Source organism: Girardinichthys multiradiatus, chromosome Y, assembly GCF_021462225.1.
Source record: "Girardinichthys multiradiatus isolate DD_20200921_A chromosome Y, DD_fGirMul_XY1, whole genome shotgun sequence".
Lineage (NCBI taxonomy): Eukaryota > Metazoa > Chordata > Actinopteri > Cyprinodontiformes > Goodeidae > Girardinichthys > Girardinichthys multiradiatus.
The window spans coordinates 23,305,800-23,377,888 of NC_061818.1; the positions used below are offsets into that span (position 1 = coordinate 23,305,800).

The 72,089-nt window shown below is 39.6% G+C and overlaps 1 protein-coding gene and 3 long non-coding RNA genes across 4 annotated transcripts; all 4 read right to left on the reverse strand.

Moving 5' to 3' along the window:
* Positions 1-15,212: 15,212 nt before the first annotated feature.
* Positions 15,213-15,692, reverse strand: LOC124864222. Its single transcript, XR_007037275.1, has 3 exons — positions 15,612-15,692; positions 15,341-15,458; positions 15,213-15,249 (listed from the first exon to the last, which is right to left on the reverse strand). It is a non-coding gene; the product is annotated as an uncharacterized LOC124864222 (long non-coding RNA).
* Positions 15,693-30,704: 15,012 nt separating this feature from the next.
* On the reverse strand, positions 30,705-35,222 carry LOC124865045 (nuclear GTPase SLIP-GC-like). Its single transcript, XM_047360048.1, has 7 exons — positions 35,107-35,222; positions 33,391-33,567; positions 33,155-33,309; positions 32,884-33,001; positions 32,635-32,743; positions 32,394-32,535; positions 30,705-31,652 (listed from the first exon to the last, which is right to left on the reverse strand). The coding sequence occupies exons 2-6, from the start codon at positions 33,490-33,492 to the stop codon at positions 32,486-32,488; spliced, it is 534 nt and encodes a 177-aa protein (XP_047216004.1). The 5' UTR covers positions 33,493-33,567; positions 35,107-35,222; the 3' UTR covers positions 30,705-31,652; positions 32,394-32,485.
* Positions 35,223-35,324: 102 nt separating this feature from the next.
* Positions 35,325-38,549, reverse strand: LOC124865012. Its single transcript, XR_007037422.1, has 4 exons — positions 36,877-38,549; positions 36,614-36,789; positions 35,507-35,597; positions 35,325-35,412 (listed from the first exon to the last, which is right to left on the reverse strand). It is a non-coding gene; the product is annotated as an uncharacterized LOC124865012 (long non-coding RNA).
* A 543-nt stretch (positions 38,550-39,092) lies between these two features.
* On the reverse strand, positions 39,093-51,585 carry LOC124864005. Its single transcript, XR_007037243.1, has 3 exons — positions 51,446-51,585; positions 51,254-51,335; positions 39,093-39,206 (listed from the first exon to the last, which is right to left on the reverse strand). It is a non-coding gene; the product is annotated as an uncharacterized LOC124864005 (long non-coding RNA).
* Positions 51,586-72,089: the final 20,504 nt, after the last annotated feature.

Genomic DNA, 72,089 nt, shown 5'->3' on the forward strand with positions numbered 1-72,089 from the left:
GAGAGAATTTTGTGTACATTTATATAATTTTTTTGTTTTTGTTTGTTTTTTTAAATCAGAGGTTTACATTATCTAAGGTTACTGTCTTCAACAAAATTAAACAAAATTTGGGGAAGCTATCTAATGATGCCATGAACTTTGACAACAAATGTATCATTAAGTGTGATGACCTCTCCCTATGCCAACATAAATGATTCGTTTTTTAGGTGTGGTCGGGGCGGTTTAACAATGTGATCTGCGTGCGATCATCTGGACCCGATGTTCTCTTTTTATTTAGTGCTGTTCCTGCTTTCTCTGTATGAACCTGTTCTCCTACCACGGTACACATTCCTGTGGTTTGAAGTTTCAGTTTATTTGAGTAATTATTTGTTTTGCATTAGAAAACTATGGAAACAACCTATACCACTGATTTGCTTATTTTCACACACACCATTAATAATTTTTTATTATTATTATTGGTTTAATTATATGGTGAAATAAAATTTTTAACAAAACAATTGAATTTGCTGTGACATCTGTGTGTCTCCTAACTCCTTTTTACTGCCTTATGAGCTGGGTTGAGTCAATACCTTTATCCTTATAACTGTCTGCCTGTTGTCACTTGAAGAATTACCTGGCAAAGATCCTGACACACTCCTGCGACAATGTTTTGGTTAGGACACATGGTTCTGTTTAGTCTTAGAGATATGGCTCCTTAGCCTTCTCCAGAGCACATATATGAGATGACATGTATGCCCCACTGTAAGGTTCAAATTCCTTTGTCAACATGAGAATTACAATAGGTTTTACCTCGGTCCCATCTCTATGAGTCTGGGTCTCATGGCAATTACCTTGAGAGCTGTTGAAGCCGTTATAAGGAGAATGTTTGCTTTGTCTAGTCAGAATGATTTGGCAGCACTCCTGAGTACTTGTCTAATGCTGTAAAAAATTATTATCTCTTGCAAGGTTATAATAAACCTGATTGTGAGTGACAATCATCAGTCTCGGTCTTGGTAAAAATGTATTTTACCACAACAATCGCAATGCTACTTGCACCAGATTTTGTTGACTAACAGCACAGTCTATAAAGGAATAGTTCTAGGAGTGACCTTATAGTATTGTTGCAACATGTCTTTTAAAATACAGAGACATATTTGACACTGGAATTGTGTCCCTTTTATATATTATTACAGCGTGTAACCACAATGCAGTACTTACAAGATGGTCCACTCTTAAAGACATTTACATGCTAATGGTGATTCCCCAATATTAAGTGCTGTGTAATCTACAAAACTTGTTGTACCAGATGAATGTACAGTTCTGTATACACTTATTGGCATCTCCGATAAAGATGCATAACAGACCTTAAAAGAAGTTAGTTTGTTGTTGTCGTGGCATAATCTTACACCTAAAAGCATGACAGATCCACGTCTTTATAAGATTACAGCTGTTCAATAAGAACAAAAAAATCTGTATCAAGAATTTTTTTTTACACAACCACAGATTCTGCAAGTATTGATATCTTTGAAATTTCTATTTAAAATGACGTGATGCTTTTTTCAAATTTATACATTAGCATTTGAGCAAAGTGTAGAAACCTTTAATCGATAGTCCATTACTTCCTGTTTCCTTGGTCCATTTCCTAATAATTCAGAACATGTTTACAAGAAAATAGTTGTTGGAGTAATTGTATATAGATTTATCTTATATTTTTCCTTTCTTATTAACTGTACTATGTGATCTTTATAACCTTTCATGTATGTGTAAGTAAGGAAGTGATGAGATGTTTGCAGGCAAGGATCAAAGGTGGAATCGAGATGATGCAGTCACAGTTGAGGACATCATAAAGACAATGGCTGATTGTGCAGAACAACGAACACACATACCTTAAGATTAAGGAGACGATGCAAGCTTTGTTTTGTACAGGATAATGGTGTGAATGACCTATGTCATGTTGCTGTTGTTTGTTTTCCCCCATCCTTCAGATCAGCAACGTTCACTGTAACTAGGGACCACCCTAAATAAAAAGAGGATTCGGAGAGATGTTTCTCAGAGCGGTAGGAAATTTGTAACTGAAGCACATCTCTGTCCGTTCTCCTCGCAAGCGAGTAAGAAACTAATTCTTTGTCTTTCTCTTCTTTTTGTGATGTTATAAGTATTTTAGGTTGATTAAACTTGACAATAGTGCCCAATTTCAGTCAGCAATCTTTAGACCAACCTTGTCCAAACCAGTCTGGATAAGCACCCAAGTTTATTAGCAATTGATTGATGAAATATTAGTTGCTGCCACACATGGCAACGATGGTAAGGGAAGTAAAATAAAATAAAAAGGGAAAGGAAACTGCAGCTAAGTGTGACATTTTGGTATCTTCATGTCATCATAGCAACAATTAGACTATATCAAAACCTTTAACCTTACAAGACTATCTATTTTTTTAAATAACTGGGGCATCTGATAAAACCACCCACTTCTGAAATGCAGTGACCTCTGTTGTTTCAGAGTACTTCAGCATAACACAACTTAAAGACATCAAATGATGCACTCCAATGTGGTTTGGCTACAGTAATGTTCTATTAACAAGAGGAGGTTGTACAGAGTATAAACAGCAAGTGTGTCAATTACTTTAAACAATGCTGCAAGTTTTTTTTTTCTTTTAAATTATCATCAAATATATAACACAAGAAAGATATCTAGCAACCAAAGTCCACAGCAGGATTGTTCAGGCCCTCTACTGAACAGCTGATATGGTTTTAACCGGTCTGGCACCATTAACTTCAATCAAAGTTAGAATTGTGTCTGTAGTTAAAAAAGAAAAAATAATTGTCTAGCCACAGAAAGTGTTTGCTTTATCATCCATGTAGCTTCTATTTATAAATTTAAAGTATACTTTGAATATAATACAAAACATCCTTTATCAAAATCAGAATCAGAATCAGCTTTTTTGCCAAGTTCGTACATACAAACAAGGAATTTGACTCCGGTACACTTTGCTCTTTTGTTCTGTTTTTGCATTACAGAATATACATATTTACAATATACACATATCTAATAGAAAAGGTGCATTTGCAACATCTGTATGTTGTTGTTATGTTCTCTATTGAATGTTCAACAGAGAAACAGCCTGGGGGAAGAAACTGTCTCTGTGGCGGCTGGTTTTAGTAAACAGTGCTCTGTAGCGACAGCCTGAAGGTAAAGCTCTGAACAGTTTATGTGCAGGGTGTGTGGGGTTAGCAGAGATTTTAGCAGCTCTTTTCCTGACCCCAGACCTGTATAAGTCCTGGATGGAGGGAAGGTCAGCCCTGATTATTCTCTCTGCAGTCCTGATTATTCGTTGCAGTCTGGACCTGTCCTGTTTTGTGGATGAGCCAAACCACACTGAGATGGATGAAGACAGGACAGACTGAATGATGGCAGTGTAGAAGATGACCAACAGCTCCTGTGGAAGGTTGAACTTCTTGAGTTGCCTCAGTAAGCACAGTCTCTGCTGGGCCTTCTTTCAAACAGTGTCTATGTGTGAAGACCATCTCAGGTCCTCAGAGATGGTGGTTCCTAAGAACCTGAAGTGGTCCACAGCCAATACAGTGTTGTTGAGGATGGTGAGGGGGGTGTATGGGGGTGGTGTTCTCCGAAAGTCCACCACCATTTCCACAGTCTTGAGTGGATTCAGTTCAAGGTAGTTCTGACCGCACCAGTGTACCAGCCGATCCACCTGCTGTCTGTATGCAGACTCATCACCATCCTGGATTAGTCCAATGACAGTGGTGTCATCTGCAAACTTAAGGAGTTTCACGGACGAGTCCAATGAGGTGCAGTCATTTGTGTACAGAGAGAAGAGGAGTGGGGATAGAACACACCCCTGGGGGGCACCAGTACTCATTGATATGGATCGGGAGAAGATGCTCCCCAGTCTCACCTGCTGCTGTCGGTCCGTCAGGAAGCTGTTGATCCACTGACAGGTGGAGGCTGGGACGTTGAGCTGGGTGAGCTTCTGGTGGAGGATGTCTGGTATGATGGTGTTGAAGGCCGAGCTGAAGTCTACAAACAGGATCCTGGTGTACGTCCCTGGGTGGTCGAGGTGTTGCAGGATGAAGTGTAGACCTAAGTTAACAGCATCATCTGCCGACCTGTTTGCTCGGTACGCAAATTGCAGTGGGTCCAGCAGGGGGCCCGTGATGTCTTTCAGGTGCTTCAATGTCAGGTTTAACCAACCTAACAATATTTAAACAACACCGAAAAGAAGAGAGAGACAATGTATTAGTTATTTACTCGTACGAGGAGAACGGTCAGAGATATGTTCAGTTACAAGTCCCCAACCATTCTGAACAACATCTCTCCGAACCCCCTTTTTATTTAGGATTGTCCCTAGTTACAATGAACATTAATCTCTAAAGGATGGGAAAACAACAGCTGCATCATAAACAGGTCATAAACTCCTTTATCTTTTAACAACATCTTTCCCACAGTCTCCTCCAACTTTGCAGGGTCAACTCTGGCCTCTTGTTCAGTGCAATCAGCCCCTCTTTATGACCTCCTCAACTGGACTGCTTCCTTTCTCGCAAGCTCAGCTCCACTTTATGACCTTAACCTGCAGACAAAATTACTCACACACATCTTGAATGATTATAAGATAAAATAGTCAAGTTAAAGAATAGGAGAAAATATAAGATAAATCTATATTCAATTATTCCAACATTCAACACCAGCCGCTTGTTGTGGAATTTTCTTATCAAAGTGGGTAGAAGTTGACTCATAACAAGAGAAAATCCGGACTTTGTCTTAATAAGTTTTATTCAAAGGCATTCAGCGTTTGAAGACCCTGACACTGAGGTTAGTCAGTGAAACAGAGCCCCGATCAACATTTACACACAGTATTTATACCAGAACATGACAGTGTTATCTCAACTGCAAAGAGTCTGTGTTTTACGACCCTAGACCCTTCTCGGGTTCAAAGGTGACAAGGTTACCTAGGAACAACCATCTACTCTCCCAAAGGCATCACCCTAAAAAATGGCCTTAACCATTAAACTTCTGATAATGACTTTTACAGCTTTCTCCAATAACACAGAGGTTCAGGGGAGTGAGGTAAACCAAAGGTCATACATTGTGGAATGCCTACTGAAAGAATTTCCATCACACTCCTTTCTTCTGATTACAAGATAATCACAACTAAAGGAAAATTAACAAATTATAAACACAACTTAAAAAACAAAAAATCCTGCTGTCTCTCCTGAGTGGCTTCAAGCTGCCCTGTTACCAGTCTGGTACAGGTGGGCGGTTGTAGGAAGCTCCTCTAGAAATATATTTAGAAACAGGAACTCTAACCTGCTGGAAGTTAGGCTTCCATAGTCCAACTAAACAACAGTGGAAATGAACACATTCCAACTTGTAATAATACCATAACGATAAATATCAAGCAATAAACATAAAAGTTAGATAAAAGCATCCGAGATATCCTCCTCAGAGTCAGTTTCGCTGTCAAAGTGGGAGGAAAGAATCTCTCACTGTGGTGTGTGTGCAGTGAGGCAAATGACCTTATGATTTCTAACTTTCAGGTAATGCGATGGCCTTAAGTAGATTCTGAAATAACGTTGCACTGCCCAAGGGATTATTGTGCCCTTGTAAGAACAGTGTTCTTCAACCACCTCTTCAATCACTCGCCAGTGATCAGCTTACAGTTCTTTGTCTTGTGGTGGTCCGCTGTCCTCACACCTTTCAGGCCGTGGATGATCCAGTTGGAAGATGACTTGTGTCCTGGAAGCCAGATGAAGCTGGAGGAGCTGGAGCTTTCCTGCAGCTTTCCTGGGTGTCTAGTAGGATCTGATATGGGCCATTCCAGCGCCTGGACTTCCTGTGTTTTCTCCTAAATTCTCTGACCAGAATCCAGTCTCCAGGAATAAAGGACTGGAGGGTATAAGTGGCTGTTTCTGGTAATGCAGCCTTCACCATCTGTGAAACTTGAGAAAACACAGTGGACAGGTTTTGACAGTAAAACAACATCCTATCTTCACACTAAGATGTGGAAGAAAATGTTCTTGGCAATATCCCCATGTCCAAATTAGGAGACCTGCCACACAGCACTTCAAAAGGACTGAGATTTGCCTGTGTCCTTTGTCTCAATCTCATATAAGTGAGAACAATAGGTAGAGCCTTGACAACACTTGGCTAATTTTCAATTCAAAGTCCCATTCTCAAACCTAAGTGCTTAACTACATGAACTTCATCAAAACATCCAACAAAATCCAACGAATTGATCTTCTGACTTCACCTGATATACTAGCAATGACCATCAGCTAAATATTCTGAATATCAAAAATGTGACATGATGTTTGAGGAAGGCCTGATTACAGATCATTATTTCATAGTTTCAGAAAACCCAAAAAGAATTTCAAAAATGGTCTAATCTGTGGAGATATAAAATTTCACAAAAGAATCAACACCATAATTTCAGAGAGGTTTTCATAATGTGGTCTTAGGGAGCTATGCACCATTTATATAAACAAAGTACAACGTTTCTCTCGCATTGTCACTAAGTCCTCACTGGAGGTATGAGCTACCCTTTTTCCCATGAGTGCTAAAACATTTGGAACCCCATGTTACTTTATTCTGACATTCCCCTCTTCTGGCGCAGGGTCCAACCCATGCGACAATCCAGCAAAAAGTTTGTACAAAAATGTTTAGTAACCAAGATCACATAACCTAGAACCAAAGAAATGAATTCTGACATAACTATGTGTCTCTATTAATTTAACAAAAGCAACATAAAGAAAATCCAGATGTTTTTAACTGCAATTCAGTTCCATCAACAACCAAACACAAACTTTAGTTATTCAGTTCATCAATGTCTCACTTAGAAATTAGTCACATATCATCCTAATTTGTCTTGTACAAAGATGAGTATTAGATTAATGGACGTCCAATGTAATTCGGATGAATAAACCCTACAAATTTGAATTTAATAAATAATTCCCACCAAGTATAAAGGCATGACTCAGATTCTTTATCAAAAATATATTCCTTACTTTTGCATATCTTGAACTGTCAGTTAGCTTAATGGTACCAGGGAAACTTTCAATCTGATAAATCACCAATGATTCTGCATGCAAAACTAATTCTTCAAACTAGTTTAAACTATTTCATTAACCTTTTAATAATAAAACACATAAATCTAAAAGTCATGCTACATCCTTAATCATTATACAAAAAAAAACAACAACATGTTATTAAGGCAACAATCACTACAAGCATTTTGATTCTATTGTCTCTTAAACAATGTTAAAACTCAGGAAGGGAGGTGCTGAGCGTTACCATGACAACAAAGGCATGAACCAACCTGGTAGGTGGGCGGAGTCAGGCAGAACTAACCTTTGATTGGCAGCCTATGGGCGGAACCACAGTTTCTTCATCCCATCCCACATTAGTGTAACTTAAACTGCAAAGCTATTAACATGCACCTACCTCAGAAACAAGCTGCTTCTTAACTCTCCTGGAAACTCAAAGTTTTAATCAATCTGAGATTTAGAAACATTATTCTAAACATGGATTATTGTTTCATGCAACATATAATCAAACATTCATACCAACAAAACAAAGACAAAACATCAGAGACAGACAAATGGCCAAATTTGAAGCTTCAAGAATTCAAAGAAATTTTTAACAATCTCTTTTCAGAATATGTTTTCTCAGCCACATCTTTTAATGCTATAATTGATCAATGTTGTTATGACAATCTTCAGGATCCTTTTTTTTTTTTTAAATGAGTGCACATAGTCCAAAAAATCTCAAACTATTTAGAAGCACAGCAACAGTTTTCTCTTAAATTAATCCAAATTTACTGATGCTGAAACCTTTTGCTAATTCTTTGTACTGTAACTCTGTAATAATAACTACAATCCTGAGAGTTATTGTTATAGTTCTCTTTTTGTTTGGCTCAATTTGATCGCAGCTGTATTGCAGAATTTCAACTTAAATGCAAAGAAGTATTTTTAATTTAATTCAATTCAAATTCAAAGATACTTTATTGATCCCCGAGGGGAAATTAGAAAAGTCAGCATTGACATTTTCATGTTATACCCAAACTAAACAAAACTGCAGTGTTTGACTTAATCAGAAATTAAGATAAGAAGCTTGTCTCCAAACTGGACTTTTTCCCACATAATGTTTCAAAAAAGAACAAACATCATTTTCTTTAATTTGGCTATTTAAATTTTGAGAGTTGGGGAAAACTTATTACTAGAACCCCTCTTTTACAATCCAAATGCTGATAAATGTTCCAATATTTTATCTCTTAGTAATCTGAAATCACCTTGTGTACCTTTCTACTCATATGTATTCCTTTAATCTTTAAACCCTAAGAAATCAAACAAGGAGACTTGAGTTTGAGCCGACCATCCTCTTACTGTTAAGAGAGCCTTTATTTCTTTTCTTTTCCTAAAATGAAGGATTTTACTTGTCTTGATTCTGTTATAAAAATCCTAACCTTGGTTCCAAAACTAAACTCTTCAACCCCAATCTGTGTTCCCCAGAGTAGAAATGTTGAGTATTATTGCATTTCAAAGTCACCAAAATGACTGGAACTCATCATTGACTTAGATCTATTCTAATAGGTCATCGGTCTACCTTTAATTAAGTATTATAATTTCATGGACCCAAAATCTATGGCTTACAGGCTTCAGGAGTCCAGGAACCACAAGTTGAGTACTACTGCATTGAACAATGGTGTTAACTTTCTGCAGAGATTGAAGGATTGGCTAAATATATTGTTTCTGCTTGGACCATAATCAGATTTAAAATTATTAGTTCACAGCTCCTAATTTACCTCAGATCATATTTGCTCCTAACCCAGTTCATAAGAAGCTTCAGACAAACATTATGCTAAAAACCCAAAAACAAAACAAACAAAAACCAGATCTGTTTTAAAATAAAGAAAAAGCATGCTTAAAAAAACGTGTTACTGTGGTGGAAAATAACTCCAAGGTTCTGAAGGCCTTTTCATGCAGAGTCTTTTAGGAAACATGAGATTGGTTTAATTTTTGTGTGGTACCACTGTCCAATCAGATTCTTTCTAAATAACCACATTTTTCATACTCATTTTAAAGGTTTGTTTTACCAAGGAAAATGTGTTTAACAAAACCAATTACTCTCAAAAGTTTTAAAAGTTTTTAGCTGATGATATCTTAGAAAACAACAAGTGTTTTAAGACTCCTATGCAACACAGAACTGATCAGGTTTCTCTTTCCTTCTCCAAAGGGAGAAAAAAGAACTTGCAGAACCAAACCTTTCATAGTTTTTGTCAGGACCTAATATAAGGTACAGTGTAAATCAACACGCTGCATGAATCAGAAGAGGGAAGAAAAAAACCTAATATAACCTCTTCCCAGCAGCTGCTGTGAAAAACAATGAATTTGTACTTTCCAGAAGCGTCAGTTAACACTTGCGGACAAAAACTGCACCAAACTGTAAGTACTGTGTCAGAGACTGTATGAAGACCATCTGCAGTAGAACTAAGCCTGTTTTAATGAGGTCTCTACCCATTAGATTTATGGGATACAAACTCTGACAACAGAAAATGCCTGAAGGAGAAACCCATCAGGTTTTACGCATGCGCTGGGTTTTAAAAATGCTCCTTCATGATATCTGTCCTGAGAATAACATAGAAACATTTGGTTACTGCTGAGTTTTGGAGATGTTGTAACTTCCTCTGCTTTTAATAACTTTTAATAACTAGAATAATTGACCCTGTATATTCCACGACGAAAGAGAACTTGTTTCTCTAAAAGAATTAACTGGAAAGTATCAAATGAGTTAAGTTATCACCCTTTTAAAGATACTTTTCTAACCCTAAAATAATATTTTAACCTGCTATATCTGTCAACGTCAAGCAAGCGTCACATGAGCAGCGGTTAATAAGCGTTCTTCATTGCAGAAAATAGGAAAAGATTTATGCAAATGTGTGTGTGTTTGTACGTTACCACCATCAGTTTCTAAATCGCTCCAGAGTCAGACTGTCAGGCACACAGTCCTCTATCAGTCCAAAAAACAACCAGGCCCTTCCCAGGTCTGTTGGTGAGACATTCACTCATTCTTTGTCCACTTTAACTTCTCCAGGAGGGAGAAAGAAGAAACTTTGCTCCGGTTTCTCTTCTGCCCGCATAAGATGCTTTCAATATAAATCCAGTGTATCAATCTTCTGGCTCTTGCAAACAGCATGGATCTTTGTCAATCTCAGTGGGTCCAGACTTCTTCTGAGTTTCGTTTTTTTGTAGAAAGTCACACTGCGATTTTCAACATGCAGGAAGGCAGATCTCTCTCTTTCAGGCCGTTCTGGAGAAGCGTCTCTGGCGGAGTAGCCATGGAGAAGGGCAGGTTTCTAAAATCCAGACTCAAAAACGCAGATGTTGAACTCAAATCCCATATATGTGTGTATTTGTGTGTGAGAGAGGCAAAAGAAAAGTTTAGTATAGGTTCAGATTTTGGACACAGAAATATTATCAGTCAGTCAGTCAATTGTCCACCTGCCTGTCACTTCCTTCCACAACATGAACTATACTCCTTTCTAAAACAACTTTCTTTTCGCATCTCTAATGTCCCTTTTCACTTTTACATTCTTTTCTGACTGATCGCAATATTTAAGACAAACAAAACTTCCTTCAGGAAAGTTTTAACTCTTTAACCCCTTAATTGATGCACTCTATGCTTTTTAATCTTTTCTTATGTTTTTTTTATTTATTTTTCCATCAACTGTTTTACTTGAAACTTTTTAAACTATTTAACTTATTTACACTCAAACTTCCACGCTGTGAAAAACCAAACTTATCTTCCAAATTAAAGCACATTTCACACAATCATCCCCACTTTTTTCTTTCATTATTTTATAAATCAGAGTATGAAGAAGGAGACACCCCTGATGCCTCAAGGTTCCGGAACCATTTTTTTTTTCTTTTTACCCGTTCAGCGGCACGTCTGCCCACTGGCTTTTCTCCTTTATGAGGTGTAGAAAATTGCTAAAAACCACCCGCAAAACCCTGTGTTTTGCTTTATCCCATTGTTACCTATGAGAACCTCCCTGCCATTTCTTTTGCAGGGTAACCGGGCCCTCAGCTGATGTCCTCCCTCTCGCAACTCTGGAACCTAATTAATTAGTTAGGAGATGATGGTTAATATGTAATAAAAATAATAATATACATTATATCATACCGAGCAACTTCTCACCCAGATATATTTGACGACAAATTGTTCGGATCTAATCAGCCAGAAGCCACAGGCGGACACCCGGACTCCACTACCGTAATATGGAGGTGGACTGAGGACAACGTCTCCAGGCTGGCCAGGCATCCGTGCCCCCTCCTGCGGTCTCCTCTGGCACGTTAGATCCTGTTCGTGACGCTAAAATTGTTGTGGAATTTTCTTATCAAAGTGGGTAGAAGTTGACTCATAACAAGAGAAAATCCAGACTTTGTCTCAATAAGTTTTATTCAAAGGCATTCAGCGTTTGAAGACCCTGACACTGAGGTTAGTCAGTGAAACAGAGCCCCGATCAACATTTACACACAGTATTTATACCAGAACATGACAGTGTTATCTCAACTGCAAAGAGTCTGTGTTTTACGACCCTAGACCCTTCTCGGGTTCAAAGGTGACAAGGTTACCTAGGAACAACCATCTACTCTCCCAAAGGCATCACCCTAAAAAATGGCCTTAACCATTAAACTTCTGATAATGACTTTTACAGCTTTCTCCAATAACACAGAGGTTCAGGGGAGTGAGGTAATCCAAAGGTCATACATTGTGGAATGCCTACTGAAAGAATTTCCATCACACGCTCAAAGGATTTCATGACCACAGACGTCAGGGCTACAGGCCTGTAGTCATTTAAACCTACGATGGTGGGTTTCTTGGGCACTGGGATGATGGTGGATCGTTTGAGGCAGGAGGGGACCTCACATTTCTCCAGTGACTTGTTGGAGATCCGGGTGAAGATCGGAGTGAGTTGATTTGCACAGGCTTTCAGGCATGATGGGGAGATGTTATCAGGTCCTCCAGCTTTCTTTGTTTTCATGCGCTGAAAGAGCCTGTTTACCTCTTCCTCGGAGATCTTTAGTGCAGGCAGAGGATCTGATGGTGGGGGGTTGGTAGCTTTATGGGAGGAATTTGTTCCTGAATGGGATGTAGAGGGGATGATTTGAGGTGTGAATGTCTTCTTGTCATGTCTGCAGTAGAAGCCATTCAGACGGTTGGCCAGGAGACAACTCTGTTCAGGATGGGTGGAGGGGCTCCTGTAGGCAGTCAGGTTTCTCAGACCGGACCATACAGCCGAAGTGTCTCCAGTAGAAAGGTTGTTCTTCAGCTTCTCACTGTAGCTTCTCTTGGCTGCTTTGATCTCTTTTGTTAGTTTGTTCCTGGCCTGCCTGTACCGCGCCCAATCTCCACTGCTGTGAGCTTCTTCCTTTTCCCTGCGCAGATTCCTGAGGTGTGGAGTAAACCATGGCTTGTTATTCCCAAAGGTGCAGAAGGTCTTGGTCTGCACACACATGTCCTCACAGAAACTGATGTATGATGTCACCACATCAGTTATCGTCTCACAGAAGGGAAATTCAGGTGAACCAGCAGCAAAGTGAAAGGTAAATGAATGCACACATATTTACACCCGACATGGTTAATGCATGGAAGACATTACTTTTTTTCTGCTCATTATTTCAAGAAAATAGGGGAGACCATTGTGATCTTATTGTTTCTACATATGACCACATTGTTGGTATTTGTTTGTCCCTATTATATATTGGGACCAACAGTACGTTGGTCCCAAGTTATAATAGGTAAATGTAGAATTCTCACTTTTCAAAGTCACAAGAACCTAATCATTTTGGAAATAAATTAGATTTACATTAATTTTTATTCCATTTTCCAATAAATTTGACATTACAGCAGAGATGTTGAAACCTCAATCAAAAGCCCATCTGTTCACAATATTCACGACATGATGTAGAGAGAAAAACATTTTTAGTATACTTCTGAAACAAAAATATACAAAAGATGTATGGAGATATTGGTTGCAATTTTAACTACTAACATATTTACACATAAATTCAAAGTTTACTTGCAAGCATTTATTATTAGACAAATTTAATCAAGAAATTTTGCATACATGAAAATAAAACAATTTATTAGAGCTCCACTTTTGCATATTTATGCTAACTTCTATTATTCAATATTACTTTCATAATGTGATTGGAGACCTTAAGTGAAGCAGTTTTTGTTTTAGTATAATTTGTGGAAACCAGAATGAAATGCATCATTAACTTTATTTTTCACCAGAAAAGATAAAAGGTCTTTGGTCGCAAGATTTAATGTGGCCAATCAAAGCATTTATGTCTTGTGATGTAACAAGTACAAATGCAGACAAAGATGTTAGAGTATTGAGGGTCAAGGAGGAGCATTGTAGATTGAGAAAAGGTATACAAAGTGTTTTAAAGCATTGCTAACATAAGTCTGGAAAAACACGTTCACAGTACAAGGCTATTTATAAGGGATGTGTTTTGAATAAAAGGTTTTGTCCATTTCAGGATATTTATGCATCCATAACATATTCAGCTCATCGCAGAGTTTCTGCACCATCGCAAGCTCCGTTGACTCATCTAAGAAAGCAAATTTGTTTCATTAGGGATTTTTTGCGACACATGTTTATAGTATTCTTAGTGACATATTTACAGTTATGGCCAAACATTATTCACACTCCTGGCAGGTTTAGATTTTAAATTATTTTCAATCTTTCAAAAAGTTTGTATCTGATAGGAAATGATACAGGCATCTCTCACAAGAAGACGTTTTGTTTTACTTTTACTAAAAAAACTGCAAGAGTAAAATTATTTATAGTGTACGTCATAATTAGTGAAACAAAGCTTCATTAAAATCTTTGCTCTTACTCCACCAATCAAATCTTCTTTTAATTACTGACTAGATTTTTGCATGTTTCCACTGATATTTATTGTTGGTTATGAGCCCCAAGTTTTTGAGGTTGGAGTGACTTCTTAGCATCATTGTAATCTTTAGCTCCCTCAATCAGATTAAAACCAGAACTCTGGCTGGATCACTTCAACACTAAAATGGTTTCCAGTGAGAAGAAATGTCTCAGTCAAATAAAAGATTACTTTTAACCTAAACCTGCCAGGGATAAATAATGGTAATTTTACCTGGAATTGAACAGTCTTCAGTCTTGAGGAACGGCTCAATAGATGCCATCATGTTTTTTTCCAAATCACCCACGACATCCACCTAATTTAGCATCAAAACAATTAAAAAGCATTCATTCATCTTTTATACCGCTTATTCCATAGTGGGTCACGGGGTAGCTGGTATTTCCAGCAGTCTACGGGCGAGAGGTGGAGTACATCCTGAACAGGTCGCCAATCCATCACATGGCAACACAGAGACATAAAGGACAAACAACCATGCACACACTCATTCACACCTAAGGGCAATTTAGAGAGACAAATTAACCTAACAGTCATGTTTTTGGACTGTGGGAGTAAGCTGGAGTACCCAGTGAGAACCCACGCATGCACGGGGAGAACATGCAAACTCCATGCAGAAAGATTTTTTAATTAAAAAGCATTAATTCCAAAATCAACCACTGATCACAACTTGTACTGATTTACAAATGCTTATGAGTCATGGGATGGTTCTTTCCAGCAGACACACCAAAGTGACTCAGAGTTTATCTTTAGCTGAATGGAGCTAAATACAAGGCAAACCTGGCAGAAAACCAGAGAGAGGCTGCAAAAGACATGAGACTAGTGAGGATCACCTTCCAGCAGGTCAATACTTAACATACAGCCAGTTATAGCATGATAAAATATGAAAAAGCTCAAGTGGTATGATTACTTTTACAAGACATTATGGAGAAAAGTCCAGTTTCAATTTTAATTAATAAAATGTCACAAACCATCAATTTCTGGAGCTGCTCCAACATGACATCTTTGGCTTTCTCAAACATGGTGTTCTTGAAAGTGTGCACATGTTTGGTCTGCCTCCTGTTCTGCAGTGTGTTCTTTCCTCGAAACTGTGGTGCTTCTGCAAAACAGAATGTTCACTTTTGTATATACTGTAGCTAAAATTATTAGCATATTTTGTTTTAATGACTTAAAATCAAGTTAACCTTTCTTACTTTCACAGCACTCTTGAATGATTTCCTCAACTGTCTTTGCTAGACTCATGTAGATTAGTTTTTTGCTGTCGCAAATCTTTTTGCAGAGATTTGTCTTGAGCTTTTCCTCCTAAGAGAAATGTAGTTGACAGTCAAAACCAAAGAGAATCTATACTATTTAATAATTGAAAAAGAAACATGGTACTTTTCTCATGATTTACCTCTTTCATGAGAAATATCAGCTGCAGTTCTGCATCTTTGTACTTTGGTTTTAGTTTTTCAATGTCAAGTGAAAACTTATTGATCACCCCGTTGAATGGACCGCAGTTTTCTTCATTGCTGGAAAATTTCAACGCATGTAATGAACTGAACTCATAACACCTGTGTTTTTATCTTCTACAGTTGTGTCATGTAAGGTTAATGTAATCATGTATTATTTAATGAGCATGTTTTCCAGGATCAGTAAGGCTTCTGTGTTTATGAAGTTCTTACGAGAAGGTTTTCCTGAATTCTTTGTCGATGCTCTTACTCAAGAACGAACTTAATTTTATGTTGAAATTTATTTAATTCCCCTTTTTAGGTTTATGGATTCCACCATTTTTGACACCACTCTTCACGTTGTTGCATTGGGCACTTCCAGTCTTCCTCTGGGGAAAACAGAAATGATTTAAAAAGAAGAGCAAACAAGTAAAAAGACAAAAATAAAAACCGTATTAAACAGATTCACAAAAACGTGACTTTAAGATTACTTACATCAGGCTTTAAGGAGCTCATCAGGATTTTTTCACATGAACTTTTGGATGTTTCAGCTCCTTCATCAAGACATTTTTCAAAGGTGGTGTAGATCTCTCTCATAACATTTCTGATTGCATCAAGTTGACAGTGTAGATTTGTCTCTAGGTCTTCACACAAAGCTTTATTACTGCCACCCTAAAAAAACACATGCATATCTCATTCAAAGTTATAATATGTTAGTATCATTAAATGTAAGTTTTCAGGTGATTACATCTTGACTCTGCTCACAACATTGTGTGGGATTATTACTTTATCCAAAAATCAGGTATTGTGCTATTGGGACAGAAGTTGGGTAGTTTTTCACTAAATATTGGGTCAAGAGAGACGGCATGTTAAGAAAAATATATCCCATGTAGAGGATGTAAAGTTACATTTCATGTCAAATGAAGTTACTGTAATGACTGCACTAGGTTAAATGGATTTTCTGCAAAGCTCTGTATGACAAAATGTGTTTATGCTCTAAATGTGTTTATGCTCTAATAGAAAGCAACAGTGTAAAACAATCCAAAGAATGCTTTTAGTTTTGGGTTTCTTTAAGCATCATCGCTGTCACAATAACTCAAAATTCTTGTGACTGTAAAAAAAATTTCACAGTAATCAGAATTGGTACAATCATTTATTGAGATGCACCTGTACACATATGCATAAGTATACAGCCATATTCAATAAATTTGAATAATATTGAAAAGTTTATTTATTTTTAGTAACTCAATTCACATTATATAGATTATTTACACATACTGTTTTTAAACCTTCTGATAATTACAATGATTTTCTGCTTACAGCTAATAAAAACACAACCTTTAAGATTAGAATATTACACAGACCATTAAAAGAAAACAAAATGTTAATACAGAAATGTGGGCCACATTAAAAACCTTTGTGCGGGTATCTTTCATTTCTGCATTGACGTTGTTACTTTTAATTCGAAACGAGCCTCATTCTAATACATATTTTAATTTAATGAATATGACTGTATATAAATACACACACATTCCTATACATATATAAGCATTTTCTGAAGATATTTAGGACAACTGAGAAAATAAGGACAATGAAAGGTTTTTATCTTTTCAAACTTACTGTTTCTCCCAAGCTGGCCCTTTGAATCAAAGAGAGAATCCGGTGAGCTCCAGAAACATAGTTCAACGTCTCCGAGTGACGGTCATTCAGATTTTGCAAAAATTTGTTCATCAGTCTGTTTTTAAATGTGGAGAATCACTTTGAAAATCTATTGGTGTTCAAAGCTTACCCTTATCATGGTTAGCTTGTTTAATTATTTGCTCACTGCTTCCTTGGCTGTCATGTTTCTTTTGAGGATGAAGGTCTGAACATCAGCTGCTGAACTAAAAGAAAACACTAACTGGTGAAACCTGTTTTGACATAAAGTAATAAAACTATACTGTATATGCAGTTCCTTGAAAAACGTTTTATATTTGGTATTTTCTGTTTCCATGTTGCCAATTCAGTGTCAAGATTAACAACGGGTTCTGATAGTTATTTACATTTCATAAATAGACTTTATGTGGCAATGGACTTGGATATTGTTGGACCACATGTTGTGCAGAATATTGGACCATTTGCACGTTGCTGGTCGCTACCAGGCCGTTTGGCGTCATCGGCCATTTTGTATCTCAGGATAGCCCGTTACTAAGAATCTCTCTCTCACTCGCTGCCCCAGAAGGAAGACTTCAACAAGTAAAATCCACCTTTTATTTTTATTTCTTTATTAGGAATAGCTTGGGCAGGGAAGAGGAGATTTAGTGCGATGTAGAATTGCCACTTATAGTCTAATGTGTTCTGAATTGTATGTGCATGCCATTGTTCTTTTGAAATGTGATTACTGTTGTTTTCTGAGGCCGCTGAGTCTCGTAAGATTGTGGTTTTACCGTCTGAACACCTGAGAGCAGGTGCGCTGTGAAACTGGACTGCTATAATAACCTTATGGTGAAAATCAACCATTTTCTTTGTCTTCAACTTTACTGCTTACTGGCTTGCCGCCAAAAGTTTTATTATCCTTTGTCCTCGGGGTTTACAACCTTGCTGGGGGGCAGGTTTATGACTGCCTGCATCTCACTGAGCTACACTTTCTGGTGGGCTGCGCTCCCAAAGCTTCGTTCAACACCATATTCCCTTTTCATATGATCCCTTTTGCCATAACTGCTGGTTGATTCCATACACACCCACTGCTGTTTTTCTTTATTTTGTTTAGTTAGATATTTTACCCTTCTGTGTAGAACTTTGCATGTTTGAGTAGGTGAAGATTATTGGATCGAAGAGTTGATTGTATCAGGCTGATTGGTTTAATAAATTTTCACGTAGATAAACAGAAGGCGTTTTGTGTTTATTTTGTGCAAGAGTGATTTGTCAGTCAAAATAAGGTTAAAGTTCTCCACGTTTCAGCAGAAACGGTTGATTAAACAGTGACATTTAATAATTGTAATTATCAAAGGCCTTGAGCCATAATTACAACACCAGAGGACAACTCTGGTTTCAATTCATAAATGAGGATTTTGTTTAAGAAATAAATTTTGTCAAATTAGGATTTTTAATTATAATTCTTGATAAATATTAATTAATCAATAATCATAATTCCAATAATATGCATCGAGAACATTCATTTGAAATCAGAAAGGGGGATCTTGTAGTTCTGAGGGTTCTTTTAGCAGTATGTTTAGTCATATTTTTTATTTTAAACTGTACATGTCTGCCTTAGTTTCAGGTTTCTGAAAACCTTATACGGTTTTTACTTTAAGAATCACGAGTCCAACCTCATAAATCAGCTGGACACTTTGTGTCAGTGTTTAGCTGCATGCTTGTAACAGTCATTCTCACAACATGAATAAATAGTCTTACTTAATAGCCATGTTGTTTTTTCAAGACTATGTAAACATTGTTTGCAATTACAATAACAGAGCCTTTAACCCAGATTGATTAAGGTCTGAATTGAATGTTTCATTCACCTTTCGACTTTTGGCATATTAGTGAACTTACTGATCATGTAAATCTCCAATAACATCAGACTTGGTGCAGATGAAGTGAATGTGACGACATTCGCCACCGTTTCCAAGGAGACTATTAGCACTTTTCAGGATCTCCCAGGATTCCATATCTGATGCTGCTCGGTTGATTTCAGATACAATCCATACTGCAGAACAGTTTCCAACAATCTGAAGTGATGTTTTTTACAATGAGAATTAATACTTATACTAAAATATAACAGTTTAAAGATTAAATAAGGATCAGGTCAAGACCACAGTATTCGGATATAATTTACCCCTTTCCACATTGTATCTCTGCTTTTGTTACGATCTCCGTTTCCTGGAAGGTCCACAAGTGTGACTTGCTGGAGAAAATTATTGTTTGGTACCTTGACAGTCACACATTTCACAAGTGGCCAGTACCACCGTTTTATATCTCCATGTCCTCCTTGTTTGGTATACTTCACAATTATTGCAGATAACTCTTGAGCCTAGAAGACAAATACATATTTAGTTGGTTTTTATGTGATAGAGCAACACAAAGAAGTCCACAATTGTAAAATGGAAAGCAAAGCATACATGGCTATTTCAAAACATAAATATGATTCAGATGCTTTTTTCATATAACCAGAGATTAAATCAGTTTTTATACAGTTTCACCACTTTTTGTAAACCTGTCAGTATGCAAAGTGTAACCAATTGTAAGCTATGGCCAAATGATATGAAGGACAGGAGCCCAAATGTTGTTTAATCAAAGTTGAGTCTACACTGCTTTGACTAGGTCAATTTATGCATCTATTCCACTGGTATCTAATCTAATTGAGTCAGATCAGTTTAACACGGATTAATTCATTTTTCATTACAACTGAGCACCATCTCAATGGGGGCAGGAACTGTTAATAGCAAGGCAGCCCCACAGTCTGAAGTGATGTGATTTAGAGACAAAATGCAACAACAGCCGAGACTGCTGCTCTGTTAATGGTTGCTGTCAGACTCAGAGTGAAAGAGGAGAGCCAAGGAAGGCTCCAGGCAGCAAGACCCGAAGCAGTGAATAAAAACAGGAGAGAAAAGGAAGCCATGCCATGTCAAATGGAAGGATTCAAACAATAGAAAATGCAAGGATAAGCTATATTGCTACCTAATGCTGGCTTGCAATAATAGTTATCATACACATAACCCCAGCATAAAACAATTTCATTGTTGAAAGTTACTGAAATATGCTGTGACTGCTGACGCTGCCCACTAACCAATAAGTGACTGACAGTCTTCTGAAGTAGCGTTTCAGTGCGACTCAGAACAGTTTGAACCATAAGCAAGCAGGTACTAAAAAAAGTAACGGTCTGACGCAACCATTACTACTGGAAAATCCGAAAAACAAGTCCAACCTGGTCTGTGTATATAATGTCACTATTTTCCCAACTTTTAGCACTAAATATAATAAAATGCAAATTGTTATATCTTACTGATTCACAAGTTAAAATCTTCTTTGTGGACTGATCAAACTCTGGAATCTCTCTGAATTGTCTGTTATCTATGAGCTGTTTGGAGGATTTTCCTTTCCATTCTTCTCCATACAGTGCTGAAAGCTTTTCAATAAGGTCATGATAGCCATCATTATCATGATCATCATCATGCTTCTCTTGCTCTCCATCTTCTTCAAGAAAGTGATCTACTGTTTCCAACTCATCCTCCCACACCTGAAAAGAAAACATAAATGTGTGTGTTTAGTTTTAGATGTGAAAATCTGCAATGCTTTGGGTAAAGTAGAATACAAGGAAACTGTTTGACAGCTCTGTTTACCTCTTTGGTGATGAACTCAATCTCTGCTTCATACTTTGAGTTGTGCAGGTTAGCCTCCACTTTAATCATAACTGAGGTACATGCATCAACATCTCCAGATGGCAAAAGTTTTCCCACACCAATGACAGCATTTATCAAGGAGGTCTTTCCAGCTCCAGTTTTACCAAAAACACCAACCAGTTCTCTCTTGTCTGTCTTCAGATTTGTAATGTTCATCCTGTTCAAAATTTAGAGAAATATTCATTTTCTCACCTGTGAAATATGTGCAAAATTATTTGTTAGTCCTGGCATGTCTCTCTCAGACTGTGGTGCAACTTGGTAGATCACACCATGCTAGCGTGCCTCCTAGGCCATGATGAGGTCGTAGCCATAGTGTGGCCAACCCTGCCTCGTAATCCTGGAGACCAAGCCACGCCAGTGCACATCAGAATCAGAATCAGAATCAGAATCAAAAAAGCTTTATTGCCAAGTACGTTTTTGGACATACAAGGAATTTGTTTTGGCGTAGTCGGTGCAATACAATACAAATTAAACAGTATAAACATATCTACAATATAATATAAATATATGTGCACAGTTTTAAGTGAGTGAGAGTAAATATAGAGCAGTATAAGATGCAAGAGCAATACAACAGTGCAGATGATCATTGTGCAAGTAAAGCAGGAGTCCATGCTGAGCGTTAATGTAACACATAGAGTTGCAGGTTACAGGTGTAACAAAGTCGATCATTGACCTCCTGCCTAGGGTGTCCTGGTGCCAAGTGCACTGATGGACACCCTAATGTTTGAACATGGTGTTCATTATGGACAATCCGTGACTAGCACAGAAGTCCAATAACAAAACACCAAGAAGGCTGGATACTCCGCACTACCGCTCGGCCTGTAGGCCGAGACGACAGTCAGAGACCTATTCCCAAACCGAAGGCGCAGGGATACGACCCTCTTATCCACTGGGGTAAACCCCAACACGAGACGGCTGAGCTGGGGGGCAACAAGCAAACCCACACCAGCCAGCCGCCTCTCCCCGTGGGCCACTCCAGAGTAGAAGAGAGTCCAACCCCTCTCAAGGAGATGGGTTCCAGAGCAGACGCTGTGCGTGGAGGCGAGCCCGACTATTTCTAGTCGTTATCTCTCGACCTCCCGCACAAGCTCAGGCTCCTTCCCCCCCAGCGAGGTGACATTCCACGTCCCTAGAGCCAGCCTAAGCATCCGGGGATTGGGCCACTGAGGTCTCCACCTTCGTCCGCCACCCAAACCTCTTTGCATCGGTCCCTCACGGTTCCCCCTGCAGACGGTGGGCCCACTGGGGGATGGCCTCGCGTCTCTCGTTCGGGCTTGGTCCGGCCGGGTCCCGCGAGGAGCGACCCGGCCACCAGGCGTTCTCCGACGAGTCCCGACCCCAGGCCTGGCTCCAGGGTGGGACCCCGGCTCCGCCGTACCGGGCGACGTCACGTGCCTCAATATTTTTGTCCTCATGAGGGATTCTTGAACCGCTCTTTGTCTGACCTATCACCTAGGGCCTGTTTGCCATGGGAGACCCTATCAGGGGCATTTAGGCCCCAGACAACATAGCCTCTAGGATCATTTGAGCACTCAAACCCCTCCATCACGTTAAGGTGGCAGTTCAAGGAGGGGTCAAGATTTTCTTGATTATGGATTACAATTACAAAATATCCAGAATTTAGCTAAAAAGTCATCATAATTCTATATCAATGACACCTTTGATCAAAAAAATTAGTACCTGAGAATTGAAAGCTGTCACGCTGCCGTTTTACTGCTGGTTTCTCTTTGCAACATTGCTCCTGAACGTCAAGTTTTCGCTTCCCTTGTTACAATAAAAATACATTGGTTAAGTCTCTCAATAGCTGCTGTTATATCAAAATAACAAACTATATGATATTTAGGTTAAGACATTATATTTCCCACCTGTATCACTTGTGGAGGACAAATTGAGGATCCACACAAAAATTTCATTATTTTGATTTTGGACAATTTTACAGTTAAATGCACAAGTCTTATGTTGATTCAAACGTATTGTGTTCTCTAGCTTTTTATTTTGATAATACAATAAGCTGTCAGGAATCTGAGGTGTTCGTGTTTATGTGATTGGTTTGTGTTATCACCTCAGGTTGACACTAGCGAGCGCAGATGAACCAACATTGCCTTTTTTTGAGCTGGTGTGCCTTTGCACACCTGTTTCTTATCATCATCAGCTGGTCTATAAGATGAGCTAGAGTGTTAACCTATGTGATGACCTAAGCCCTCTGTGCTCCTGTTCAGACCTCTGTGTTGTTGCTTCACAAGTCTAAATAATCATGTGCTTTCTTTCCTCAAGATAACCCACAGTGTTGAGATCACAATCTTCCTCAAAACCATGACAGTAATTTCATTTTTTTATTAATCCAGAGGAACAGAGATGATGCTATTCTTTATATGAAGATAGTTGTATCACAAGACAAATGACTGAACCTTTAAACATTTTGTCATTTTGCAACCAAAATCGTCTATATTTTTTAGTGGGATTTCATGTGATAGACCAACAGAAAGTAGCACATAATTCTGAAGGGGAAGGAGACAGGTAGATCGTTTTAAATATATATATACAGTATATATATATATACAATATATATATATATATTTATTTATAAACATGTTTATATATATATATATATTTATTTATAAACATGTTTATATATATATATATATATATATTTATTTATAAACATGTTTATATGTACATACAAACATGTTCTTTTCACTTTAGGAAGAACAAAACATCAATAGTGAAAAAACTGTCCTAAACAAATTAGTCAATAGCGGTAAAAAGGTGGAAAAAGATACTCCAAAATACTTGCAGATGTAACTGCTACAAAATATGGTATGTATATATATATATATATATATATTTCCATGTGTGTGTGTGTGTGCGCGCATGTGTGTTAGGTAGATGAATGATTAATACTGCATGGCATTACCTTTAACAGCTCGAGTCTCTTCTTGAACAGTGGTCTTGCTTCCACTTTTGGTATCAGTTTGTCAATTTCTTCATCCTCAAGACAATAAAGCGTCTCTCTGACAACCCCTTCATCTGTAATCCAAAGAGACTCCATTGACCACAACTTTTAGGAGGGATGAAAACATCTATTTTGCTTATTTGTGATAATGTTATTTGCACTGTTATTTGTTAAGGAACAAGGTTTATTTCCTGTTAAATTATTGTTTGGTAAAACCTTTCATTAAAAAAAAATTGCTGACCTCTTATAATTTCAATAAAAGGTGTTTCCATGATAGTGAAGGTTGATGACTTACTACAAACAGGGTGAAAATCACCAATAAATCATGCTAATTTTGCCAGACTTATAATAGTTAGTGACATCATAAACCTAAAAATGTATTTGAAACATTATCTTGTTTGTTAATCCCATCACCAACCTGACACAAAAGTGATGCTTAATGATAAAATCTGGGCATTTTTAACAAATGCTGTCCTGGTGCAAACCTTTACGTTATAAAAAATAAAACTTTGTTCTCAAAACCCGACTTTTTAAATTAGAGCCATTCAAATTTTTTGCTGATTTTACACTGCAATCTAATGGTGGAAAAAGAGTAAAACCTTTGTTTTGCATTCAGTGTGCATTCAGTAAAATGTCCATAAAGAAACAATGTTTAACTCCCTGCAATAGGGTCCACCCCAACGACACATTTTCAATGAACATCACAACTGTTGCTCTGCATGAAAAGAAACTCACAACTAACAGCATCTAGGCAATGCTATTATCTAATTATGGCTTTTTGTCAGGTTTAACCAACCTAACAATACTTATAACAACACAAAAAGAAAAGAGAGACAAAGTATTAGTTCCTTTTACTCGCTTTGCGAGGAGAAACAGTCAAGATATGCTCAGTTACAGATCTCGCACCGCTCTGAAGCCTATCCGACCGCCTCCTCTTTTTATTGTCTTTCGGGGGTCCCTAGTTTACAAAAACATTGTTCTCTAAAGGATGGGGGAAAACACCTGCATCGTAAACAGGTCATAAACAGCTTTATCGTTTAACAACACATTTCCCACAGTCTCCTCCAACTTGTAGGGTCAGTTGTGCCTTTTGTTGAGTGTAATCAGCCTTCATCTTTATGACCTCCTCAACTGGACTGCTTCCTTCTCTGCTAGTTCAGCAACATTTATGACCTTTGCCTGCAGACAAACTCACACATCCTTTACTCACACAAACATCATGAAAGGTTATGAGATCAAATAGTCAAGTTAAAGAATAGGAGAAAATATAAGATAAATCTATATTCAATTATTCCAACACTTTTTAATGCTAATTAATTAAAATAACATGCAAAGAAAAAGATAATGAATAAATATTAAACAAACTCATCAAACAGTAGCTGTGATTTTTCTTTAAAACAATGTGTTCATGAGGCTCAGGAGTGTTTGTGTCACTATAGCTAAAGTTATGAGTCAATGTTGGTAGACCATATACAACGCACAAAAGACTCCTCATTAACAGTCATGAATTGAAATACTTTACCTTTAAATATCTCCATAAACTAACTTAGACCCCACTGGTTCAGTTTGTCACACACAAAGGAATCCATTTCCAAGAACAGAAACTGAAAGTAAAAAAATTTGATCGTTAGGATCAGTGGTTACCTGTCAACATAACAATTATGATCAGTTACATCTTCCTAGAAGGCATGCTGAAGAAATGCATTTAGAATAAACTTTTTAGAGTTTAAACTAACACATTTGAGATGCTCACCTGTTTCTGAAGGTAATGCAGAGTCAAATCAAGCAGGATAGGAGGAGCAGAGAATGAAAAGAGCAAAAACAGCAGAAACAAAATGACAACAGACTTTGTGAAAAAGATCACATGAAGTATTACCAGTTTTCTGGACAGACTGATTGCTGATCACGGAACAGATAAACATGAATAGTAGGGTGTGGTCCGTTGGAGAACTCAGAGACAGGAGGAGATCAGGAGAGAAATGCGTCTGGGTATAAATGGCAAATGAGGAAATGAAGATACCAAAATTAAAAAATCACCTGGAGCAGTTGAATGACACATTTTCATTTGAAAGCTAAACAAGTTTCATTTTTATCAAAGTAAAGAGAAATACCATGGCACGTCTTTTGTGAGTTGTACTCATAAATGTTTAAATTGTACGCCATATTTTTTCAAATATTTTCTTACAACTGTAAAACTTTTGCAGCTGGTCTTTGCATGTCTTTCATGTTCTTCAGTTAAGATCTTTCTTTGCTATTTGTACACATGTACTCAGTTTGGGTACATAGTAAGTCTAGTGCAGTGCTTCGATTCAAGAACCAGTGATGATAAAAACCATAAATAAGAGGCAAAGATAAATAACTATGAAGAAAAGACAATAAGAACCAAGCAACCCTGTGATAATCCTGTGCTGACTGAGGCCAAAGAAGACCCTTTGCCCTGTCAATGAAGACATCCAAGATCCAGTCCAGTTGATGGTAGGAGGTGAGACCTCAAGGTATGCCTGTTGATCAGTTTTCTTTCCTTGAAGGTAGCAAACACTATCTCCCAGGAAGCACATCATACTGTGATTTCTATTGATGTCTATGTAGGTGTTGTAGTGTCTTGTGGAGCGCAATGGCCACTGTGTTGTCCAGTAACAGTTGGAGCAGCAGGCAAACTGGACTGAGGTTCTTGGAATTATGATGGATGCTTTGAATGTGCGTGAGACATCTGCACTTAAAAACTAATTGGCAATATCTGTACATATCAAGGCCATCAGAACCCATGGTGGTACTTTGTCAGGACCTGTTGGTTTACAGAACTTCAGTCAAAAGCTAGACTCTTACTTTGCTCTCAGTGCTGCAACATAGTCGTCCGGTCATTAAAGATGTTACTTTTTGGTAGGTCTGACTACAAACATTATGCACCACATGATTTAATGATATTTTGTACTTTTGTGATTTCCATCTCTTAACTGCACACCTTTTATTTTTGTCAAATCTTAAGTTGTCATGATAAAGAAGAAAAACATCATCAGATTTCATACTGGTAACTGAAAAAACAATGGCCACAAGTCAAAAGTTGCTGCTGTCTTTATTAATTTTTTTATAAACATCCCATGGTGCCACCCTCTTTTTTGCATGCTGAATAACTCTTGTGTGCTTCCTGTTTACTGTTGTAACTTGTTTTAGACGAACCATAACTTACAACAAACAGCAATATTTAATTTCCTCTAAACCACATCACTGAACAAACAAAAAAAACAACACATGATGTTTATAAGAAATTTCTAAACAAGAATTTGTTTTTCGCCTCGAAAACCTCGAAAGATAAGTGAGCATATAACATGCGTAAATATTTTCTGAAAACAGAGGAGTAAAAACTGAAATGAGACCTTGAGAGGCAGGCAAAGTAAGGAAGGCAAATATGTATAGCACATTTAATCAACAAGACAATTCAAAGTGCTTTATGTGTTCAAATTGCTTTACATTCAGGAAGTCGTAGCTTGCCAGTGACTGGTTTCTATCTGCTTCTACCAAAACATTTACCTTCTGGTCATGGTCTGGGCTGGCGTTTCAGTTCTCTTGGGATTGTTCAGATTTTTTGGATTTGGTTCCTCGTTTCAATGCCCGGTCCGCTGGCTGGAAGGGTCGCCTGAACAGTGTGCAGCATTGATTGTGGGTATGGCTTTGCTTTGGTGGAGGGGCTGGCATGCCTGCTTGGTGTGGCGGGGGTATGCGGTGCGGGTGTGTGTGCGGCCGGCATGCCGGGGTGCCTTTGGGTTTGTGGTGTAGGATTGGTGGAGTGACCAGTATTTGACACGCTGTGGTGACCCTCTTCCATTACTTCCTTCTGTGGCTCTGGTCCGCCGGGCTGCTGTCGCTTTCGGGTGGGTGGGGCATTGCAGTGCGTCTTGTACATGCACTGGGGTGGCCCCCTTTTTTGGATGTGTAGTCACCACCATTTGGATTGGCTAAGCAGTGACGGTGGAGCTGAGCTGGTTGGTGGTTCTCCATGGGCTGACGTTGCAGCGGCGGTGATGTGGTGCATTTGTGTGGTTGCAGGGGCTGTCTGCCTCTGCGGGTGAGTTGATCCTGTCTTGGTGTGGGGTCGGGGGGTCCAATGTGGGTACAGGGCTTGGTGGTGTCTGCTCTGTTACGCTTGGGGGTAATGGCTTGGGTGGCGGTGTGCGGAGTCCTAGCCATTGCAGCATGCTATTTGGTGAGGTTAGGGATGCGGCAGGAGTGCTAGGGGCAAGTGCTGTGTGTGGAGCTTTCGTTGTATGGATGTGCTTTTTGTGGGTGCAGCTCTCTTTTGGGGGTGTGCCTCTGTCGGGAGGGGATTCATGACATTTGTTTTTGGGGACATATGTTCTTCATTTTTGTCCTTGTTGGGGAAGGCCCTTTGGGGAAATTAATATTGGGACTCATCGGGGGTGGAGGGTTCATTGGGTTAAGATAAGAATTTATTGGGGGATTGGGACTGTTTCATCCTGGGGTGTATTTGGTTGTCAGGCTCGTTTGGACCAGGTGGACCCTTCTTTTTTTGTTTGTGGCCCCTCTTTCTGGATGGTTGCGAGGGTCGTTGGGTGCTGAGATTGGGGCAGGTGGTCTGGGTCTGGCCAGGATTGTTCAGATTCGGGCGGTGCCAGCCCTAGTATGGGCTGGTGGCTTGGTCTGCCTGTCTCCACCCCGGGTTGAAGGGAACCACCTCCTGTGTTTGAGGCTGGTCGACGTCCATTGTTGTGTGTCTTTTAATTGGGTGTGTGGGTGTGAGTGTGTTTACATGTAGGCATGAGGGTGGGAATGTGTGATTGTGACTGTGTGCACCTGTTTTTGTGTCATTTCGGGTTTTGGGCTGCTCCATCTCCTGGATCAGCTTAGGCCCCCCATCAAATGTGAGGCCTATTGCCTCCCCGCCACACTCCCTGCCGGTGGCTGGTGTCTCTGCTCTCTGGTGTATTGGCAGTTCTCAAGTCTGAAGCTGGGTGCTTTGGTGTGTGCTGGGTCACTCTCAGTCGCTGCTTGCCAGTGCCTAGGCCCCTGGCTCTGTCGGGCCTCTGCTTGGGGTGTAATGTGTCCCAGGGTCTCGGGTCTCTAGGTCCATGGCTGGATCTGCTCTGGCGTGGACAGCTAACGTATCAAATTATTATTTTTGTGTACATTACACCCCTAATATCTGGATATTGTTTTTGTAAAGCAAAGCCTCTCTGGCACATGTAGGCAACCTGCTACGTCTGATGGTATGCCTGAAATGACACTACAGGAACTGTGGAAAAAAAAGTGTGATAACCCTTTGAGTTTGAGTTGAATTTCCTCATGTGCAACTCATAATGTTTAAAGCAGGATTAAGCCCCTGGTAACCAATTGTCAATTGTTTGACATTCTTCATTGGAAAGTTGGAGAAAATCCACTGTAAATCAACAATTTAGCCAATCCCACTGAGCTCACTTAATTTCGATGATTATCTAAACTGCAAAAACAATATAAATCTTTCAGGCTTGCTTTAATTACAAAAACAACATGTTAATTTGAGATTTAAATATCAGTATATGCATAATATCAACATTATTCATAAAATGTAATGAAAACACATTTTGTTATAAAATTGCTCCATTATTCTGTTAAATTTGGATTGAACAACATAAATAATCCTTCTCTTACAACCCACGTTTTTTTCAAAATTGGGTGTTAAATAAAATGCATTATAGAAAGGGTATTATATATCGGACGAACAAAGACAAATTTGTAAAAGTATATATTACAACAAAAGTTGCAGCTGCAATTAACCTGTTTAGACTGGATGTCTTTAAAAACGGAAACTAACCATTAGTCTAAGATCTAAGATCACAATACCAGTGAAAAACTGAAAGGTTTTTTTCCCCGGATGAGTTAAAAACAGCATTGTGATTTAGACAAGGAATGAGGCATGATATTTTTTTGCAACATTTGCTGAATTGTCTGTAATTTAAATGTGTTTACTTTGTCAGACAGAGCAGCTGGATCATGAAGTACATGTTTCAGCACACATAGGTTCAGAGTAGTTAGTGTTAGGTAGGGGTAAATTAATATTAAATGAAATAAGCTTGTGGTCAGAGATGGGCAGATCTGATGTGGTACAGTTAAAAGGAGTTAGAGTGGAACAGCATAGAATGTGCAGGATGGGTCCTTTCCTATGTGTGGACAAGTCAACATGCTGCGGCATTCCAAAACTGTCTGAAAAAGAAGATAAACCCTTCGACAAAGTCTTGCTGATTTTGTCTATGTGAATATTAAAAACACCCAGTAGGACAATATTTCAAAATAAGGAGCACAAATACATTAAAAGAGAAGAAAAATCAATTACAAAATCCTTACTGGGTTTGGGTGGCTGATAGATGATAGCTAAAAAGGTGGGGAAAGGTCCATGGACTTGTAGTGTTTTAAATTTAAAGGAGTTGAATGTGGAGACATTGGCAGAAGACACTATCCATTTGTCACTGTAGAGCATTGCGAGACCACCCCCTCTTTCTGCAGAGCGTGGTTTACATTTGTGAACAAACCCACGAGCAACGGCATAACATAATTTTCCTGTTGCCAGCTTTCTGTCAGGCACAAGAAGTCAAACTGTTTGACCTGCAGGAGTCTGTAGACAAACAGACCCTTTTTGTTCAGAGACCGGATGCTCAGCAATCCAACAGACATACAGATGGTACTGAAGTTGTTGCTAGTCAAGCTGGAAGGGTTAGATATTACACTGTGTTCAACAATGAGCTGGTGTTTTGTCTGTGGACAAAGTGATGATGACCAGAGGGTTTTCTTCCATCTGGACTTAGAAAGACCAGAGCACCTGAAAATTATTTACATCTAAGTAGAATCCATTAAAAAACAAACTAGTTAGAACATTCTTTCTTTAATCCAGATTAAATCCTTTAAAAAACTCAACAAAATACAGTAAAGCTGCAGAATCTTTGACAAGTCAGCTGAAACTGGTGTAGTACACAGTATGTATAGATGTACTATGCTGATGATGGAAGGTGTGGTATGTTACATGACTGAGATTAGGAGGAGTTTGGATGTTATGGATAAGCAGGGGAGGAAGTGGAGATGGCGAACACAGGCAAACACAATGAGTGACTGAATGAGGAAACATACACTATTTTGCCAAAAGTCTTTGTGTGTCCACTATTCTAACTTTACAAGGTCAATTTTTGGTTTTTATATTTATTCCAACTGTTACCACCAAGAGCAAACAAGTAAAAATACAACGACATTTACAGCTAAAGCTGTCTCTATCTTTATTATACAGTAATAGGTTTCTGGCTTCTTATGTAAAATTCTGGCTCTGTTCAACCAGACGTCTTTGTCATTAATTACACTTTTTTATTTCTCTTTAACAATCAGAAATCATTTGTCAAAGAACAAATAAAAGCCAAAGTCCTTCAAAATAAAGTAAAAAAAACTTTTTGTAATTATTTTGATTACCATATAGACATTTATTTTTAAAAAATGGTTATAGATCAGAAAAACATGACAATAGCAGTAAATTAGTTTTACATCAACAATAATATTCTTGAAGCAAAGATGGTTCAGTATTCATCATGCTGACCCTTATGGCTTCAGTGGAGCTGTTACTTTGAAAGACAGCATTATTTAAAGCATAGAACATTATTATAGTGTACATAGTCAAAATAAATACATATATTTACTGTCATGTTTAAAACTTTACCCTTTCCACAAGGTGCCCTAATTTAAGCTGCATTTTTCTGCTCATTGTAGAATTTATTTAACATTGTGAGCTCTGTTGAAACATCTAAAAAAGGAATTAATGATTAAATATAGCATCAGATATTTACAGAATGCCTTTCAGTCCTCATTTCAAACACAAATAAGTCTTGCTTTACCTGGAATTGAGTGTCCATCAGTCCTGAGGGAGAGTTCAATGGAGTTTTTCAATGTGTCCATCATTGTGTTCTGGATTTCCACCTAATTTAGCATCAAAACCTTTATTATTGGGTAGAAGTCTAAAACTAAATTCAAGGCAAACCTTGACTTAGATATCTGTTAAAATTAAACTTTAGCTTTTTTTAGTCAGTCACAGTGTCTAAGATCTTATGCTACAAATGAATAACTACGTGTTTCTCTGAGGTATAAATAGGTGGTGACAAAGATGCCTATTCCACTTGTCCACTCTTAAAAATAGGAAAGACAATAGAACATGTCATGTGCAAAAGATATGTGTGGAAATCAGGAAATGCTACAAGAAAATACTGTAGCACCTTGGCTATTCTATTTTACCATCACAAACCTTATTGTAAGGAGTTTGCTAAAATACTTTAGGGTCTTTAACTGGAACTGTGTAATTTGGTCAGATGAAGATTAAACGTTTTGAGGCAACAAACACTCAGGTTCATCTGAAGTTAAACAAAGGATTAATATGCAAAAAAAGCACATCATACCCACTATTAAGTAAGTTGAAGGATCTGTGATGCTTTGGGCTATTTCTTTCCTCTGAAGGACATGGGAACCTTGCTAGTATGCATGGCATAATAAACTCTTTAACATATTGTTGCAAAATAGATACATTTCTTATTATGCCTTTTTAAACATCTTTATCAGTGTGCCAGTAAATGTTGAGGGGATTGTTTCTGAAATAACTGTTACATTGAGAGTTCAGCTTTTGCTGTGACTGGTCAACATAAATTCAATATCAAAATAAGGACAAACCCTTAAGCTCAGGAGGTGGTTCAACATGACATCTTTAGCCTTCTCAAACATGGTATCCTTTGATTCATGAACATGTTTTACTAGTGTTTCTCTCATTTTCTCCAGCATACCAGCATACCAGGACCCAAGTACCCTGCTGCCACTGCAAAACAGACGATTAGAGATTCATTGCAAGCAGTAAGAAATAATATGAATATGTTTTTTTTCAAAATACATGTCATATAATAATGGCATTTCTCACTTTTATAGCACTCTTGCATGGTTTCCTCAATTGTCTGCGTCAGACTGCTGTAGATTATTTTCTTTTGGTCTCGAATCCTTTTGTTTAGTTTTGTCTTAATTTTTTCCTCCTAATAGAAATGTAAGAAAAACATTTCACCACAACACCTTCATATTTTTTTACACTCTGAGGCAACTAAAAAAAACTCAAATGCTTTTATAAGAATCTGTCATAAATTGCAACATTTCATTTTTAATGAACAAGATTTACCTCTGTCTTGAGAAATATCAGCTGCAGTTTTACATCTTTGTACGTGTGCTTCAGACTTTCGGTGTCGAGTGAAAAGTTGCTGATGACTCCATTAAATGGACCACATTTTCGTTCATTTCTGAAACATTTTGACATGTTGAAGTCATTCAACAATGGTATCATATCATTACTTTCTTACTTTTAGTAAACTCTAACATTTGCAATGTGGATTTCAAAGGTTTACACTCTCACCAGAGTTGGAAAGTATTTTATATGATTATAAAGTTCTTACGGGAAAGTCTTCCTGAATTCCTCATCGATGCTGTCAGTCAGGAATGAAGTGAGTTTCATGTTGAGGTTTATTTCTTTTCCCTTTTTAGGTTTGTAGACTTCGCCATTTTTGAAAATACACTTTAATGTTCTGTGATAAGCACTACTTGTCTTTCCCTTAAAAATGAAACTGAATTATTTTGAACACATTCAACTGAAAATATTTATAAACTCAATGTTTACAGCCAAGTAACATACCCGAGGAAATAAGAAGTGATTCAAGGTTTTATCACATGAGTGTTTGGAATTTTTTACGCCCTCTTTCAGGCAAGATTCAAAAACTTGTGAAGCTTTTTCCATTGCTGTTTTGACTTGATAAAGATGAAGGGCTATGTTGCTGTTAAGCTCTTCACATACATCTTTGTTTTTTCCAGGCTGAAAAGACAAACAAGCACATTGTTAGTACATCCAGAAAAGCCTAATAACTGTCTGTGTTTGGAATACTTCATTTTGCCTCTGAGACCTGCTTAAATAATATTAGTAATAATAATAGTAGTAATTATAAAGAGCATTTGACTTAAGGGATTCTTTCAAGGACTTTAATGATACTGAACAAAAATTTTATTAATAAATAATAAAAATATTAAATGACAGTATACAAAAAATGGCAATTAAAAGCACTAAAGATTTTAAAGTCAAAGTTGATTGGCTTTGAAAGTGTAGAGAAAATTAATGTCGCATCTCTGATGTTGGAGAGAGCACCAAAGTTGATAACGTCTACTCAACTGAAAGCTCCCAAGTCAATGGCAGAAATAAAAGAAACAAAGAAGGTGGATCTCAGAGTCTGTGAAGAAGTGACGATGTGCAGAAAATCAGAGAAATGTGGAGTTGAGAAGTTATGGGGAGACTTGAAAGTTTGAAGATGATCCTTGAAATCAATGCACTATTTTGTAGTAAGCCAATGAAGTTGTTGGAGGACAACAGCAGTATGCTAAATGGAGGGAGTTCTGGTAATGAACCAGGCATTTGAGGTTTATTGCAGTCAAAGTCAATGAAGAAGCAAACAAGCAAGGACAGAACTGCAGTAGTCAATCTGAAATTAAACCCAAGGATTTACAAATATAGCTGTATTGCTAGTTGTAAGTAATGAGCGTCTTCGACTAATGCTACATAAATGAAAGTTTACATACCAAGCAATTTGATCTGTTTTTCAAAAGTTAAGAGACAATCAAAAATGACATGTAGGTCTTTAACTTTGGAGAGATAAGAGATTTAATAACAAATTTAATAACCAAGTGCTGCCCTATGTTTCTTTCTTGCTGTTTGATATTAATAAGTCAGCATAATGATTTACAGTAATTTCCAATAGACATGCAAAGGGAGGAGAAGGAGGGAGAGTGGAATACAAATGGGTGTGTCATCAGCCTATGAATGAAGGTGGTAGGTTTCCTAAAAATGTAGCCAAGAAGTTGAAGATGGATAATAAACTCAAGGGTGGGTAAAAAATAGCCCTGGGAAACATCACCGATGAAGCTCATGATCTGAAATGTTTTGACTGCACATACTTATTACAAACTGAGTGAACGTGAAGTGGCAATAACACCATCTTATTCCATATCATGAGAGATTGTATCAAAGGCAGAACTCAGAACAAAGAAGCCCAGGTATGTTTAACAGACTAGAATCAGTAGATCATTTGTAATTTTAACCAGTTCTGTCTCTTTATTGCATAGCTAAAAGCAGGTTGAAACTGTTCAGATTACTGTCAGTAAGGTGAGAGTAGATCAATGTGCAGAAACACGTATTTTAAGAATTTTTAAAAATAAAACTAAAATAGATGCAGTAAGTCAGGAATTCAGCTAATGTTACAGCAAACACCATTTAGGGCTTACATTTAAAATGTGTTTTATTTCATTAATTTAATTAATTTTCTGTGAAAACATTTTTATATAAAAAGTTCATATACAATCTTACTGCTTTTGTCAGCCTGGCTTCTTCAATCAAAGAGAGGATCCCCTGAGCTCTAGAAATGTAGTTTAAGGTCTCTGAGTGACAGTCATTGAGATTTTGCAAAAACTCCTGAAGCTTGGGGATTTTTGTGAAAACAAAACCTTATTTACTTTACTCCAACAGTGCCAGGTAGCTGAGATGGTCATTGTCACCGACAAGGTATTCAGACAGATTTAACATACCAGTATTCTCTGGACTGTGAACTTTTCGTTTCAGAAACTCCTTGGAGCTCACTGTGAACACTTGGAAACATTCATCACTGAAGTGTTTCTACATAAAGCAGATTTTTTCTTTTAGTTTGTATGTTTTTTTGTAGTTGTGACAAGTGTTTCTATTAGTTGTTCTAACAACAATCAAAGCTCACCTTAATCTTGTGTAGCTTGTTGATTTCCTTGCCCACTGCTGCCTTTGCATCTGTGTTTCTTCAGAGGGTTAAGGCCTGAACATCAGCTGAGCTGAAAGAAAAGATATATTGATGCTTGAGAGTTGTTTTTGCTTGAGATCGCTGTTTTCTACAGAATCTTGATCCATTATACATTCTATTCACTCACAAGTAAAAAGTTTATAACTGTAGTAAAAATAATATTCCAAAACTAGCCTGAAATTAGAAAGAAATTTATGGAATTGTTGAACATATTATCAAATAAAGAGACTACCAGGTAGATGTGCGGCATATTTTTTCATGAAGTCCGATTTTAGAAGCAGTTACAGTAAAACATCTGCAAGTATTAGAGACTAGGATTTTTTTTTCTCTTTATTCTTTAGGGCAAAGTAGTTTTAGGAACTTTTAGCTGGAAAGTTTATGTTGGTCAATGGTATTTTTTTTAATCATACCATTAGAAAAGTCTGGACTTTGATTCCTTCCATTAATTTTTTTATTTTTAAACCGTGTCCTGTTCGGCGGAGTAGCGCTCAGAATTGTAGTCTGAGTGCCAAGAAAAAGCCCAACACATTTACTTTCACAAGTGGAGCTATACCGCTTTACGCTTTAATGCTCTTCCTTATAAAATAAACTTTATTAGCAACTGCTTTGGGATTATTTTGGTTACCTCCTACCTACTTCAGTGTTATTTACATTTCTGTATTAATTTTCTGTAAGATATCCTTCCTTGTGTCTCTTTCTCTGCTGTCATTCTACTCATTACTCTTTTCTCTCTTAGTTCCCTCAGCTGTTGCTGATACTCACCTGATTACCCGCCCCTGCTTGCCCTGTCAGTCTCTCCCTGAATAAAAGCTGTTTGGTTTTCATTTCCTGGTCTCTGTTTGCCTGCCTGCTCCATGTCCATTGTTCTGCCTTATGGGCCGTGTTTTTTTGTTCCGTGTCTCCGTTGCTCTGACTGGTTCCTGTTCACAAGCTTTGTACGTTTTTCTCATATTCTTTATTAAATAACTTTATTTCTGCCCCCACTATTCTCTGCATTTGGGTCCTTCTTTGACCACACGATGACATTTAGTGCCTCAGTTCACTTACTGATCAAGTGAATCTTCAATAACATCAGACTTTGTGCAGATGAAGTGAATATGTCTGCACTCGCCAGCGTTTCCAAGGAGACTACTGACACTTTTCAGGATCTCCCAGGATTCTCTGTCTGCTGCTGCTCGGTTGATTTCAGTCACAATCCACACGGTAGAACAGTTTCCAACAACCTGGAATAGCAATATAGATATAATGATGATTAATTATCCCTGTTTAAAAAGATATGTTGCGGTTTTTATCAAATAGGAATATATTACCCCTTTCCACATTGTATCTCTGCTCTTATTACGGTCTCCATTTCCAGGAAGGTCCACAAGAGTGACGTGCTGGAGAAAACTGTTATGTGGCACTTTGACAGTCACACACTTAACAAGTGGCCAATACCACCTCTTTATACCTTTATCTCCTCCCTGGTTTGAATCAGTTCTTGTGTATTTAATCATTTTAGCAGATAACTCTTTGGCCTGCAGAAAATGGGAAATACAGTGTATTTTGTTTTAAATTACAAGTCTTTGTTATATATTGGATTTTATTTAACAAGGCCAAGTTTGGCATTATGTAAAGACAGAGATACATAACATTTGTCAAGACTATCTCTTTACACATATAGTAACAGCTCTCTGTGCCCTCAGTGTCCCTCTTTATAATGTGTGAAGGACTACCAAAATCAGAAATAAATAAAGAAATTTCAGGCTCAGTTAAATAATGGTGAATGAGCAGAATTTAACTAAGATTTAATATCACTGCTTATTTAATTTGTGTTTTAGCTCAAACTTTCTTCTGTTAGTTTTTCAACAAATTTATATTATTTTTCTTGCACCTTCTATATTTTCATTTCAATATTTATTCTGTAGGCTTTTACACCCACTTATTTCAACATCCCCATTTATTTACATGTTTTGTTGACATTTTCTTTTCATATTTACACCACTGGTGTTCTACTCTAAGAGGGTAAAAGGCATAAGTTGCTCACTAGTTCAGCTTCTTGCCTGTTGTCAATTGAGAAAAGGCAAGTTCATTTATACAGGACCATTAATACACAAGGTACAAAGTGCTTTACAGGAAATCAAAGTAAAGACATTAAAATAACAGATACCTTTAAGCTTTGAAAAGCATAGAATGAAACAAATGTTAAAATTCTAGTTTAACATCAGCATGACAGGGTACTGGGATATACTTTGAATGCCTTTTAAGCTGGTGCACAGCAGGAAGAGCTGGACCAGACCTGAAATCCTTTTTCAGATCATCAATCCCCGATCTGTATGCATTCTTTGCACTTCATTAATTCAACCACCTCAAGGAGGTAAAGCCACAGACCCATAACAACCATAAGTTGTAAGGGTAAGACACCACTGCAGAACAAGTCTGTAGGTTCAAACAGTGCAGCACAACTTTATGATCATCTTTAGGATCTGAGAAAATCATTGTTTACCACAAATTTATAATGACTTGTTAAAGATAGAGACTAACAGTGGTGTATATGTTTGAAACATTGAATGCATTTGGACAAAATGTTTGGGCGGGATTGGATGTAGGGGAAATGCCCGACACACATTCTATGCTCACATATATGCAGCAGAGCTGTAAGCCATGCCTCTGATTATCAGTTTATCGTGTTTTTAGAAATCCCTTTATTTCCATCCACATGGAAAGATGATAACTTTGTGGTGCATTTATCCACCCTTTATAAAGTAATCTATCCTAAAGCAATTACATTTGTCAAATCACATTGTTGTCAGCAGACCAGCTCAACTTCTTGTTCATCAGTCCCTAAACAACACTTTTAGCCATTTTCAAAGGGTTTCACTTGATAAAATGATAAAATATAATTAAAACGCCATTTCCTTTCTTTCTTTGTAGCGTATAAATTATTTAATTAAACCTCATATATTTCCAGTTATTTGTGATTTTAGCAGTCCTGGTCTTCCATAATAATGCTTCAATGAAAGCAACATATACACTATTTCAATCTTACTGTTTCACATGACAGTATCTTTGTTGTAGATTGAAGAAATTCTGGTATTTCAATAAAGTATCTGGCATCCATGAGTTTTTCAGAGGATTTCTGTTTCCATTCTTCTCCGGAGAGTGCTGACAGCTTCTCAGCAACATCGTGATAATTATCATCATAATCGTTGTTTTGATCTGCAGTATCCGAATGAAACTGACTTATCGACCACAACTCATCTTTCCACTCCTAAATATAAAAAAAGCTTGATTAGTTTTAAGTAGTGTGAGAAACAGTGATTCTTCAGTTAATGTGAAATAACAATGAATATTTTCATAGTTATTTCACCTCTTTTGTGATAAATTCAACATGTGCCTCATACTTTGTGTTGCACGTGTTTGCCTAGTTTTATTTATAAGCGCCATCATAGTTCTAAAAAAGGTTTAGCTTCAATCCTATATATCTACATACGGTGTGAATAGTGTGGCTAAAACACACAAGTATGGCACACAGTGCAGTAAATTACCTTTAACAGCTTTAGTTGCTTTCTAAAATATGCTCTTGGTCCCACTTTGGAAATCAAATTTTCAATGTCTTGATCCTCAAGGCAGTAAAGATTTTCCATGTTAATGCCTCCATCTGTAATGAAAAGCTGCAATGTCAACAATAAATTATAGACATGTAATTTTGAAGATGTTTCACTTAGAAAATAGTGCACAAGTGAATGAGCCTAAAAATATTAACGAGGAAAATTCCTAAAATGGTCCTTGCAGCATTTGATCTCAGAAATGTGTGATTGGAAATTGCACAAAAAATTTGTGTTTTCTCAACAGTGTGTGCGCATTGTTTTGTTTTGTTTTCTGCTTTAAAACGGTCTTCTGTGATGGTACCCGGAGCTTTCTCACCAGAGAAGAACTCATGAACATCAGGGCTACTACACCAGAGGAGTTATTTCCCACTTTTCTGCCTACTGCTCTGGAATTTTTGGACATTCTGGTCAAAGGTGCGCTCACCTTTGTTCACGCGGTGAAACGCCGGAAGAGAGGGAAACGGGCTGGGGTGCTGGTACGTCTTCGCCAGCGTGGACTACGAACACCGTTACCTGGAATATTTCTCTCTAACGTGCTCTCACTTCCCAACAAAATTGAGGAACTACAACTGCAGTTGGGGAAAAACAGGGACTTTTATTCATCGGCAGTTTTGTGCTTCACGGAGACGTGGCTGTGTGGATTAATACCGGACTCTGCGCTGCAGCTGGCAGGATTCCAGCTCTACAGAGCGGACAGAGACACGGAACTCTCCGGCAAAGCGAAAGGTGGAGGAATCTGTTTTTACCTCAACAGTGGTTGGTGCAACGACGTGACAGTGATTCAGCAGCACTGTTCTCCAGACCTGGAAGCCTTCATCATAAACTGTAAGCCTTTCTATTCCCCCCGTGAGTTCGCTTCGTTCATCCTGGTCAGTGTTTACATCCCGCCGCAAGCTAACGTGCAGGTCGCACAGCGCATGCTCGCCGACCAGATACTGAGTGTGGAGCGGACCAACCCGGACTCCTTAGTAATTGTCGTTGGCGACTTTAACAAAGGTAATCTCACCCACGAACTCCCCAAATATAGACAGTTTATAAAATGTCCGACCAGAGGGCAACATTCTGGATCACTGTTACACCACCATCAGAGACGCTTATCACGCCGTCCCACGTGCTGCACTTGGCCAATCCGACCACATCATGGTCCACCTGATTCCTGCATACAGGCAGAAACTAAAGCTCTGCAAACCTGTTGTGAGGACGACAAGGAAGTGGAGCAGTGAGGCTGTGGAGAATCTCCAGGCGTGTTTAGGCTGTACAGACTGGGATGTGTTCAGGACTACTACCAACAGTCTGGACGAGTACACAGAGGCTGTGACTTCCTACATCAGCTTCTGTGAGGACAGCTGTGTACCATCATGCACCAGGGTGAGTTACAACAACGACAAACCCTGGTTCACAGCTAAACTCAGAAGGTTAAGACTGGATAAGGAAGAGGCCTTCAGGCCCCCCCCCTTTTTTGCTGACAGGACACCTGTAACCTGCAACTCTATGCGTTACATTAACGCTCAGCATGGACTCCTGCTTTACTTGCACTGCCATACTTGCACAATGATCACTTGCACTGTTGTATTGCTCTTGCATCTTATACTGCTCTATACTTACTCTCACTCACTTAAAACTGTTCACATATATTTATATTATATTGTAGATATGTTTATACTGTTTAATTTGTACTGTATTGCACCGACTACGCCAAAACAAATTCCTTGTATGTCCAAAACCGTACTTGGCAATAAAGCTTTTCTGATTCTGATTCTGATTCTGATGATAATGTGAGGCCCTAAGGCCACAATAATATTTGGACTGAATTCTGTAGAGTATTTAACAGCAGAGTACACAGAGGACTTTTACTAAGAGTGACCTTGTGGTATTGTTGCAATACATCTTTTAAAATACAGAGACCTATGTATTTTACACTGGAATTGTCTGTCCCCTTTGAAATAATATCACAATGGTAGTACAATGCAGTACTTCAAAGACAGTCCATACATTTACATTCTATTGATGATTCCCCAATTTTAAGTGTTGCACATTCTGCACCAAAAGCTTGTTGTACCAGATAAATGCACATGGCTGTATACAATTATTGGGAGATCTTTTTAAAGATGCATAACAGACCTTAAAAGAAATTAGTCTGTAGCCATAGTATAATCTTAAACTTATATCAAGAAATTTTTTTTACATAATTACAGATTCTACAAGTATTGATACCCTTAAAATTTCAACTTAAAATTTGTAAGACAAGAGAGTCTCGTCTCGTCGTCTTCCGCTTATCCGGGACCAGGTCGCGGGGGCAGCAGACTCAGCAGAGATGCCCAGACGTCCCTCTCTCCAGACACCTCCTCCAGCTCCTCCAGGGGGAGCCCAAGGTGTTCCCAGGCCAGCCGAGAGACATAGTCCCTCCAGCGTGTCCTGGGCCGTCCCCTGGGCCTCCTCCCGGTGGGACGTGCCTGGAACACCTCCCGAGGAAGGCGTCCAGGAGGCATCCAGTATAGATGCCCGAGCCACCTCAACTTGCTCCTCTCGATGTGGTGGAGCAGCGGCTCTACTCCAAGCCCCTCCCGGATGGCCGAGCTCCTCACCCTATCTCTAAGGGAGTGCCCGGCCACCCTACGGAGGAAGCTCATTTCAGCCGCTTGTATCCGGGATCTTGTTCTTTCGGTCATGACCCAAAGTTCATGGCCATAAGTGAGGGTAGGAACGTAGACCAACTGGTTTTCGGCTCAGCTCTCTCTTCACCACAATGGACCGGCACAGTGCCCCCATAACTGTGGCAGCCGCACCGATCCATCTGTCAATCTCCCGCTCCATTCTTCCCTCACTTGTGAACAAGACCCCGAGATACTTAAACTCCTGCACTTGAGGCAGGAACTCGCCTCCAACCTGAAGAGGACAGGCCACCCTTTTCCGGTCGAGTACTATGGCCCCGGATTTGGTGGAGCTGATCCTCATCCCAGCTGCTTCACACTCGGCTGCAAACCGCCACAGCGCATGCTGTAGGTCTTGGCTAGAGGGGGCCAGCAGGACCACGTCATCGGCAAAAAGAAGAGACAAAATCCACTGGTCCCCAAACCAGACCCCCTCCGGCCCTTGGCTGCGTCTAGAAATCCTGTCCATAAAAGTTATGAACAGGACCGGTGACAAAGGGCAGCCCTGCCGGAGTCTAACATGCACTGGGAACAGCTCCGACTTAGTGCCGGCAATGCGGACCAAACTCCTGCTCCGCTCGTACAGGGACCGGATGGCCCCTAATAAAGGGCCCCCGATTCCATACTCCTGGAGCACCCCCCACAGGGCATCACGAGGGACACAGTCGAATGCCTTCTCCAGGTCCACAAAACACATGTGAACCGGTTGGGCAAACTCCCATGAACCCTCGAGCACCCTGTAGAGGGTATAGAGCTGGTCCAGTGTTCCACAGCCGGGACAAAAACCACACGGCTCCTCCTGAAGCCGAGGTTCGACTATCGGCCGGACTCTCCTCTCCAATACTCTGGCGTAGGCCTTACCAGGGAGGCTGAGGAGTGTGATCCCCCTGTAGTTGGAACACACCCTCCAGTCCCCCTTCTTATAAAGGGGGACCACCACCCCAGCCTGCCAGTGCAGAGACACTGTCCCTGACCGCCACGCAATGTTGAAGAGGCGTGTCAATCATGACAGCCCTACAGCATCCAGAGACTTGAGGTACTCAGGGCGGATCTCACCACCCCCGAAGCCTTGCCACCGCGGAGCTTTTTAACCACCTCGGTGACTTCAGCGTGGGTGATGAAAGAGTACAACCCCGAGTCCCCAGCCTCTGTTCCCACCACGGAATGTGTGATGGCAGGATTGAGAAGATCCTCGAAGTACTCCTTCCACCGCCCGATAATGTCCCCAGTTGAGGTCAGCAGCCTCCCACCCCCACTGTAAACCGTGTTGGCGAAGCACTGCTTCCCCCTCCTGAGGCGCCGGACGGTTTGCCAGAATTGCTTCGAGGCCAACCGTAGTCCTTTTCCATGGCCTCACCGAACTCCACCCGGGTCCGAGTTTTTGCCTCTGCCACAGCCCAGGCTGCAGCACGCTTGGCCTCACGGTACCCATCAGCCGCCTCAGGAGTCCCACAAGCCAACCACAGCCGATAGGACTCCTTCTTCAGCTTGACAGCTTCCCTTACTGCCGGTGTTCACCACCGGGTTCTGGGATTGCCGCCGTGACAGGCACCTCAGACCTTACGGCCGCAGCTACGGGCAGCAGCATCGACAATAGATGCGGAGAACATGGTCCACTCAGACTCTATGTCTCCAACATCCCCCGGGATCTGGTCAAAGCTCTCCCGGAGGTGGGAGTGGAATACATCCCTGGCCGATGGCTCCGCCAGGCGTTCCCAGCAGACCCTCACTATGCGCTTGGGCCTGCCAAGTCTGTCCGGCTTTCTCCTCCTCCAGCGGATCCAACTCACCACCAGGTGGTGATCAGTGGACAGCTCAGCCCCTCTCTTCACCCGAGTGTCCAAAACATGCGGCCGAAGGTCAGATGATACGACAACAAAGTCGATCATTGACCTCCTGCCTAGGGTGTCCTGGTGCCAAGTGCACTGATGGACACCCTAATGTTTGAACATGGTGTTCATTATGGACAATCCGTGACTAGCACAGAAGTCCAATAACAAAACACCAAGAAGGCTGGATACTCCGCACTACCGCTCGGCCCGTAGGCCGAGACGACAGTCAGAGACCTATTCCCAAACCGAAGGCGCAGGGATACGACCCTCTTATCCACTGGGGTAAACCCCAACACGAGACGGCTGAGCTGGGGGGCAACAAGCAAACCCACACCAGCCAGCCGCCTCTCCCCGTGGGCCACTCCAGAGTAGAAGAGAGCTACGGGCAGCAGCATCGACAATAGATGCGGAGGACATGGTCCACTCGGACTCTACGTCTCCAACATCCCCTGGGATCTGGTCGAAACTCTCCCGGAGGTGGGAGTTGAATACATCCCTGGCCGAGGGCTCCGCCAGGCGTTCCCAGCAGACCCTCATTATGCGCTTGGGCCTGCCAAGTCTGTCCGGCTTTCTCCTCCTCCAGCGGATCCAACTCACCACCAGGTGGTCATCAGTGGACAGCTCAGCCCCTCTCTTCACCCGAGTGTCCAAAACATGCGGCCGAAGGTCTGATGATACAACAACAAAGTCGATCATCGACCTCCTGCCTAGGGTGTCCTGGTGCCAAGTGCACTGATGGACACCCTTATGTTTGAACATGGTGTTCATTATGGACAATCCGTGACTAGCACAGAAGTCCAATAACAAAACACCACTCGGATTCAGATCGGGGAGGCCATTCCTCCCGATCACGCCTCTCCAGGTGTCACTGTCATTCTCCACGTGGGCGTTGAAGTCCCCCAATAATGGAGTCCCCGGGAGGGGCACTATCCAGCAACCCCGACAGGGACGCCAAGAAGGCCGCGTACTCTGCACTACCACTCGGCCCGTAGGCTGAAATGATAGTCAGAGACCTCTCCCCAACCCGAAGGCGCAACCCACACCAGCCCACCGCCTCTCCCCGTGGGCCACTCCAGAGTATTAGAGAGTCCAACCCCTCTCAAGGAGATGGGTTCCAGAGCCCACGCTGTGCGTGGAGGCGAGCCCGACTATTTCTAGTCGATATCTCTCGACCTCCCGCACAAGCTCAGGCTTCTTCCCCCCAGCGAGGTGACATTCCACGCCCCTAGAGCCAGCCTAAGCATCCGGGGATTGGGCCGCTGAGGTCTCCACCTTCGTTCGACACCCAATCCTCTTTGCACCGGTCCCTCACGGTTCCCCCTGTAGGTGGTGGGCCCACTGGGGAATGGCCTTGCGTCTCTCGTTCGGGCTTGGCCCGGCCGGGTCCCGCGAGGAGATACCCGGCCACCAGGCGCTCTCCGACGAGTTCCGACCCCAGGCCTGGCTCCAGGGTGGGACCCCGGCTCCGCCGTACCGGGCGACGTCACGTGCCTCGATATTTTGGTCCTCATGAGGGATTCCATTCAAATAAGATGTTGATCTTCATAACTCAGGACATGTTTACAAGAAAATAGTTTATTGTCCAATTTCAACCAGCAATAATTAAATCAACCTTGTCCAAACAGGTCTGGAGAAGAACCCAAGTTTATTAGCTAGTGATTGATAAATTATTAATTGCCACTGACATGTTTGGTTTATGATTATTGATTGATTAATCTTGATCAATAATTATAATTACAAATCATAATCTGACAAAATCAATTTCTTAACCAAAAATCCTCATTTATGAATCGAGACCAGAGATGTTTCTGGTGTTGTAATTGTGGCTCAACGCCTCTGACAATTACAACCGTTAAATACTCCATAATAATTAATAACTATTGCCGGAGATGTCACTGTTTAATCGATCGTTTCTGCCGAAACGTGTGGAACTTGAACCTTATTTTGACTGACACATCACTTTTTGCACACAATGAAACACCAAACGCTCTCTCTTTATCTATGTGAATATTTATTAATTTTCACCTACTCAACATGCAAAATTCTACAAACACAGGGGTAACACATCTAAATAAACAAAATCAACAAACTGTAGTGGGTATGTATTGAGTCAACCAGCAGTTTATGGCACTACAGACGAAGGAAGAGGGGGATATGAGTGGTGGCGAGTGGTGGGGGTTGGGGCGCAGCTCCGACTGTTCTTATGGTCTTCTGATCATAAAACTTCCCCCTAACTCCTGGCACAAAGGATTGATAACTTTTGGCAGCAAGCTAGCACAGTGAGATTGAAGACAAAAGGGAAATGGAGAATTTTACCATGAGGTCGTTTTAACAGTCCAGTCTTGCAACGCACCCGCGTTGACTCTCAGATAGTAAAAGCACAAGCAGCTCGAGGACCGCGGCGGATCCCGATATCACATAACACATCAAAGTTCAATAAGCAAGGTTACATGCACATATTATTCAGAACACATGAGATCCTAACCAGCGATTCTGATCGCTTCTACAACCTCTGACCCTGCCCAGGCCTTTTAATAAAGCAATAAAAGATAAAATAAAAAGGTTGGTTTTACTTGGTGTCGTCTTCTTCCTGAGCGAGGGAATTCGAGCGAGGAAAAGTGGGGTTAAGTTAATTGTGCGTCCACAATCAACTTCAGGGAAAGCGGTCAGTCTTTGTCCTTTGGTCTTCTTGACAAAAAGGAAAAATATGATCTGACCATCAAAGTCAACTTGAAAATGAAACACGGTAGGAAACTCCGTGTCCTCAGTTACGTGTTAACTCACCTCTTCGATAAGCAAAGTGAAATATCTGGCCTTCTTAGTCCAAAAACCTCAGTTATGAATTGTTCGTTGTCCAATGAGAGAGAATGAATGAACTCTGCACAGAGCTCTTCTCTTAAAGTAATGCGCTTCAGTCGCTAGACCAGTTTTCTAGCAGAAGGCGAGTTTTCAAACATGAGCGCCTCCTATATAGCGCCCTGTGACGTCAGACTTGGGACGCCCAGTTATATCAGTCGCAATGCTCGATGGGATATGTAGGAGCGGGCTGTCCTGGGTGCAAAATGGCCGATGCCATTGGAGGGGCACAGTGACGTCCAACAACGTGCAGATAATCCAGTACTCAGCAAACAAGTGGTCCAACATTCCCCCCTAGGTTCAAAGGGTGAGATGAATCGCAGTCTTTGAAGCTACCAGGACCATCCTATCCTTTGCTGAACAATCAGTGATCCGTGGCAAAGCAGAACAAAACAAAACTGTCTCTGTGTTCCTGAAAACCTACGACTGGGCAGGATAGAGGTTAGTCTGGGCAGGACTAAACTCTGACTAAACTCATACATTTCTACATTGTTCAATGAGAAAAATACAGGACAATACATTCATATCATCATTACATTCTTTGGTCATCAGCTTTGGTAATCCTGAGACAAAATGAAACAATAACAGATATCGTACATATATATGTATATATAAAAATAAAAAGAACAAAACAAAATCATGGTTCATAGCTTATTCATCCAACTTCTATTAGGCACTGGACCCTGGCTGTGTCGTTGGCAAAGGCGGTGCTATGAACCGTGAGGGAATGAATGTGAGGGCATCAATCCTGACCTGTAAACGCTTAACCTGTCTGTATGCGGTGAGTGCCATTCCTGCCGTCACGACCCACCCGATCACAAGGAGAACTACCGTAACGGTCATAGTGTGGGTTTCTGTCCATTCTGTTTGCCGGGGAAACCGAGGGAAAGGTGTGACGCTTAGTTCCGCAGGGGTGAGGCTGAACTTAATCTGTTTGGTACCTTCCACTATCAGTTGTTTTTCAATACTAGCGTCAATGCTGAAATTATATCCCTTGAAAGCATCCATAATTTCAATTTCTGTATCGTATCAGTCGAGATTAAGGTGATGAAGAATTATGTCCCCGAGATGTAGGACTGCACCTTGGGGTACGGAGACGAACATTGTTTGGTTGGGTAATTTTATTCTGGTAACGGTGTCGTGCTGATCGTAGGATAGCAAGGCTTCTGTTACTGGGGTGCTTACAAGCCATCGGTTACCCGCACGTTCGACCTTGGTTTCTAACCCTACATCCTTCAGTTATCTTTGCCTGACAGTTTTGTTCGGGAGCTCCCTCCCTTAAACCACACATGTAATCGGTGACATCTGTAATAAACGGGTTACTCGGGCACACCCAATGGAGGTCCTTGGTTTTTGTGCACAGGTCTAAATTGGGAATCAAATAAAGTTCAGCCTCGTGGTAAGCCAAAATGATGGGGTTTTCAGTTGTACGTGTGTGTTTTCCTTCCAAAACCCGACATTTAACACTGTTTTAAGCCTGTATATGTTTGCTCTTTCGATGATAGGAAGATTGAGCATAAATCCTATCTCTAGGTTATCCGGATTTACGAAAATTTGGATTGCACTGCCTAAGCTATAAACTAGGTGTGTTTGTGGAGGTTGCAAGGTGTCTCCACCAAAATCCAGCGGGACTAGGTAAGTGGGTATCCGTCCTTCAGTTAGGATGTCTACCGATGAACCAACTTCCCTAATCAGGTCCTGCATCAAATCTCTTACAACCTGTGTGTACATCAAATCATTCCTGACCACTTCTGTGAGGGTTTGCAGTGCATGCAGGGTATTGTTAATAAGGGTGGAGTGTAAGTTTACAGTAACCACGGTGCCCTGGAGGGTCTTGGTTTGTATGTCTAATAGTCTCTGTTGGAGGAGGAGTCTTTGTTGGATTTCTGGCATTTCGTCATCCAATTCTTGCACGTGTCTCTGAATAGTTTTCAGGCTAACGGAATTTGCTGCTGAAAGGCCACTGGAAAACAGAGATCCCAGCGCCGCAGCTGAGGCTATCAATCCACCGAGGAATCTCTTTGGGCGTTTACTGCCGCTGAGGTCCTCTTCGGTGACCATGAATTTCTGCAGTTGTTTGAGGATATAGATTGTAGTCTGTTTGGCATGGTCTATGGTGTCGGGGGTTTGAGTCCCCTGAGGTCTTCCTTCAGTCATCAGTGGCGGAAGATGGATGTGTTTACGGTATACGTCCCACGGGTCTAGGCACACGAAGACCCTCTGCGTGTGGAGTCTACAGCGCGTAATAAGGAGCCCGGGGGTGTCTTGCAGGACTGTGCCGGTTGGTGGTCCTATCTGTACTACGCCGGTTGGTAGAGCAAGTGTGGAGCCAATAAGAATGCTATTTTCATCGAAATAGCGGTGATTTGAGGAAGACTGGGAGGTGGCCGGTTTGTCAATGGTGGTCGCTACGGTGTCGCATTCACAGTGCTGACATTCTGCTAACCCTTGTCCCAACACCATTTTATTATTCTGACCGTACTTGACCTCAACGTCATAGCCTTGGTGTGCCATCATCCATGTTGCGATGCGGCTGTTGGACACTCTTCCTTCTCTCAAACGTTCGCTGTTCAAGAAAATGACCGGTTGGTGGCTCGTCTCAATAATGACTTTCTGCCCCCCAATGTAACCGCGGAAATGTTCAACTGCCCAAACTGTAGAAAGCAGAGCTCTCTCACAGTCTGAGAACTTAACCTCTATGTCACTCAAAGGTCGGCTTGCGTATGCGACAACTCGCATGTCCTGGTCATGTTTCTGCTTCAAAGCAGCACTTAGACACTTGGAGGAGAAACCCGCTTCCAGGTAGAACTCCTTGTCCTTATCTGGGTGGCATGGCTACCCTCTATTGCTTCCAATCTATTTCCCACTTCTGTTATTTCACCCCGAAGGACATCCACCGTCTGCAAAGTATCATTCAGCTCGAACTGCAGTTTAACGCGCTGGTCAACTTCCAACATTAACCTTCGCTGATACAACAGAGTGAGCTGTCCTAACACATCTGAGACCCGTCTGTCCTTCGGTGGGTTTTTAATGACTTGGAGCAACTCCTGAATCCTGGCTTCACATTGCTCAATGCCATAATCATTGAGGCCTTTACGCTCCTAGGGGGACAACAGAATCAATGACCCAATCACCTCTTGTGCCTGCATTCCTATGGGGTCCTCCACCATACACACATCTCCAGCTGCAGTCTGGGATGTTCCCTCCATTTTTGGCCCAAAATGCACAATGCACGCACACAAACTGTTTATTTGTGAACCACCACTAAAGAAATTAGCAGCAATTCAACAGGCTAAGCTATTCAGTCATTAACGATTGTCCAACAACGTGCAGATAATCCAGTACTCAGCAAACAAGTGGTCCAACAGACATATGGCAATGATGGTGAGGGAAATAAAATAAGACAACATTTTACTCAAAGAGAACTGCAGCTTTTGTTTTGGCATCTTTGTGTCATCATAACAATGATTAGACAATATCTACAACCTTTAGACTTTATCTACTTTTTTAAATAACTCGGGCTTCTGATGAAACCACTATTACTATGTACAACCAGATTGTACACAGTTCTAACAGCAGGTGTTTCAGCAACTTTGAACAGTGCTGCAAGTTTACTTTTCTTTTATAGTATCATCAAATATATAATGCCAGAATATTAGTTTGTCAGCACTAATCTCTCCTAACACTGTTTGCATTACTAACTGCATTGTTATTTTTCTTCTTGTTAATTTTCAGCGGTGGTTGGCAAACAACAATTTGGTGCTGTACAGCCTAAATCCCCCCCAAAAAACAATACTACATTCTTTATAAATGCATTGTTCATCTCCGCACAAATGCGTTTAATGCTGTTCTAGTAAATCAACGACCAGTGGCACCTGTTGGGTGCTCCACCCCTCTGATTAAATGTGAAGCAGGCAAAGCAGTCAGTGTCGCCGAAAAAGGAGAAATGTTTGTCAGAGATCTGTTAAAATTGTGCCTGGGCTGTTGTGTTGTTCCTTAAATTGAAAGCATGTATTTCTTTTTAATGTTTTGTATTTAAGGATATTGCAGGGTGGTCACATAACATTTTAAGAAGGTGGTTGTATTTCATTCAGCTCCATGTGGGTGTGATGATGTGTCACGTATAAAGATGTTTGTTTTATATAAATTGTATTTCAATGGTTATTAAATGTATTGTACATTGAAGTGTCTAGTTATTAATTCTACTTTCATGTAAATATATTTTCAGATGTTATGTCTCCTGCTGTCCTTATTGGGTTGAGTTGAACAAACTGTTATTTTTGTTAGTTTGCCTGGCCTTGCATGGCCTGTAGTCCAGACGATCTGGGAGTGGCTCTTGTAAGAGGGGACTAAGGACTTGTTTTGTTTGTTATGGTCTCCTCCCTATTTGACAACAGCCACAATTTTATAGCCACAAGCCCTTATGACTAGGAGATCCAACTCTGTTAGTGTAATTAATGTGTGAATTTATTTGGCACCCCGAGGTTTGCTGTGTTAGCTGAGTGTTGAATATTAACTTTGCTGTGAATATTGCTTTGCTGTGGTTAATCACTCAGATATATGTCAGGGTCTCCTTGACTTTCAGGACATTGTGCAGTATATGAATAGTGGTAATTGGAATAGCTATGGCAGCATTTCTGTATCAAAACATTTTTCTACATTAACTTGATTGAGTGGAACGTTTGTTAAAGTTTCTTTGCAACAGACCGGTCATACATTTTCCTTCAAACACAAAATGAAAGTAATGGTATACCTAACCTTCAAAGGTTCCTATCCACTCGTTTAGACCCCAGTCATTTAATATCTTGCGAACAAAGTCATCCATGACCAAAACCAGAAACTGTAAGAGAAACCATAAGGTATGAATAAGCAAATGTAGCTGAGCTTTACTTTTTTTTTTTTTATTGTAGCTACAATCATCTACTTTAAAAGCAAATTTAAAAGTCTTACCTGTTACTGAAGATGAAGGCAAAAAGAGCTATATAAAAAAGTAGGTGACCATAAAAGAAAAACAAGACAGCAAAAACAGACTTGTAAAACAATCACATTTGCAAAAAACTTTGCAAATAAAGTCAAGTGGAATTCCACCAGATTATTTGCAAATAAACTTTTCACTCTTTCTGTGAACAGAGGAGCAAGAAGGTGTCGGATATAAGATATCTGACAACAAAAGGAGGGGAAAAGATTGGTACATGTTAGAGGAGTGGCTTCATAATACTCAAATATAACTGTGCAGTTCCTGTTTACTACAAGGAAATAATGTGACCTCTGTTGATTAACTTTGTAAGAGATAAGTTTTACTTTCTTTTTCATAATTTTTCTTGGTAATCATTTGCTTAAGAAAGCACTTATATTTAAAATCTTCAAATAATGTTTACAGGCCAAGGAAACCATTAGCAGAGATATGGTTGTAAAACATTATCATCTGTGCACATGAGATTAAAAAAGTTTTCAATGTAAAACGTATCACTTATTTGCACTGAAAGAAAGAATTGGGCAATATAAAACATGTAAACGGAAACTGAACTCTTCGGGTTATTCACAGCATGTCATTTTTTTCTTTTTCTTGCCTAAAGAATGCTTTACAGGTTTTCTCTAAATATGGAAAATGAAGCAGTTCAGGATGTTGTTTATTTCTCCCAATTTTAAATCTGCATTTATATAATTCAATAATTCAAGTTTATTTATTTTATCATGAAGATTAAGGAAAGATACAGAATGAAATTTGGGCTTTGAAGATTCAGAAGGTTCTTCATATGTAAAATGTCTGCTAAACAGATTTAAATTATTTTTTTAATTTAAAGTTGTAATCTATTTAGCTTCAGTGCCTTGCGCAGGTATCCAAACCCCTGGAACATTACAGCTAAGATCTTTAATTTCTTTTATATGAAATTTATGTAACATAGTGGTGGTAGCATTGTGCTGTGTGAGTGCTCCATTTGTTAGAATTAACCCATCAGAATCCAGACCTAAATTCAATCGAGTCTGGTGATAAATGAAAAATATTCTTTACATAGGCACTCCCATCCTTCTAATTAAACAGAACTGTATGCTCTAATTTGAAACATGTGCTACTCCATATACCCAGAACATTAGGTTCATAAAGTGTGTTTGAAGTTCCTTGCTGAATAAAATGACCTAAAAGTATGTAAGTAACAGTTATCTCAAGAGATCAGTTCTTTAGAGTTCACTGGGTGTTGGGTTTGGTTAGCACGTTGCTTTTTTGAGTACAAATGCATAATTCACTGTAAATAAATTAAGAGACATCCTAGATAACTGTATGTTTGGGATTCACTCATTTAAAAAAACTCCATGTGAAAGCAATGCCGGTTATCATGGAAAACTTAATTAAAACTATTTTACAAGAAAGAACAAAAATAAAACTTTATTAGATGGTAATCTTTATGCTTGCAAAGACATAGAGTTCACTTAAGCATTCAGATGTTTTATCGGCCTTCTTCACTTTCTAATGTGCCTTGAGATCACACATGTGAATTGGAATTGTAAATTGAATTCAACTTAACATGCTGTGATCTAAACCATTCCAGTGTAGATCTGGCTGTGTGTTTAGGGTCACTATCTTGCTGGAAGGTGAACCTCTGCCTCAGTCTCAGGTTTTTTAGAGCTTCTAACAAGTTTTTGCCTATTATGAAATTTAACCTGGTTTACTGACTTCTTGTGACTCTTCCACTAAGCCAGATTTATGGAAAACATTACTAATACGTGTCCTTTTGACAGATTATACCCCCTGAGCTGTGGATCTCTGTATATCCTTCAGAGTTACCATGGGCCTATTAACTGCTTCTGTTATGAAAGCTGGCTTTCTGCACTCTGTCAGTTAAGGTGAACAGCCATGGTAGGTTTGTACTCTCTTTTTTCTGAAGGTGGATGGAACACTGCTGTGTGTGCTTTTCAAAGCTTGGGATATTGCTTTGTAAAATAATATTAATAATAATAATATAAGTAATTAATATTAATTTATGTGTTGGTGTTTTGGTGCTTGTACTTAATGCTCTGTAAAATGCACATGAACTTTGGCAAATGTCTATAAAGTTGTGATAAATGTACCAAAGAAGCTGTAAAAGGTCATAACACAAAAGAGATGCAGTCTTGCTTACCAAATGCTTCTTGCCCCATCTGCTGGAGATGTTGTGATATGGCAGCATACACATACAAGGGTTGGACAATGAAACTGAAACACCTGGTTTTAGACCACAATAATTTATTAGTATGGTGTAGGGCCTCCTTTTGCGTCCAATACAGCGTCAATTCATCTTGGGAATAACATATACAAGTCCTGCACAGTGGTCAGAGGGATTTTAAGCCATTCTTCTTGCAGGAAAGTGGCCAGGTCACAACATGATACTGGTGGAGGAAAATGTTTCCTGACTCCTCCAAAACACCCCAAAGTGGCTCAATAATATTTAGATCTGGTGACTGTGCAGGCCATGGGAGATGTTCAACTTAACTTTCATGTTCATCAAACCAATCTTTCACCAGTCTTGCTGTGTGTATTGGTGCATTGTCATCCTGATACACGGCACCACCTTCAGGATACAATGTTTGAACCATTGGATGCACATGGTCCTCAAGAATGGTTCGGTAGTCCTTGGCAGTGACACGTCCATCTAGCACAAGTATTGGGCCAAGGGAATGCCATGATATGGCAGCCCAAACCATCACTGATCCACCCCCATGCTTCACTCTGGGCATGCAACAGTCTGGGTGGTACTCTTCTTTGGGGCTTCTCCACACCGTAACTCTCCCAGATGTGGGGAAAACAGTAATGGTGGACTCATCAGAGAACAATACATGTTTCACATTGTCCACCGCCCAAGATTTGCGCTCCTTGCACCAATGAAACCGACGTTTGGCATTGGCATGAGTGACCAAAGGTGTGGCTATAGCAGCCCGGTCGTGTATATTGACCCTGTGGAGCTCCTGACGGACAGTTCTGGTGGAAACAGGAGAGTTGAGGTTCACATTTAATTCTGCTGTGATTTGGGCAGCCGTGGTTTTATGTTTTTTGGATACAATCCGGATTAGCACCCAAACATCCCTTTCAGACAGCTTCCTCTTGTGTCCACAGTTAATCCTGTTGGATGTGGTTCGTCCTTCTTGGTGGTTTGCTGACATTACCCTGGATACCATGGCTCTTGATACATCACAAAGACTTACTGTCTTGGTCACAGATGCGCCAGCAAGACGTGCACCAACAATTTGTCCTCTTTTGAACTCTTGTATCTCACCCATAATGTTGTGTGCATTTCAATATTTTGAGCAAAACTGTGCTCTTACCCTGCTAATTGAACCTTAACACTCTGCTCTTACTGGTGCAATGTGCAATCAATGAAGACTGGCTACCAGGCTGGTCCAATTTAGCCATGAAACCTCCCACACTAAAATGACAGGTGTTTCAGTTTAATTGTCTAACGCCTGTATATATATATAATATATATATATATATATATATATATATATATATATATATATATATATATATATATATATATATATTATATATATATATACATATGTGTGTGTGTGTGTGTGTGTAGATGTGTACATTAAAAACAATTCTAAAACCACAGGTATATATTCACATGTGTATATGTATACATATGCGTGTAAATATATATACACATGTAGGTATATGTGTGCGTGTGTGTTTGTATATATATATCTATGTGTGAGAATGATGTCTCATGCTCTCTGACCCACTTTCTTACAATTCAAGCCCAATGAATCCTGGCATCATCATCTTGGAATATGCCCGTGCCATCAGGGAAGAAAAAATCCATTGATGAAATAACCTGGCCATTCGGTGTATTCAGGTAGTCAGCTGACCTCATTCTTTCAACACATACTGTTGCTGAACCCAGACCTGACCAACTGCAGCAACCCCAGATTATAGCACTGCCCCCACAGGCTTGTACAGTAGGTTCTAGGCATGATGGGTGCATCACTTCTCCTGCCTCTCTTCTTACCCCGATGCCTCCATCACTCTGGAACAGGGTAAATCTGGACTCATCAGACCATATGACCTTCTTCTATTGGTCCAGAGTCCAATCTTTATGCTTCCTAGCAAATTGAAGCCTTTTTTTCCAGTTAGCCTCATTGATTAGTGGTTTTTTTAAGGGTGTTCAGTCCCAATCCCTTGAGTTCCCTTTGCATTGTGAGTGTGGAAATGCTCTTACTTTCACTATTAAACATATTGTAGCCCGGAGTTCTACTGTTGTTTTTCTTTGATTTGATTTCACCAAACTTTTAAGTGATCGCCGATCACAATCATTCAGCATTTCTTTCCGGCCACATTACTTCTTTGAAGACGATGGGTCCCCACTATCCTTCCAGTTTTTAATAATGCGATGGACAGTTCTTAACCCAATTTTGATAGTTTCTGCAATCTCCTTAGTGTCAGCATCTGCCATTTTGGACTTTGTTTTGGTTTTGTGTTGTTTACTTTTCAGTTAGGTGTTTCCATTTCTTTGGGTTTTGTAGTTATGTTTGTTTATTCTTCTTTCATCCTGATGTTGGTTTTTGTTCTCTCTCCTGCCCCCTAGTTTTAGTAGTACTTTCTCCCCTCGCCCATAGTTCCCTTTCCCCTTTGGCCTAAGACCCCTTTTGTTATTATTTACCCAGTTGCTTGTTCCCCTTATTATTAGTTGTTCCTTCCCCAACCTTGCCTTACAATATAGTTCCCTCTTGATTAGTTTTTTAGTAATAGTTCTCTTCGTTAATCCCTTATGTTTTAGTTACTGTCAGTCATATTCTGTTATTTAGTAAGTCTGCTTATTTACGTAGTCCCTTCCACATCCTTAGATTTTGTTCTTCCTAGAGTTACTTTTTACGTCAGCTTATGTTTAGGTTTCTTTCCCTGTTCCTCCCTGTTTAGTTTAGTATTAGTTTCCCCTCCTGTCTCTGCGTTTCCTGCAACCTCCATTACCTCAGTTCCCTTCACCTGGCCAGCAAGCCTGTAAGCATTCATCTGATTAACTACTCCTCTCGTTCCCATTGTTTCACCATTCACCTTCCCTGTATATAAGCTTACCCGTTTCATTTGTTCCCCATCGCGTCTTTCTGCTAGATACCAGCTATTCACCTGTCATGCTCCTGCGTTATTCCAATAATCCCCGTCAGCCTAGTTCCTGTTCAGCTGTTCTAAGTTCTGTATATCTTGTTTACTGCTTCCTGAACTCCTGGTAGAGTATCCTGTGCTGTTCAAGCCTTTCAAATAAATTGGATCAAAACCTTACCTTCTGGCTCCCGAGCATCTCCCTGCAAGCTGGTCCGACCCAAACCCACTCCTTGACACTTAGATGTTTTCTCTGCTTGATGCATGCCAATGATTTGACCCTTCTGAAACAAGCTGACATCTTTTCCACGACCACGGGATGTGTCTGTCAACATGGAATGAGAAGCAACTCATTGCACCAGTTGGGGTTAGATAACTTGTTGCCAGCTGAAACATAATCGTCTATGCAGTAATTATGCAATGCTTTGCTTAGATAAATCCAGGTGATGCCTTTTTTTTTGGCCATATATATATTCTTGCGCTGGGCACCAGGGGGCAGCAGTAATCAACAGCTGACTTAAAATGACTGACTAATCATGTTTTGTTTTTCATAGGTTAGTTGTAGTACTTAGTATCAGCTTTTTAATGATTAAGCAAAAGAAGAGATATAGAAGATGCAGAAGCGAAGGAAATAGCAGATAAAGGTTTTTACTTCTATCTTAAAATTGCATGACCTGTAAGAATGTAAAGCAACCTCTGAAGGAGAATGTTTTTTAATCTAGAGAGGAGATAATGTCCCTCTGAAGCTTACATTGGGTTCACCAATATGTAGGGAAATAACAATGGGTCATAAAAGGTGGACCATTAAATAAAGTTATTGATAAGCTACTAAGTTGCATTTATGTATTAAAATCAGTCAGTAATAAAATATAGAATTACTCCAAAGGATCAAGTTGTTTACTTAATTAGTGAGTTCTAATTGTAAACCTTACAGAGAGAAAGGAGAGGAATATATAGAAATATATTTATTCTCAGAATCACAACATCTGCACTTGAATTCAAACTCAATAATTTCATTAGATCTAGTCAATAATATAATCAATACTTAACTCGTTGTAAATAATTATATGAAGGAAATGTAAACCTAAACAAACAAACAGGCAGTCTAACTTCTTCCTAATGGAACTGAGTTGAAAGTTCAGAGCATCATAAGCTTATTAAACATCTAACTGTATTAAAATATCTATGCATCTTTCTCTTTCTCTCTCTAAGGTAAAGTCTAGGTTTTCTTGCATAATTTTGAGTTCTGAATGACTGACTTTAATGTGAGCAAAAATTTTAATCTGTGCAGAAATGAGAAGACCAAGGGACGATAGTGTTTAAGATGGCAGGTTTGAAGCCATAAAACAGCCGAAGACAAAGTAAAATGACAATATCGTTACCGTCTCTAAAACATTACAACCAAAGTTTAACGAAGGGGATCAGTCTTAATAAACTGGATTGAGCGTCTTCTTTAAAGGTTCTGGTTCTGTGTCTCGCACTAATACATACTCCACAAGAACAGAGAAATGTGTTCTTTTAATCGGGGTGGCAAGAACAAGAACATTATTTCTGGCCCGAACATTTCTTACTTCACACAGACACAAGTGGAAAACTCCTAGGAAGACCTCATAGGTCGCAGTTGATTAACAATTGTGGTACATCACATAAGAAAACTGCCCTGCTCACAAGAAGTGTCAAGAAAAAGCTGGACATCATTTTGTTCTTGCAGAACAGATAAATATGTTTAACCTTTCTCTGTTATGTCGAGTATGTATTGGCCTTTCATCTTTCAACCCATCATACCCTGGCTCTCTTCTTTATCTGACTCAGGAGTACAAACAGCGATCCCAGCATAATGTCTGCAGACATGGCCAAGTTTCGAACACATGCGTAAAGTGAAGGCTGGCACCCCTCTATTTATGTTTTAGAGGAGATTGTTCCTCAATGTTAGATAGCACTGGCTAGAGGCAGAACTCTAACTAAGGTTACCAGCATGTACAGAACACAGAACAGACCAAAGGTTTGGACACACCTTCTCATTCAAAGAGTTGTCCTTATTTTCATGACTATGAATATTGTAGCTTCACACTGAAGGCATCAAAACTATGAATTAACACATGTGGAATTATATACTGAACAAAAAAGTGTGAAACACTGAAAATATGTCTTATATTCTAGGTTCTTCAAGTACCACCTTTGGCTTTGATTACTGCTCCACAACACTCTTGGCATTCTGTTGATGACTTCAAGAGGTAGTCACCTGAAATGGTTTTCCAACGTCTTGAAGGAGTTCCCAGAGATGCTTAGCACTTTAGGCCCTTTTGCCTTCACTCTGCAGTCCAGCCACCCAAACCATCTCGATTGGGTTCAGGTCCGGTGACTGTAGAGGCCAGGTCATCTGGCCAGCACCCCATCACTCTCCTTCTTGTCAATAGCCCTTACCCAGCTGGAGGTGTGTTTGGGGTCATTGTCCTGTTGAAAAACAAATGAGTCCCAACTAAACGCAAATCGGATGGAATAGCATGCCGCTGCAAGATGCTGTGGTAGCCATGCTGGTTCAGTATGCCTTCAATTTTGAATAAATCCCCAACAGTGTCACCAGCAAAGCACCCCCACGCCATCACACCTCCTCCTCCATGCTTCACGGTGGGAACCAGGCATGTAGAATCCATCCGTTCACCTCTTCTGCTCCGCACAAAGACACGGTGGTTGGAACCAAAGATCTCAAACTTGGACTCATCATAGCAAAGCACAGATTTCCACTGGTCTAATGTCCATTCCTTGTGTTCTTTAGCCCAAACAAGTCTCTTCTGCTTGTTGCCTGTCCTCAGCAGTGGTTTCCTAGCAGCTATTTTACCATGAAGGCCTGATTCACACAGTCTCCTCTTAACAGTTGTTCTAGAGATGTGTCTGCTGCTAGAACTCTGTGTGGCATTGACCTGTTCTCTAATCTGAGCTGCTGTTAACCTGCGATTTCTGAGGCTGGTGACTTGGATGAACTTATCGTCCGCAGCAGAGGTGACTCTTGGTCTTCCTTTCCTCGGGCGGTCCTCATGTGAGCCAGTTTCTTTGTAGCGCTTGATGGTTTTTGCGACTGCACTTGGGGACACTTTCAAAGTTTTCCCAATTGTTCGGATTCACTGACCTTCATTTCTTAAAGTAATAATGGCTGCTTTTTTCTTGCCATAATACAAATTCTAACAGTCTATTCAGTAGGACTATCAGCTGTGTACAGTATCCACCTCCTGCACAACACAACTGATGGTCCCAACCCCATTTATAAGGCTTGAAATCCCACTTATTAAACCTGACAGGGCACCCTGTGAAGTGAAAACCATATTCAGGTGACTACCCTCTTGAGCTCATCAACAGATACCAAGAGTGTGCGGAGCAGTAAATCAAAGGAAAAGGTGGCTACTTTGAAGAACCTAGAATATAAGACATATTTTCAGTTGTTTCACACTTTTTTGTTCAGTATATAATTCCACATGTGTTAATTCATAGTTTTGATGCCTTCAGTGTGAAGCTACAATATTCATAGTCATGAAAATAAAGAAAACTCTTTGAATGAGAAGGTGTGTCTAGAACAGAAAAAGATCATTCACTTAGAGAGGATTATTTGACATATATGTATTCACCTGTGTAAACAATTTCCTGTCAAAATAGCATTTAAGCATGGTTCAACAATCTAAAGCCTCTAAAGTCTCTAAAGCTACAATGACATCAACATTTAAAATAAGGTTATTAATTATCTATTCATTTATTAACTTATTAGTTTTTAGAGCACGTAACAGGATGTTCTGAAATATTGTAGCAATTCACCTGTGCATAATTGCACACAAAGAGATCTTTCAATTTAGCTAGTTTTGCTCTGATCCTCTCACAGGCTGCTTTAGCAAAGAGTTCTTCCTAACTGATCGCGCACTCTTTGAGCAGCACTGACTGTTCTGAGTCCGACATACTGAAACCTAAATGTGATTCTGCATATGAGCACCTCTGTTCAACAGTCTTTACTGGCCATACCCAGCTTACCAGACCTTTCCATGAACCTGCTTGGTGGTGACAGCTGTACACAGCCACTACAGAACAGCACACCTCCCCAGAACCAGCCGGACAATGGTTCCTTCAAGACCAGGTCCCCCAAGGCAGACATCCAGCCACGCCAGATTGTGATGAGGAGCTGAGTCAGTCAAAGTCACCCAGGTGTGTCATGCCCCTGTGGCACAACAGGTCTTCTATGTGCCACCTGTTTACCTCATTTTACCTCATTTCCCTTCATTTCCATGGATTATATTTGTCGCTTGCTGTGCAGAGAAGGTATTTTTCTGTTGTCAGGTTAAATCTCAAACATTGGAAAGGATAGAAAAACATGAGAGTCCACCTTCACCCTGTGGAAGCAAATGTCACTGGGGAACAAGTTGATGCTGGAAAGCCATAAGTTTAGTTACAATAAACAAAAAGCAGAAGTGAAATAAAAAAAGCTAGATTGTAAGCTTGCAGAGTGTCAGTGTTTGATGTGCCAGTGTTTGCTCTGGTCAGTCCAAGTGTGTATGTGCTTGTTCTTTTCCTGAATAGCCTCAGAAAACGTCATTTTCAGAGCACAACCTATTAAGAACTGCTGTAAGCAATAAGAAACCAAACCTAAATTTAAAGTTGATTTCTACCTCAATGATTTAATTTACCAAATAAATTATTCTCATCTTATCCTTCTCAAATCTTAACTGCTCTGGCTGTCATCACCTAAATATTAATCAAAGTAACATAAGCAGTATTGCTTTACAGGGCTTCTGTGATTGAATTAAGACATTGTTTGATTGAGTCTAGAAACAACCTGGGTACTGTTTTGCTGTTTAATTCCCTGCGTGCACAAATTCAATTAACTGTGTATTAAAAGACTGTTTTTAACAACTGAAATTATCATTCAAAAACTGTATTTTATATTTACTTGAGTTATCTCATATATTTAAATTTGATGATCTGAAACATGTCAAAAAGGTGGAAACAAAAGAAATCTGCAAAACCTTTTTTACAACACAGTATTTATGTCATTTAATTCAATTAAATGTATTTATATAGTGCCAATTCACAACAGAAATTGCCTCAAGGCACTCAAAATAAACCACCCAAGTTATATACATAGTATGCATTAAATACAAAGTCAATTCGGTCCAATCGTACAGACAGCTTCAAAGTCAACTACATACATTCCAATTTAAAAAGTAATATCAAGCAAGTTCAGTTTATTATTTAAATTGGTTAAAAAGATTTCTACCTAACAAAACAATCTGATTGCATCAAGAAACTGACTTGCAGCATTCACTCCTCCTGAAACAAACATGTTTTCAGTAACACTTGCACAGTAAACATTTTTTTTTTTCCATTATCCCCTAACATGGTCCATGCACCACCAAATTGTAACTGATAGTACCGAATTTCTGTCCCATGAATTTAAAGTAACCTCCAACCCAGATTTGTTAGGGTAAAAGGTTTAGGGAAAGGTCTTGGGCTGGACTTTGAGTTTGTATGACTAAAGATAAGCGTCTTGAGAATGTACCATGTCTTTGGACTGTCTCCATGGGGATATAAAAACAAACGGCCGTGTGTGAGCGGATGTATGAGCAGACATTTGGTCAACTGCATCTGTCTTCTTGCTCCAGATAAAGACTGCAATCGGCCAAGAAAGCTGTCTTAATATTGATATGTATATGGTAACTGGAAGAAATACAAATCTCTGCCTGTCATAGAGCACTTTAATTAGCTTGGGGTATATAGATCCAAGAACCATGCAAGAGGATCCATTCAGAAGAGATACAGTGGAGCATGCCAGAGATAGAATGTGGCATTCATGGAATTATGCTTTAATAAACTAAGATGAGTATAACTTAGGAGGCACCTTGTAAGATCCTAATAAATAGGATGGCATTTCTTGTTGTCCCTGGTAACCAAACTCAGCCAGTCAACGGGTTCGGAGGAGGGGAAAAAACAAACATTCTTGTCGTTCTTCTCCTCTATTTCAACCCGTAAAAGGCTGGAATGTTGTTTGACAAACTGCAGTGGATCCTCTGAATGCACAGACTTCTGGGGTGCTGCTCGCTGCTTCTGCTGTAGCTTCACTCTTCAGCTTCATTCACAGATGACAGCATGGGGGAAAGCCCCTCTCCTGCTTGGCTAAAGCACCACATCCTGCCTGTTTCCCTGATTCCCTCGCTTGTTGTCAGATCCAGACCTAGTAACACTGTTATATTTTAATGGTGTTTGACAAACTGCTCCTTAACAACCAAACCCAAACGTGCCAGGGGACCCATCATTCAAACTCTGCAGCTACAATCACTTGCTTGCTGATAAAACTCGGTGATGTTTTTCTCTCAAGAAAACCAAATATGTGGTTTTCCAAAGTTTTTTAATGTTTAGAGTTCATTTTGACAGGCATAATTAGTTTTTATTCATCTGCCAAATGTGTGGTTCAGTCACAATTAAAGCATATAAATATGTTAGGTCATATAACGTTGACAGTTGAGGCATATCTTATGTAGCAAATAATACATAAACAGAAGGCCTTGGTCAACTTTATTATTTTTTTGAGTGGAATCAGGAATTACTCGCTTTAATAAATCTGGCCCGGCGTGAAGTGAGAGCCACTCTGTTGACAGCCAGTGTTTCACTGCATGGAAAAGCCAGATCTGAATACATAGGGAAAACACACATTCGTACCCACACATTAACAAATGTTGATGGAGCCGTGGCTGTCCCACAACTCTGCAGCACTCTGGGAGAATTAACAATGTCCCCTTTGCTCCTGAAAGCTCCCCATGCATCCTCTCTTTCCTTCCACATCTTTCCTTTCCTAACCCACTTCCAACCACTACTGGTTGCCTCATCATCATTGCCATAAATATCAGCACCCTTTCTGCATTTACATATGCTACTGGATGTGTCATATGTTAGACTTTTTGGAACTTTCTGGAGATTCAAAAGAGGCATTGTGAAATGACCCATGAATAGTGGACTTAAAAGCATGATATTCAATTTTGGAAACAATCAGACAAAAAACCAATTATCAAGTAATTAATGGTATTGCTCCTGCCCATTTTAAAGGTCTTATGTCCTTCAACCAGGCAAGAAATCTTTTAGGCTCTTGTCTTGCGGAACCATCTTTCAGTCATTGTCTGAAATGCAGAACCCTAAAAAGTATTTATTTAACTCAGTAACTATTAAGCAATTATTGTGTTAATATGCTTTTAATTATTTTTTTATACATATTACTTTCATTTGCAGGTTTTATTTTATTCTGTTTTTGAATTTGTAAACATTATTTTATCTTGCTCGTATTTGTACATTTAGCTTGATTGGGTCTATATAAATAGAGTTGAGTTGAGTTGAGTTTATGTGCATCTTTGTCACATAAATCCAGTCTTTAGCCATCTTTCCTCACTGTCTCCATTCATACTGGAGGTACATGCTTAGAGGCACCATCATAGCCATTCTAAGAATACCTTTCTAATCTTCTCTCACACCCGCCTCTTTCAAACGTTTCATCAGCTGTCAGGTTTGTACTTAGAGTCCATGTTGCCTTATAAAAACAAAATTCTTCTTCTCTTAATGGATTGGCCTGGCATCGGATTATTTTTTAGCAACAAATTTCAGACATCCTGCGTTTGGCAAAATGTCAGCATCTGTCCCACATTACATTACATTACACGGCTGTAATTTATCTTGTATTTGTTGATTATCTCAAACTTAACTTTCAAACAGAGAGGACTGACACTCATTTAACAGACGTAGAATCAGATCATTTTAATCCAGCATTTTTGACACTCAACACTTAACCTGTCAACACTGATGTAGTGCATACGTGCACTTAATTAAGATAATACCTTCCCACCTCACCAATCATTATTTTGTCTTTTAACATCAGGAGAAGATGAAACAATAATACTTCGCTTTGATTTTTTGTCTGTGGTTTCCCAAGGAGTACCTATAACTTTTTATCTAGTAAAACTAGTTGAAAAAAAGAGGGCTGGGTTAAACTTTTCTCTTCAAATCTATGGAAATTGATGAGGTTGGGTGAAAATCAACAAACACCACTCAGACGCAAACAATATTTAAACTATTATTCTTCATTTTCATTCAGTACGTTGGATAAATGTTTGTAGTTTAAAATTTATAGTTTAACACTGTTGCTATGCCTACTTATTGCAACCAGGAATGTTACATTTCTTTTATTTTACATGCAGTTTTCAACTATGTGTGTAGAAAACAATATTACAGCATTAAATTCTGCATAATAAAGGTTTCTTCTTCTCTTTCTTCAAATTCAAATATGTGCCACCTTTTTAGATTTGCTTTCTAAAAGAATTTGAAAACCATGCATCTTTTTGGCTTCCTCTTTAGAATTATGTACTACAATGTGTTGGTCTATCACATAAAGTCCCTATAAAATAGTGGAAGTTTCTTTGGTGGACTGGCCATGATCTGAATCTGTCCTCATCAGAGTGAAACCTTCCCTGCATTTGTCAATAAAACATTTCTCAATGAGCCTTCTTGAGTGATAGTTTTATTAATCTGCACCTTTGGCACATGGATGGAGGGAAAGTTGGAGGGACTGGGAAGGAGAGAAGGGAGAGTTATTTTCCTCATAAACAAAATGAGACACGTTATTACGAGCTATTAAAATACGTAAATCCACCAAAGTAAAAACATGCTTTTATGGGGCGAAAGAACACATTTTATTATTAACAGTACGATCGAGCAAAGTATTTGAGAAGCCTATTCATGGTCTGACCTTTTCTCCTCCCTCTCTCTTGTCATTGCCTTACTCCTGCCATTAACACAGAAAGCAAATCCAAATTTATTCGGTAGGAAAACATAAACGCAGGCACATGGAACTTTACTGCTGAATGTAGCACACAAAACACAATGTGTTGGCTTCAGTGCTCTCAGAGAAATCCTTGTTTTGTAGGCAAGGCTGCGTTTGCATTCATTTACTTTATTTAAAACGTTCCATTGGCCTTCTACGTGTTTTAGGAAAAATGAAAACTTGCTGTGAATTATTAAAGGTGCAAAGGCAGAAAGCTGGGAGAAGACAGCTTTGATTTTCTCTCTTTATTTCATGTGAATCTTCAACACACACATGGAAAGACTAACCAAGACCTTTACAATGCAGCCACTCATATGTAGCTCGCCTGTATGTGCTTATTTTTTGTATCAATAAAGATAGGATTTTCTTTTAACCAAATGCAGAAACATATTGGGGAAGCAACCAATTTAAGCGTGAGACCAGCTTTTATGACCAACAGATGGCGCAAGATAACCAGACTTTAAGCAAAACTTCTGGCACTCCTTTAGATCATTTAAAAATGTCAGACTAGAATGTAAATGTGCAATTTCCTAGTGTATCTGCATGTAAGAAAGTGGAGTCCTGCTGTTAGGGTTGTGGTTGATTTCCCAGCAAGTCATTGGAGGTATGTCCTTACCAGCTTTTAACAAATTTATTTTTATCATTTTTCTTTGTAAACCGATTCAAACACAGACAAATTAAATGGAGAGCCTCTGTGAGCAGCACATTTCAAATGTTGCCAAAGATTATCATTTGTGTTTAGATCATTCTATTAGTTAAACCTTTTTTTAGTGAAAATTGAATTTGTTTAAAAGACTGATTACAAATAAAATTAAGATTAAATAAAGTAAAGAACACAAGCTTATTTTCTATATATTTGCACATGTTGAATTTAACATAGACAAGACTGCACACGTCTCTCCTCGGCAGTTTGTGTACATGCAGTCTCCAGTGACTGCAAAATGATTTTTATCTTCCCAGTGCAAACATATTAAAGCTATATCTGACTGTGAGAGCTCGTCTCTGGCTGTTTCACTGTTGAGCTGCAATGTTAGTGGAGGCTTGACTGGCTACCAGTGTAGCCTGGTACCTGCTTAGCCCCTCACCCCCAGGCCATACTATTTTTAACACTTTGACAGATATTGGCTAACATGTGAGGCTAGAGGAGAAAGCTGTGCATGCCATATTGATCTGGAAGGAGTCATTTTGTTTAGTTTTTTGGTGTGAGAAATTCCAGGAGCAAAAAGGTAAATTTTGTTCTCATTATTCCTATTCATACATTTACTCCTTTGAGTCCTTATAGTCAGTCTTTTTGGTTCCAATTTTCTTAGCTCTTTCTTTCTTCAGGGGCATCGGAAAACTAGAGATCCACAGAAGACATACAATAAAAGTCCTCAGCCGGAGTCGAAGTGAGGATCTCTTTGACTGCAAGCCAATCATAACGTCCTGAAGCACAGCTCTTGATGTCCCAAAGGCCTCCCACCCAGGCTAGACAAATGAGCTCTCATCAGCTGTGTGTTTGTGGGTGGGATGCACCTGAGTCATAAAGCTTTTCTCTGTAACTACCGGCCCCTCAGCTGATGGCTCATTAGATTGGCTTGCTGACCCAGCTTAACCACCCAAAGGATAAAAAATAACAGAGCCTGAAAAGGAGCAAATGAACAAGAAAGAGAAAGAAGGAGGATGGGGAAACAGCAGGAGGGCTTCAAGTTAATTTAACCCAGATTTATTTATGTACCTCTACCTCTATTAAAGCTCAAAGTAACCCCAGTGGTCCATACATAAGAGAGGCAAAAATTGAATTCTCAAAACCCACTCTGGACTTAAAAAAGTCCAGAACTGGAAATCTGCATCTAGAGAGTACACTTCTTTGGTGATAAATAATAAAATTTTTTGACTGGATGGGGCTTGGTGATTATTTATTGTATAATGGGCAGGATATTGAAAGCTAAAATGTACAGACGGGAAACGTTCTTGCAGAACCGGCTGTACAGCATATAGGACAACTAATTGGATCCAAGTCTACATTGGCATTAAAATGGTCCAATATGGTAGATACAAAGATCCTCATTTCAACACCATCATTTTGGGACCAGATGATTCTGATACTTATGAATAAATAAAATTACTTACATGTTTCCAACAGAAGCAAAGTAAGGGGTATATTCAATATAGACTGGGATAAAATGTACAGGTCACGAACTGAGAAAAATATCATCCAGTGATGATTTTTGATATGACTATTATGGCTCTCTGCCTAGGGCGGCATGACCACTTTAGATTGAGACAAGCGTGAAAGCCCAACATATAAAGTGGTAAAAGCTGAAAAGAATTTGTATACAGTGATTAAAGATGCCTAAAACTGTCAGTTTGCTCGAGATAGATCTGACCCACATACAGAAGAACACTCAGAAGGACAACTGAATCAGTAAAAGGTGTTTTATTTACAAGTAGTGACACAGGAACATGAACAGTAGAATCGCCAACTGTATGGAAAGAGGGGGAAGAGGTGAATACAAGAACTATAACGTTGCGGAATAAACGAGATGTAATTATGATTGACAGTTAAACGACTTACTAAGTGAGTGTAGTCAGGTTGCCAGGGGTAGAGGGAGTTGGGGCCCAGGTGAGCGTAGCGGAGAAAGCCTGATGGTTTTACTTGAGCTGGAGAGTGGGTTCTGGTGAGTTCAGGAGTTAATCCAATGTTCAGGTACTTGTGTGGGAGGGTGGACAGGTTACGCTTCTGCCTTGGTTCAGGAGATGGAGGAGAACAGGAAACTGCCAGCTTAATACTTGGAAACGAAATCTACCAAACATAGGTAATCTTGATTGTCCAGAAAACTTCTGGAACTGAAGCCAAAGTTCAACGAAGAAGGATCAGTAAGTTCAGGTTTCTACCTGCAAAGGAAAATAAACAATATCAGCTTAGGAGCAAAGAACAAAGCATAGCATAGAGGTGGCTGAGCTGTTACCACGGAAGGCAAACACTCTCGTATCGAAGTGCTGGCAGCCTCCTGCTTAAATACTCCTCCAATGCAATCAGCAGATCAGTCGCACCTGTCACCCAGCACACCTGAGAAACTTCTGCACCATCTGGAAACTGAAAAACAAATGTGCAGACAAAAACAAAACACACACACAGAACCCAAAACCCCAACAAAAACATAGTTTTTGTCTTGTTAAACCTTTATTTAAACCTGGAAAGACTCACATAATGGAGAAACAACAAGAAGGCGGTTTAAAGAGTTTATTAATGAAAGATTATTTCCTTGGCGCTCGGACATCTGAGGGAGACGTAAATGCTGAGGATGAAGTAGGTTTGAATAAACATCTTAGGATTATGATTAGGTACGTCTTCCACCCCTGGGATCCTATCCTGGTGGTGGCGTAGGCCTTGGTATGGAAGGAGTTGAGAACCTATGGTGGAGAAGGGGTGGAGGAGGGCTGAAGCTCAGCAGAAGAGCAGTGTCTTCCATGCAGAGGGTCTTTAAAATGATGCCCTGGGAGATGATTGGCTGAGGAAGAGTGCGGACATGCCGTTGATTGGAGCAGCCAGTGAGGAGTGATTGGACGAGACGGGTTGGTGAGTCTTCCATGTTGAATTTTTGTTTAAACTCCTTATGTGAAAAAAGGAAATTAATAGTTTTCCTAAAAATATTGGTAAAATCTGTATTTATCAACATCTACATATTTTTGCTGTTGATGATTTGCTAAAAGTGTTTTCTTGGGCTGAGGGATGCATGTTTGCTTGTGTGTGGGGTGGCAGAAGCAGGGACTTACCCAATTAGACACCACCTCAGTTTCCATCTACTGAAATGATTATTTAGCACATTTGTAAAACTTGCATAGGAATAGGCACTTAACCCCAAGGGGTATGAATGTGTAAGCGTTTGTGAGTGTGATTGGGTGAATGTGGCTCTAGTACAAAACGCTTTGAGTGGTCAGTATGGCTAGAAAGATACTATATAAATTCAGTGCATTTACCATTTTAATTTGTATTGAAAAAAAAACTGTTTTTATTCATCTCTTTTAAATCATATAAATATGGCCCTGTTGTAAAGATAAAATCAGAAGCTTTTAAAACATTGTGTAGCTTATGTCTAAAGTGTTAAGTCAATAATTTAGACACACCCATTTAAGCTTAAGTAAAAAATAAAATCAAAAGATAATAAAATATATTCATAATATTACTAACACATCCAGTACATAATTTTTTGAGGGGAACAGTACTGAGATAAACAAAGGACCTCCCAGTGGAGAATGAGCATCTGTCTACTGGTATCAAGGTTTTTAAAAAGTTAGGATTTCAAAACTACAAAACTGTCCCCTCATGTCATTCCTGTTGCTTCACAATACTGGTCAGCAGGCTTAAAGAAGGTTTCTTAACCTATTCCTTCCTAACAAAAAATTTAAATTCGGCTGATATGAAAAATTTCCAGACATGACAAACATAGTGACCAGTCATGTTAAGGAAACTGAAGGACCTTTACCAATCATCTTATTGTCAACACGTTTGTTAAGCTGCTGACTTCAGGCTCTACCCTGAGCTGACTAACCGAGCAGCTAATATTAGCTTTCTATTCTTGTGTTACACAAAAAACACAAAGCAGTATTTCCCACTACAAAGACTTAAAAACCATTACAAACATGGGAAGTGTTTTACTTATACTTTGCTATATGTTTTAAAATTAAAATACAAATGCTAAAAAATTGTTTTAGATTATTAAGTGATAACTATGAAGCCTTGGTAATTTTATTCAATGATTTCATATAGTGAGAGTCTCATACCTCCCCATGAAATGTGAAAAAGAATTATGTACACAACAGTTTATTGCTGCAAGAACCGAAGTATAATAACACCTTAACAGGCCTGTTTCCAACAGGGAAGTATCCACATTTATATCATGTTTCATCTTGTAGTTTTTGACACAAGTGCCTGAAGGTGTCTTAAGCTGTTTCTCCTCCTCTTTCTTTGACACCTGTCAGGTTTAACAAAATACTTTTTCCAAAGTTTGTTTAAGAGACAAAAGTCTTAATATGTGGCATACTTTTGCATTTGGTGCCCTTTACTCTCCCATGCCCAAATAAAAACCAATCAGTTGGCTTCAAAATTGGCTTCAGAGGTTTGTTAACAACCCTTCGTGAGCAAACAGTTTCACAAAGATAAATAACATGGCAGATGGGCCAGAGATAAAGGTGTAGAGAAGTTCAAAACTAAAGGTAGGTTCTAACCCAGTTTTAACCATCTCACTGTTCAATTCATCATCAGAACATGTAAAGAGTGCAACTACCAATCCACCAAGTCATGGCCGTCCACTTAAACTAAGAGGCCGGGCAGGAAGTGTTCAATCTGAGAAGCAGCCAAGAGGTTCATGATCGCTCTGAAGGAGAGATCAGGTAAGAAATGTCCACTGTATACAATTATTAGACATTAAAACATACACTTCACAAATCTGACCTTAATGTGGTCATCACTGAAATAAAGCAAGAAGAAGAGATGTTTGTGGTTCCCCACTAGCCATGTAAGAGAAACAGCAAACATGTGGAAGAAGTTGACAAGATGAGACCAATATGGAACTCTTTGGCCTAAATACAATACATTAAGTGTGGTTGTCAGCTGTTCAGAGCTGTCAGTTGTTCAGAGCTGATTCCCCTGATAAAGATACAGGGAAATCCTGGAAGAGGGTTTGGTGGCAAAGGTTCTTGCAGCCAGATTTACAATGGAATAGTTTTGATCATATGCATGTGGTAGAATGGCCCAGTCAAAGTCAAAACCTAAATCCAAGTGAAAATCTATGGCAATATTACAAAATGGCTTTTTACATATGATCTCAGTTCAGACACTATACAATCTGGCAGCATGTTGAGAGGGCTAAACACATCTTTTCAGATGCTACCTCTGCAACAAGTAAAAGTAGTTTCCAGTATTATCTCTAAATGCTGATGCCTTGTTCTATTTGTCATCTCTTAAGTGCGACCATCACTGCTGTCCTACTGGGTCAAGTGTTGGGTCACTAGCGCCAAATACCATGGTGGCAGCAACACATGCACATAGAAAGAATTTGCATGTGCAAACAAACTGCACACACTCACACTGCAACCACAGGCACAGTGATACAGTTAAATACGTGACATGCAAATTGCAAATGCAAACACAGATGCATACATGTTTGCATAAACTGTTTGCTGTCATGACTGCAGTGGCTTTGCTGCTTGATCAATTGTCACAGTTGCTCCTGGATATCCAGGAGAGACATTCCTTAAGACTGGAAAGAGAAATATATAGATGTGTGTGACTGGAAAGGGGCATGTTTTTACTCTAAACAAAAGAGAAGAGAAAAGTTAGTTTAGCTAAGAAAAACCTCTCAGTGAAAATTTGTCTGTTTATTTTTCTATGACTGTGGGCAAGTATTTCTTTTTTTAAGATCTGGTTTCTCACTCTATCTTGTTTCTCGTATGCTCTATGGAAAAGAACTGATTAATGTAAAAAGTAGAGTCTCCTTAAAAGATGCCTCTAGCTCATGTCGTGTCAATACATGTGTTGTATCATGGTTCCTAGAGAAGTAGAGAAGAGTAAATCCTCTATGGATAAGCTACTTTATCTTTGTGTGTCTATGTCTTCCTCCAGTCACCCCTCCTCCTTGCTCTCCTACTCTTTGATTTTTCTCTTTATTCTGCCTCCTTAAAGAGCTGAGAGTGCT

Coding starts and splice junctions, on each gene's coding strand:
- LOC124865045 (XM_047360048.1), bottom strand. CDS start 33,492: ATGGAAAAAGCTTCACAAGTTTTTGAATCTTGCCTGAAAGAGGGCGTA. Junction 33,310..33,390: donor ATCACTTCTTATTTCCTCGG/GTATGTTACTTG, acceptor TTCATTTTTAAG/GGAAAGACAAGTAGTGCTTA. Junction 32,536..32,634: donor CATGCAAGAGTGCTATAAAA/GTGAGAAATGCC, acceptor TCTGTTTTGCAG/TGGCAGCAGGGTACTTGGGT.